General features: G+C 45.4%; 3 non-coding genes across 3 annotated transcripts; 1 reads left to right on the plus strand and 2 right to left on the minus strand.

Moving 5' to 3' along the window:
- Positions 1-25583: 25583 nt before the first annotated feature.
- LOC114815774 lies at positions 25584-25726 on the minus strand. Its single transcript, XR_003763581.1, has one exon. It is a non-coding gene; the product is annotated as a small nucleolar RNA SNORA7 (small nucleolar RNA).
- Positions 25727-26694: 968 nt separating this feature from the next.
- Positions 26695-26832, plus strand: LOC114817719. The gene has a single exon (XR_003765581.1). It is a non-coding gene; the product is annotated as a small nucleolar RNA SNORA7 (small nucleolar RNA).
- A 29675-nt stretch (positions 26833-56507) lies between these two features.
- LOC114817336 lies at positions 56508-56645 on the minus strand. Its single transcript, XR_003765196.1, has one exon. It is a non-coding gene; the product is annotated as a small nucleolar RNA SNORA7 (small nucleolar RNA).
- Positions 56646-72089: the final 15444 nt, after the last annotated feature.

Below are 72089 nucleotides of genomic sequence, written 5' to 3' on the forward strand. Positions count from 1 at the left end.
AAAGGATAAACTTGATATGGACAAATTCAGCCTGATATTTAGATTTCTGCTAGCAGTGTACTGAGATTCGAGCACATGAGCAAAGGAGGTGGACTCTGCAGGTGTTCCAGGGCTGTGGGCTAGTGATATGAGATCGATGAAGGGTTAAGGGAGTGAAAGAGTTGAGTTCAGCAGAGAGGGTGGTGCTGAGAACGTCTATTTGGTCATCAAGGGAGGGTAGTTTGGGTATAGAGGCTAAGTGAGGCATGATGAGTTGAGAAAATCAGATGAGGCCCAGAGATTGGAGGTCTCTGTGGGGTAATACTTCAGATTTGTGGGAAGGACGTGTCAGAGAGGAGGCAAGTGAGAAGGTTGTGGTCAGATAGAGGGATTTCAGAGTTGGTGAGAGGCGAGATTGTGCACTGGTTAGAAATGACGAGATCGAGTGTGTGTCCAAGTTGGTGAATGGGTGAGGTGAGGAGCCCATGTCTCCCACGGGGCTCAGAGTGATAGCCCTCATTTTATAGATGAGGCACAGAGAAGTTCAATGACTTGCCCAAGGTCACCCAGCAGCTAGGTAGCAGAGCGAGGATTAGAACTCAGGTCTTCCTAACTTTCAGGCCCATGCTGTATCCACAAGGCCACAGTGCTTCCCTGGGCAGCTAATAATCAAAATTAGCTTCCCAACCCATCTCTCCCCACCACCTTGTGATTGACATCAAATGTAATAAGGTGATCTGAAAGGGCGTTTTTATTCTTCTTTTTACCTTGACTGACTGTGCCACTGACTTTGGCAGCTTGTTAAAGGAAGAGGAGAGTTAACAGGCTCCAACTGGGTTTAACAAAGCTTTCATGCTTTTCAATTGCTGCCAGAATGCAAAGTGGTGTGGGGCAATGATTTGCCCTCATTGTCCTGCCGCCTTCCCAAATTTAACTGAAATCTTAGGGGAGACATGGGGATCTGAGGACTGTGAGGATTTTGACATGGTGTGGGTTGAAGAAAGATGAATGGTGGCCTTTTATATCAGAAGCCACAGATGCCTCATTATTATCATCATCATTATTTTCGTTAAATGTGTATTCATTCATTCAATCATATTTACTGAGCGATTATGCAGAGCACAGTACTAAGCTTAGTATTAAGTACTAAGTACAGAGCACAGCACATATAACAAACTGACATATTCTCTGCCCACAAGGAGCTTACAGTCTAGAAGGGGGGAAAACAGAAAATAATATAAATGAATAAAGTACAGAAATGTATAAAAGTGCTGTGAGGCTGGTGGTGGGGGGAATGAATGAACGGAGCAAGTCTGTGACACAGAAGGGAGTAGGAGAAGAGGAAAAAAGGGCTTAGTCAGGGAAGGCCTCTTGGAGGAGATGTGCCTTCAATAAGGCTTCGGTGGGAGGGGGAGTAATTGTCGGATTTGAAGGTGGGAGGGTGTGTGCCAGGCCAGAGGCAGGATGTGGGCAAGAGGTCACTGGCGAGACAGCAATAGCATTAGAGGTGCAAAGTGTGGTGGGCTGGGTTGTAGTAGGAGAGTAGCTAGGTGAGGTAGGAGGGGGCAAAGTGATTGAGTGCTTTGAAGCCACTGGTGAAGAGTTTTTTTTAATGCAAAGGTGGATGGGCAACCACTGGAGTTTCTTGAGTAATGGGGAAATATTGTATGTCAAGCACTGTTCTAAGCAGTGGGGTAGATAAAAGCTAATTGGACTGGACACAATCCCCGTCCCACATGAGGCTCACAAAAACTAAGAACTGACCATGAGCCTTATTGAGCAGTATGTGGGTTATGCGACAGGCTGAAACTCTGAAACTCTTGAAGGGTGAGAACTTTTTCTTTTCTCCCCATCCACCAAGAGGGGAAAAATTGGGTTTAGCTGTAGAATTGACTGTGGGAAAGTCAAGGAGAAGGGTCAGAGGAGAGATAAAATCTCGGGAGGAAATAGCTACCTTTTAAGTCCCTGGGACCAGGAGGCTGAATGGGCTCGATGTCACTTCCGTCATACTTCAGGAGGGTGGGTGTGAAGGGAAGGGAAATATAGAAAAACAGTTAGCCTCTGTTAATATCTGATAGGCAGCCAAAGTGCCTTTGTTCCGAAACTGAGGGAGCGACCCGTGAAAAAATAAATTGCTTTTCAAGAACATTCATCACAGCGAGTGGCTGATTTCCTTGTCCTCAAACAACCCTGCTCCTAAACTCCTGTTCACATCCAAAACTCCTCAGATGTAGAAGTTAAAAAAGACAGGGGAGAAAATGGGAGGGAAGAAGGGAAAATAGAAACAAACATTTGGGCTTTGCTGGGCATTGTGATTTGTTTTGTCAGATGAGTTCTCTGTCCTTTCAGGAAGCCTTCCCTGGAAGAAAAGAGAAAAGTAGTATTGCCTAATAGATACATCATGGGCCTGAGAATCTGAAAGACCAGGCTCTGCCATTAGTCTGCTGTGTGATTGCTGGCAAGCCATTTCAATTCTCTGTGCCTTAATTAGCTCATCTGTAAAATGGGGATGAATACTGTGAACCCCACATGAGACAGGGACTACGTCCAACCTGATTAGCGTGTACGTACCTCAGAACTTAGTACGGTGCCTGGCACAAAGTAAGCACTTAACAAACACCATTAAAAGAAAAAAAAGAAAAGTTCTTGCACCTGTGGGTTGGATTGCCCAAGAAGGGGTCCAGCAAGCCATCCCATGATGCTCCAGTGACTGTGACTGTATATTAATACTGCCACATCCGCCATGGACTAATAGTTGGATTATTAGTAGCTGAACAAGCAGGCTTAGGCCATCTTTATTAGGCTAATGAATGGATTTTTCCTTAATCACCATGCCTGCCTGCAGTAAAACTGCCTGAATAACCGTTAAACCCCATACAATTAAGATCCTCACCAGGATTAGCGATACGGAAAGGCTGTTCCCAGGGCCGAGGACCGACAGGATCTAATTCTGGTTAATGGAGAGGCCTTCTGCCTCCTTGCCGGCTTAAACCTGCAGAGAAAAGGCCAAGGGGGATGAGAACCAGGAAGCAAAGAGCCTTTCCCCACCCCTTCCTGACTCCCAGCTTTCCCAAATATCGATTCTTTTCTTTTTAACGGTGTTGAAGAACCAACCAGAAGCCACCCGATCCTAACCTGTTCTGTTTCTTAGAATAACAAAGCCGCAGAGAATAATAACATTGCACAACCCCTCCCACCCTTCCCTATGGAGAGAGGAAAACATGCGATATGATTTTATTTATTTATTTTTTACACTCACTTCTCACACACACACACACACACACACTCACACACACACACACACAAGCCCATGGTCCTTTCACTCGCTTACTAAGAATAGCCTAATTTATTCATGCTTTCCTTTGGTGGAAAGATGGGGACTGGCTCTCCTCCCTTTTTTATTCACAGAGATAAAAAGAGCGCTAGCAAAAGGCAGAGGCCACTCTCTGCATGTAAAGGTGTTCTGGGCTACTCTCTAAAGGAATGACCAGGCCCTTTCTGGCTCTTTCATTGGCTCCCATCTGCTCTCTGGCCTGCAGTTCTTTCTTCAGGGTGATTCGTGCCATAAATCTAGGTTAAATCTGGGAAGAGGAGGGATGAAAAGAGAAGGGGGGATGCCAATGAAAGAGACTCCCTACCTCACCTCATTCATGGACTGTATCCAGGATGACCTGGGCACAACCCGGACCGGGGATGTGAAAAATGAAAAGCATCATGGCATAGTGGATAAGGCACAGGTCTGGGAGTCAGAAGGTCATGGATTCTAGTCCTGGCTCTGCCATTTATCTGCTGTGTGACCTTCGGCAAGTCACTTCATTCTCTGGGCCTCAGTTACTTTATCTGTAAAATGGGAATTGATACTGTGAAGCCCATGTGGGACAGGAACTGTATCCTACCTGATTTGCTTGTATCCATTCTGGCACTTAGTACAGTGCCTGGCACAAAGTAAGGACTTAATAATAAAAATAATAATTGTGGTATTTATTATTACGGTCTGCTTGTAGCCCTCAGTATTCAGGAGAGTAGAGGCAGAGGGGGCCGGTCTGGGAGATGGACACGTCCTAGTTTTGCCGTTGGCTAACTGTGTGACCATGGGCAAGTCACTTAACCTCTCTGTACCTCAGTTTCTTCCTCTGCAAAATAGGGGTAAAAATACCTGTCTTTCTAACTACTGCACGAGGCAGACATCAGGTAAATAATGTGAGATGCTTGGGGATCTGTAAATTTTTTAATTAGACCTATATTTCCTACTTTAGGAGATATATATGCCAGTAATACTGAAGCAGCATGGAGTCTGAAGCAGCTTGGCACAGTGGATAGAGCACTGGCCTGGGAGTCAGAAGGTCATGGGCTCTAATCTCAGCTCTGCCACTTATCTGCTGTGTGACCTTGGGCAAGTCACTTCACTTCTCTGGGTCTCAGTTCCCTCATCTGTAAAATGGGGATTAAAACTGTGAGCCCCATGTGGGAAAGGGACTGTGTCCAACCCAATCTGCTTGTATCCACCCCACTGCTTAGTACAGTGCCTGGCACATAGTTAAGCACTTCACAAATATCATTATTATTATTATTACCAATGAATGAATGAATGGAGCACTCACTGTGTGCAGATCCCTGCATTAAGTGCTTGGGAGAGTACAATATAACAGAGTTGGCAGTAATAGCTCAATAATTATGATTGAATTGATTGAATTCTCATGTAATCAACCAATCAATCAATGGTAATTATTGTCAGCTTACCGTGTACCAAGCACCATACTAAGCGCTTGGGAGAATGCAACACAACAGTGTATCAGGCACATGCTAGGAATACAGTATTAATAATATTTATTAAGCAAATTACTTAGTGCAGAGCACTGTACAAAATGTGGTTAGAGAATACACAGAGGGGAATCAGACATGGTCCCAGTGGAGATTCATTATCTTTTCTCCCTCTCCTCTAGAGAGTGTGAGTGGTTGGGCCCCGGGGGACAGGGTGGAGGTGGAATCTTGGGAGCCAGCTGAAGAGAAAAGGGCTGCAAGCCCTGATATCACCCCTCCGGACACTTTGACTGGAACTAGAAGCTGTAACATCGGTCCTTCTTGTAACACACCCTTCTGCATCTCCCTGATTTGCTCCCTTTATTCATCCCCCCTCCCAACCCCATAGCACTTATGCGCATATCTGACATATCTGTCATTTATTTATTTCTATTCATTCATTCAATCGTATTTATTGAGCACTTACTGTGTGCAGAGCATTCAATAGTATTTATTTATTGAGCGCCTACTATGTGCAGAGCACTGTACTAAGCGCTTGGGATGAACAAGTCGGCAACAGATAGAGACAGTCCCTGCCGTTTGACGGGCTTACAGTCTAATCGGGGGAGACGGACAGACAAGAACAATGGCACTAAACAGCGTCAAGGGGAAGAACATCTCATAAAAACAATGGCAACTAAATAGAATCAAGGCGATGTACAATTCATTAACAAAATAAATAGGGTAACGAAAATATATACAGTTGAGCGGACGGGTACAGTGCTGTGGGGATGGGAAGGGAGAGGTGGAGGAGCAGAGGGAAAAGGGGAAAATGAGGCTTTAGCTGCGGAGAGGTAAAGGGGGGATGGCAGAAGGAGTAGAGGGGGAAGAGGAGCTCAGTCTGGGAAGGCCTCTTGGAGGAGGTGATTTTTAAGTAAGGTTTTGAAGAGGGAAAGAGAATCAGTTTGGCGGAGGTGAGGAGGGAGGGCGTTCCAGGACCGCGGGAGGACGTGACCCAGGGGTCGACGGCGGGATAGGCGAGACCGAGGGACGGCGAGGAGGTGGGCGGCAGAGGAGCGGAGCGTGCGGGGTGGGCGGTAGAAAGAGAGAAGGGAGGAGAGGTAGGAAGGGGCAAGGTGATGGAGAGCCTTGAAGCCTAGAGTGAGGAGTTTTTGTTTGGAGCGGAGGTCGATAGGCAACCACTGGAGTTGTTTAAGAAGGGGAGTGACATGCCCAGATCGTTTCTGCAGGAAGATGAGCCGGGCAGCGGAGTGAAGAATAGACCGGAGCGGGGCGAGAGAGGAGGAAGGGAGGTCAGAGAGAAGGCTGACACAGTAGTCTAGCCGGGATATAACGAGAGCCCGTAATAGTAAGGTAGCCGTTTGGGTGGAGAGGAAAGGGCGGATCTTGGCTATATTGTAGAGGTGAAACCGGCAGGTCTTGGTAACGGATAGGATGCGTGGGGTGAACGAGAGGGACGAGTCAAGGATGACACCGAGATTGCGGGCCTGCGGGACGGGAAGGATGGTCGTGCCATCCACGGTGATGGAGAAGTCTGGGAGCGGACCGGGCTTGGGAGGGAAGATGAGGAGCTCAGTCTTGCTCATGTTGAGTTTTAGGTGGCGGGCAGACATCCAGGTGGAGACGTCCTGGAGGCAGGAGGAGATGCGAGCCTGAAGGGAGGGGGAGAGGACAGGGGCGGAGATGTAGATCTGCGTGTCATCTGCGTAGAGATGGTAGTCAAAGCCGTGAGAGCGGATGAGTTCACCGAGGGAGTGAGTGTAAATGGAGAACAGAAGAGGGCCAAGAACTGACCCTTGAGGAACTCCAACAGTTAAAGGATGGGAGGGGGAGGAGGCTCCAGCGTAGGAGACCGAGAATGATCGGCCAGAGAGGTAAGAGGAGAACCAGGAGAGGACAGAGTCCGTGAAGCCAAGGTGAGATAAGGTATGGAGGAGGAGGGGATGGTCGACAGTGTCAAAGGCAGCAGAGAGGTCAAGGAGGATCAGAATGGAGTAGGAGCCATTGGATTTGGCAAGAAGGAGGTCACGGGTGACCTTAGAGAGAGCAGTCTCGGTAGAGTGGAGGGGACGGAAGCCAGATTGGAGGGGGTCTAGGAGAGAATGGGAGTTAAGGAATTCTAGGCATCGATTGTAGACGACTCGTTCTAAGATTTTGGAAAGGAAGGGTAGTAGGGAGATAGGACGATAACTGGAGGGGGAAGTGGGGTCAAGAGCGGGTTTTTTTAGGATGGGGGAGACGTGGGCGTGTTTGAAGGCAGAGGGGAAGGAGCCCTTGGAGATTGAGTGGTTAAAAATAGAAGTTAAGGAAGGGAGGAGGGCAGGGGCGATGGTTTTAAGAAGGTGAGAGGGAATGGGGTCCGAGGCGCAGGTGGAGGGGGTGGCACTTGCGAGGAGGGAGGAGATCTCCTCTGAGGATACTGCAGGGAAGGATGGGAAGGTAGGGGAGGGGGTTGTTGGGGGGGGAGGGGAGAGGCGGAGGGGTGACTTTGGGGAGCTCAGACCTGATCGTGTTGATTTTCGTGAGGAAAATAGGTGGCCAGATCATTAGGGGTGAGAGATGGGGGAGGGGGAGGAACAGGGGGCCTAAGGAGAGAGTTAAAGGTCCGGAACAATCGGCGGGGGTGACGGGCATGGGTGTCGATGAGGGAGGAGAAGAAGCTTTGCCTGGCGGAGGAGAGGGCAGAGTTAAGGCAGGAAAGGATAAATTTGAAGTGTGTGAGGTCGGCTCGGTGCTTGGACTTTCGCCAGCAGCGCTCAGCAGCTCGAGCATAGGAGCGTAGGAGGCGGACGGAGGAGGTGATCCAGGGCTGTGGGTTAGTGGCGCGAGAGCGGCGGAGGGAAAGGGGGGCGAGAGAGTCGAGATGAGTAGAGAGGGTGGAGTTGAGAGCGGAGACCCGATCGTCGAGAGTGGGAAGAGAGGACAGGGCGGCAAGGTGAGGCGAGATGCTATTGGAAAGACGGATGGGATCGAGAGAGCAGAGGTCTCTGTGGGGCAGTAGCGAAGATTTGCAGGGGGAGGGAGTGTGAGAGATGAGGCAGGTGAGAAGGTTATGGTCCGAGAGAGGGATTTCAGAGTTGGTGAGTGAGGAGATAGTGCAGCGGTAGGAGATGACAAGATCGAGGGTGTGACCGAGTCGGTGAGTGGGCGCGGTATGGTGGAGGAGGAGGTCGGCAGAGTCGAGGAGGGATAGCAGGCGGGCGGCAGAGGAGTCGTCGGGTACATCCGTATGGATGTTGAAGTCTCCAAGGATCAGAGTGGGCAGAGAGAAGGAGAGGAGGAAGGTGAGAAAGGGGTCAAGGTGGTTGAAGAAGTCGGAGGTGGGACCGGGAGGGCGGTAGATGACGGCGACAAGAAACTGGAGTGGGTGGTAGAGGCGAATGATATGGGCTTCGAAGGAGGGGAAGGAGAGGGAGGGGGGAGGAGGGATAGTGCGGAAGCGGCATCGGGGCGAGAGGAGGAAGCCGACGCCTCCTCCCTTACCGGTGAGTCTGGGGGAGTGGGAGAAGGAGAGGCCTCCGCCGGAGAGAGCGGCGGCGGAGACCGTGTCTTCAGGAGAGAGCCACGTTTCCGAAAGGGCGAGGAGGAGGAGAGAGCGGGAGAGGAAAAGGTCATGGATGAAAGGTAGCTTGCCTGTAACAGAGCGGGGGTTCCAGAGGCCACACTTGAAAGTAGCTGTGGGTGCAAGGGGAGGAGGGGGGAAGGGCGGGGGGAGGGGAGGGTTTGGATGGGAAGGAGGTGGCGGGGCCCTGGACGGGGAGAGGGGGATGAGGGGTGGCGGTGGGACAAGAGGACTGGGATGGGGCATGGGTGGGGAAGAGAGAAGGGGGGAGGGGGTGAAGAGGGGGTTTGGTGGGGGGGAGAGTAGGGGGAGGGGGAAGAGGGGTAGCGCTGGTAAAGTGGGGTTCTAGGGCGGGAGAGAGGAGGGGGGGAGGAGACAGAGGAGAGAGCGGGAAAGAGCTGAGCGAGAGAGGGGAAGGGGAAGGGGAAGGGGAGGATAGGAAGGGGCGGGAGGGGGGAGGGGGGGAGGAGGGACATGGCGAGGCCAGAGAGGTGGGTGGCAGCACTGACAACAATAAACAGTAATAAACGAAATCGGTAATATAGCAACATGATACAATATGATACAATACAGTGGTGCTAATATAGCAACATGATACAGTATGATACAATATAGTCGTGTTAATAAAAGGGGTGATGACCAGGGTCGGGGGTAGACTCGATTAAGGGGCGACCTGATCAAATTCAAAATCTGACGACAATAAACAATAAAAAGCGAGATCGCAAATATAGCAACATGCTACAGTAAGGCACACTACAATAGTGTTAATAAGCAGGCGATGACCAGGGTCGGGGGACGAGCCGACCCTACCCGATCAGACTCAAAGTCAAGCGGCCAGCGGCCGAGAGAGTCCCAGAGCTCATGACCAAATAACCCTGTGGCGGCGGGGGGGCCCTGAGGTTGTCCGGGGTGGGTGGCGGCCGTAGGCGGCGGCTAAGGTAAGGTAACATGGTGAGAACAAGGACGTCGTCGCCCGGGGCGGGGGCGGGAGGGATGAATCACCTCAAGAAGGAAGAGGGAGTGAGGCCCAGAGCACTGTACTAAGCGCTTGGAAAGTACAATTCGGTGACAAATAGAGACAATACCTACCCAACAACAGGCTGACAGTCTGGAAGGGTGGCGACAGACAACAAAACAAAACAAGTAGACAGACATCAATAGCATCAAAATAGATAAATAGAATTATAGATACATATATACATATTAATAAAATAAATAGAGTAATAAAGATGTACATATATACACAAGTGCTGTTGGGAAGGGGAGGATGGTAGAACTGAGAGAGGGAGTAGGGGTGACGAGGAGGGGAGGTAGAGCAGAAGAAAAGTGGTGGCTCAGTCTGGGAAGGCCTCCGGGAGGAGGTGAGCTTTCAGTAGGGCTTTGAAGAGGGGAAGAGAGTTTCGCAGAGGTGAGAAGGGAGGGTATTCCAGGACAGCAGCAGGATGTGGGCCAGGGGTTGACAGCGGGACAGGTGAAAACGAGGCACCATGAGGAGGTTAGCGGCAGAAAAGAGGATTGTGCCGGCTGGGCTGTAGAAGGAGAGAAGGGAGGTGAGGTAAAATGGGGCAAATTGAGGGAGAGCTTTGAAGCCAATAGAGAGGAGTTAATGTCCTATTAATGTCTGTCTTCCCCTTTGGACTGTAAGCTTGCTGTGGGCAGGCAATGAGTCTGTTTATTTTGATAATATACTCTCCCCAAGCACTTAGTACAGTACTGTGCACACAGTAAGTGCTCTATAAATACAACTCGAATGAATTAATGTGGGTCAGGGACTGTGTCTGACATATATTGTATCTATGCCAGAACTTAGTACAGTGTTGGGCACAAAACAAGCACTTAACAAACACCAGTATTACTATAAAGTGTAGCAGAGATGTCGAGGAGGATTAGGATGGGAGTCCAGTCTTTTGGACTTGATTTTAAGGTGATTTTTTGTAGAATCTCGGTGGATTGAAGGGTCTAAAGCCAGACTGTAAACGGTTGAGTCGAAACTGGGTGAAGAGTAAACAATAATAATAATAATGTGTGGTATTTGTTAAGTGCTTACTGTGTGCCAGACACTGTATTAAGCTGGGTAGGGCGGGTTACAAGGAAATCGGTTTGGACACAGTCTTTGTCCCCCATGGGGCTCACAGTCTTAATCCCCATTTAACAGATGAGGTAACTGAGGCACAGAGAAGTGAAGTGACTTGCCCAAGGCCACACAGTGGACAAGTAGTGGGGCCAGGATTAGAACCCATGACCTTCTGGGGAGAAGGTGTTTACAAACCTTTCTGAACAGAGATGGGAGGAAGGAGATATGGTGAAAATCTGAAGAGACCAGGAGTTGAAAGAGCTTTCTTAAACGGGGGAGATTTGTGCATGTTTGAATAGAGAGGGGAAGGAAATATGGGAGGAGTAAACAGCTCAGTATGGCAGAGAGGAAGGAGAGAGGAGTAGAAGCAAGTGTTTAAAGGAGGTGAGAGAGAATGGGGTTAGAGGTGCAGGGGTGAATTGCTTCTTTCAATCAGTTAATCATTTGGTCAATCAATCATATTTACGTACTACTATGTACTGAGCATAGTACTAAATGTTTGGGAGAGTACAATAGAGATTCATTCATTCAATCATATTTAATACTTACTGTGTGCAGCACTTAGCAGCAGAGGAACAGAGTGTGCAGGCTGGGATGTAGAAGGAGAGAAGGGAGGTGAGGTAGGAGGGGATCAGATGATGGAGAGCTTTGAAGCCAAGAGTGAGGCTTTTTTGTTTCATGCAAAGGTTGATAGGCAACTCCTGGAGCTTTTTGAGGAGGGGGTTAACATACCCAGAGTGTTTCTGTAGAAAGATAAACCGGGCAGCAGAGCGAACTAAGTGGTTATCATCAAGCCACCAACTGCAGTGTTTTAAGCGTTAGTGCTTAGCACTCAGTAGATACTAGTTAAATACCATTTATTTATTGATTGTGTATTTAAGGATTTCTTGTAGGAATGCATCTGTTTGTCCATCTCCACTAAGGACAAATTCTATTTTTTTTCTAAATAATTTAAAATGCAGTAAATTGAATTTAGGTTAAAGAGTAGGAAGAACTCCTTAAATACAGTTCTATACTCCGCATCTTTCCCTAGTTGTGATTTAGTTTAAAATCTGTCCTCCCTGTAGACTGCAAATTTCTTGAGGGCAGGGAATATGTCTACCAACTCTATTGTATTGTGCTCACTCAAGTGCTCAGGTCACTGTTCTGCACATGAAGTAAGAATTCAATAAATACCAGCAATTGATAAAGATTACCCAGGATTCATTCATTCATTCATTCATTCATTAGTATTCACTGAGCGCTTACTATGTGCAGAGCACTGTACTAAGCGCTTGGAATGTACAAATCGGCAACAGATAGAGACAGTCCCTGGCCTTTGACGGGCTTGGGAGGGTAACTTACACTGGTATTGTACCCTTCCAAATGCTTAGTGCAGTACTCTACCCCAGTAAGCATCCAATAACTAAGAGTGATGGATTTTTTTAAGGGTATTTTGTAAAGTACTCACTATGTGCCAGGGATTGTTCTAAGAAGCAGCTTGGCTCAGTGGAAAGAGCACGGGCTTGGGAGTCAGAGGTCATAGGTTCGAACCCCGGCTCTGCCACTTGTCAGCTGTGTGACTGTGGGCAAGTCACTTAACTTCTCTGTGCCTCAGTTACCTCATCTGTAAAATGGGGATTAAGACTCTGAGCCTCATGTGGGACAACCTGATTACCATGTATTATCCCAGCGCTTAGAACAGTGCTCTGCACATAGTAAACGTTTAACAAATACCAACATTATTAAGAACTGGGGTAGATACAAGATAATTAGGTTGGACATAGTCCCTGTCCCACATGAACCCAGGCCCATGCTCTATCCATTAGACCACACATCAAACTCCTCACCATTGGATTAAAGCATGCCACCGCCTCGCCCCCTCCTACCTCACCTTGCTTCTCTCCTTCTATAACCCAGCCCGCACACTTTACTGCTCTAGTGCTAACCTTCTCACTGTGCTTCCATCTCACCTGCCTCTGGCCTGGCACGCCCTCCCTGCTCAAATCTAACAGAAAATTACTTCTCCCACCCACCTTTTCAAAGCCCTATTAAGGGCACATCTCCTCCAAGAGGCCTTCCCAGACTAGGCCCTCCCTTTCCTCTTCTCCCACTCCCTTCTGTGTCACCCTGACTTGCTCCCTTTGTCTTTACCCTCTCCCAGATCCACAGCACTTATGTACATATCTGCAATATATTTATATGTATTGATGTCTGTCTCGCCCCTCTAGACCGTAAACTCCTTGTGGGCAGGTGATGTGACTGTTTACTCTTGTATTGTAATCCCCCAAGCACTTAGTAAAGTGCTCTGCATAAGGTAAGCACTCAATAAATACGATTGAATGAAATAGACTAGAAGTGGTCTGGGAAAATTTAGGCAGGAATTATCCAGGTCCCTCCCCCTCCTTGTATATTCTCTCATTGTTTTCCTAAGTAGTCACTTGCAACAAAGGCCTTCACTGAGAGAAAACACAACAGAGAAGCCCCATAAAGCCAACACAAAGATGAAGAGCAGCAGTTATCAGCCAAGTTCATTAAAGTCAAGAATGGGGATCTTCCTATAGCCATAAATATAAATACCCTCCTTCCTCTGTCCTCAAAGCAAACATGCGGCAGAGCCAGGATCTCCACACAAACAGTGCTGGCTAATAGGGTGGGAGGCCAGGCTTATAGCCAACAGAGCAAAGTTCGCCTTGCTTAATTAGTAAAGCCCTGGTCCTTCCAAGCAGCCAAGGTAGACAGAGGACCAAGAGAGAACTGACGAGGGTCTGGGTAATAATAATGTTGGTATTTGTTAAGCGCTTACTATGGGCAGAGCACTGTTCTAAGAGCTGGGGTAGATACAGGATAATCAGGTTGTCCCACGTGAGGCTCACAGTTAATCCCCGTTTTACAGATGAGGTAACTGAGGCACAGAGAAGTTAAGAAGCAGCGTGGCTCAGTGGAAAGAACATGGGGTTTGGAGTCAGAGGTCATGGGTTCCACTTCCGGTTCTGCCACTTGTCAGCTGTGTGACTGTGGGCAAGTCACTTGACTTCTCTCTGCCTCAGTTACCTCATCTGTAAAATGGGGATTAACTGTGAGCCTCAAGTGGGACAACCTGATTACCCTGTATCTACCCCAGCGCTTAGAACAGTGCTCTGCACAGAGTAAGCGCTTAACAAATACCAACATAATAATAATTATTATTATTATTAAGTGACTTGCCCACAGTCACACAGCTGACAAGTGGGAGAGCCAGGATTCGAACCCATGACCTCTGACGCCCAAGCCCAGGCTCTTTCCTCTGAGCCACGCTGCTTCTCTAAGAGAGAAGAGAGGGAAAGAGAGGAAAAGTTAAAACTGCTTAAAAGGCTTATTGATTGTGAAGTGGAAGAGGTGTGAATAAGAGGGCAAGAGACTGATAATCTTTTCTTTTGTCCTAGAAAGGTGGTACTATCACCCTTTAGCTCTATAGTTAAAATGCTGGGAAGCAGTGTTGTCTAGTAGAAAGAGCGCATAATTGGGTGTCAGAAGACCTGATTTCTCATCCCAGCTCTGCCATTTGTCTGCTGTGTGATCTTCAGCAAGGTACACTTCACTTCTCTGTGCCTCATCTATAAAATGAGGATTAAGACAGTGAGCCCCATGTGGGACATGCGCTGTGTCCAACCTGATTAGCTGTTATCTATTCCAGTAGTTAGTACAGTGTCCTGAATATAGTAGGCACTTAATACCATAAAAAAAAATTCAGGTTCTGGTTATTCCAGTGCACAGTAGAGAAGGTGGTCCATCATCAGAACACTTGGCTTCAAAATTTTCCATCACCTTGCCCCCTCCTACCTCACCTCCCTTCTCTCCTTTTACAGCCCAGCCTGCATACTCTGCTCCTCTGCCTCCACTCACCTCCTCTCTGTGCCTTGTTCTCACCTGTCCCGCCGTCGACCCCTGGCCCACGTTTTACCACTCACCTGGAATACCCTCCCTCCTCATATCCACCCAACTAACCCCTCTTCCAAGCCCCACTGAGAGCTCACCTCCTCCAGGTGGACTTCCCCGACTGAGCCCTCCCTTTCACTCTGCTCCTCCTCCCCTTCCCATTCTTCCTACTCCCTCTCTCTGCTCTTTCCCCTTCCCCTCCCCACAGCACTGGTGTATATTCATATATATAATTCATTACTCTATTTTATTAATGTGTATATATCTATGATTCTGTTTATCTATTTTGATGGTATTGATGCCTATTTGTTTTGTTTTGCTGTCTCCCCATATTAGACTGTAAGCCTGTTGTTGGGCAGGGATTGTCTCTGTTGCCTAACTGTACATTCCAAACACTTAGCACAGTGCTTTACACACAGTAAGCACTCAATGAATATGATTGAATTAATAAAAAATATCTAGCTTGAAGAGAATCTTAAAAAACCACATCTTCTCCACAAGGCCTCTCCCAACTAAACCCTCAGATCTCCTATCCATCCTCCCTTCTGTGCCTCTATGCACTTGGATCTGTATCTTTTAAGTACTTGTTATTTACCCCACTCTTAGAGTCCCAAAACACTTGTGCATATATGCTTTCTCCTTACCATTTCCCCTATTACTAATTTACTTCAGTGTCCATTTGCCCCTGGGAAATCATAAACTCCTGGGGAGCAAGGATCATGTCTACCTATGCTATTGTAATGTTCTCTCCTAAAAACTCAGTACACTGCTCTGTGTTCTCAATAAATACCACTGACAGACCGATTGGTCAGCTAGAGGGGATATCTTCCCAAGCCCATTGGTGATTGGCTAGAGCTTTGTTTTGAAGACTGGGTCTTCTCATCTGCCCTGAGTCTGTCAAAGCTCAGGTAACCATGGAGACATCTGTGCTCCATTATCTCTGATGAGATCAGCCAATCAGCCAAATGTATTTTATAGGGCTCCTTATATCCAGGCATTAAGTAGTAAATGGTTTCAGCTCCATTTCAGTTCTTGCAAGCATGCTTATTTGTGTTGGCAGGTCCCCATTTGACAAGGGAACTCTTCAACAGGTTGGCAAACATTGGTGCCTCCCCAAGATCTGTCATTTTGTTTGTTTGTAAAATATTTCTTTGCTTCTTGCCTCTGCCAAACTTTTTTCTTCCTCCACATACCCCTTTGGGCATGCCAGCCTCTGAGCACAATTTTTAAAGTCAACCAGAGCACCACAAATACATCTCATCATCTTTGCTTTGTCTTGTCCTTGTTTTCAAGTGCTCAGTACAGTGCTCTATACATGATATTCACTCAATAAATACCACTGATGGATTTCTTGAATTAAGAAATGTATACAGTGAGGAAGGAATAATAATAATAATAATGGCACTTGTTATGCACCTACTATGTGTCAAACACTGTTCTAAGTACTGGGAGAGATACAAGGTAATTGGGTTAATTAATTAATTAATCATGGTATTTGTTGAGTGCTTACTATGTGTCAGGCACTATACTAAGCACTGTGGTGAATATAAGCAAAGTGGGTTGGACACAGTTCCTGTTCCACACAGGGATCACAGTCTTATTACCCATCAGTCTTATTACCCATTTTACAGATGAGGTAACTGAGGCACAGAGAAATGAAGTGACTTGCCCAAGGTCACACAGCAGACAAGTCACAGAGCCAAAATTAGAACCCAGATCCTTCTGACTCCCAGGCCCTCTGTACTCTATCTACTAGGCCCTCTTGGGAGCATAGCTTTTGTTTGGGGCTTTTCCCTGGAGATACCCACTCATTTCCTACTCTGGGGTGACAAAAAGAATGTATAGTGTTGTGCCTCGGGCTGGCCTATATCACAGGGAGAAACAAAGACCTGACTTTGATCAGACTGGGAACCCCTTCTGTTACCAGGTACCTCTGTGAACTGGGCAAAGTTGCCAGCCATTTTGGGATCTTGATTTTCTCACTGGTCCAGTGACAATGGGAACTGCTCTGTCTGGTGAAAGCTCTCCCATGATCAGGGATGCAGATCGAAATAGTTCAGGGCCTTGAAAAATTATGGCTGGGCCAGAAGACATCAGCTGTAGAGCGGGGATTATTATTCAATCAATCCATCAATTTCATTTACTGAGCTCTTACTATGTGCAGGGCATTGTAACTAAATGCTTGGTAGAGTACAACACAACAATATAACAGACACATTCCCTGCCCACAATGAGTTTACAGTCTAGAGACTCAGGTGCCTGGGAGTCAGAAAGTCATGGGTTCTACTCTAGTTCTGCCTCTTCTCATCTGTGTGACCCTGGACACATGGCTTCACTTCTCTGGGTCTCAGTTACTTCATCTGTAAAATGGGGATTGACATTGCGAGTCCCACGTGGGACAGGGACTGGATCCAACTTGATTTCCTTGCTTCCATCTCAGTGCTTAGTACATTGCCTGGCACATAGTAAGTGTTTGCTAAATACCACAATTATAATTATTAAATTTGCTAACCTCTGTAGAAGGCAGCATTTGAAGAAAAGCTGGATCCTGAAGAGAGTGGGAGGAGATGGGGTTGGTGAGAGGGAAATTTAGCATAAGCTTCAGGCCCAGAAAGCTTTCATTTAGATGTTTTAAAAATGAATGCATCCCCACCTTCTGTAGAATTGAATGACTTCTACTGTCTCCAATGTCTACAAAGCTCTTGGAGCTATTTGATGATGTTGGTATTTGTTAGTTAAGCACTTACTATGTGCCGAGCACTGTTCTTAGCGCTGGGGTAGACACAGGGGAATCAGGTTGTCCCACGTGGGGCTTACAGTCTTAATCCCCATTTTACAGATGAGGGAACTGAGGCACCGAGAAGTTAAGTGACTTGCCCAAAGTCACACAGCTGACAAGTGGCCGAGCCGGGATTCGAACCCATGAACTCTGACTCCAAAGCCCGTGCTCTTTCCACTGAGCCACGCTGCTTCTCAGCGTGGATTTGGATTTGGATCAGTTATAGCAAAATCAATTGTTGGTGGTGTTTATTGAGCACTACAGAATGAGAAACACTGTACTGAGTGATTGGGAGAATACAACAGAAGCAAAGAAGTCCTTCCCCTCCAACAAGAAGTTCATAGTCTAATGACAGACGAAGTGCAGAGCTACCTAGTGGAAAGCGTATGGGACTCTGTAGAAGACACAAGTTTGCGTCCCAACTGGGCCATTACTCTACTGTGTGACGTTGGGTAAGCCACTTAACCTCTCTGAATGGAGAAGCAGCGTGGTCTAGTGAACCTGGTTATCTATCTCAGCACCTAGTACAATGCCTGGCACACAGTAAATGCTTAATAAATACCAGGAAAATAGGTGAGCCCCATTTGAACAGGTGCTATGTACAGTCTCTTAATTTACCTCAGCATTTAGAACATAGTAAGTGATTAATAATGTTACGATGAAATAGTGGGGAAGGAGACAACTGTCCTTGGGTGGAGTAGGAGAATGACCAGTTGAATATATATATGAAAATCCAAATAAAATTGTACATAAATGCTGAGGTTTGGAATAAAATGAAATACAGCATATAAGGGCTAATGGTGGCTATTAACCTGATGCCAGTAGGGTGCGGTAAACAATTTAGGGCAGACTTCCTGAAGGAGGAGGGATTTCAGAAGTGTTTTGAAGATGTGGACTAGTGAGCAGTCATTGTTCTATAACCCATTCTTAACCAAATTCAAATGATTTGGGGCAGGAAAGAAACTTCCAAATGGGTCTAGTGCTAGTGAAACACAATTTCATGGCTCACAGATGCTTGGTGATTTATTGAGAAATCAGTGTGAATGATTCTGGAAACTTCGAATTATGTTTACTCCGAAACACAAATGGAATAGAAAACTAAGGGGAAGGGTTGGTTTTTGTCATGGTATTTGAATGAAGAAAAGAGGTAATTTTTTTCTATGTGTAAATTCCATTGGGTTTCTCCTTTCCACAGTCTCTGGTTAAAGTAGTAAAATAACACTCCCCCGTCTCTCACTGCTGAGCCTTTGCTTATCATGCCTTTCCTTCTGCCCGGAATTCCCTCCCTCTTTAAATCTGCTGTACCAAAGAGCTCAGGCTTGAGAGTCTGAGGATATAGGTTCTAATCCCAGCTCCACCACTTGTCTGCTGTGTGACCTTGGGCAAGTCACTTAACTTCTCCGTGCCTCAGTTACCTCATCTGTAAAATGAGGATTAAAAGTGTGAGCCACACGTGGGACAACATGATTACCCAGTATCTAACCCAATTCTTAGCACATAGTAAGCATTTAAATGCCATAATAATAATAATAATTCAAAGACTTTTGAAATCCCATCACTTCCAGGATGTCTTCCCCAATTAATGCCTCATTTTTTTTCTATAGCATTTATTAAATTCTTACTATATGTAAAACACTGTTCTAAGTGCTGGGCTGGGTACCAGTTCATCAGTTTGGACACAATCCCTATCATTCATTCATTCATTCAATCATAATTATTCAGCACTTACTGTGTTCAGAGCACTGTACTAAGCACTTGGAAAGTACAATACAGCAATAAAGAGAGGGAATCCCAGCCCACAGTCTAGAGGGGCGAGACAGATAGCAATACAAGTAGACAGGCATCAATATAAATAAAAATAAGTATAGATATATACATAAATACAAATATAAATAAGCACTATGGGGTGAGGAGTGGGGGAAGAGCAAAGAGAGCAAGTCATGGTGACACGGAAGGGAATGGGATCTGAGGAAACGTTGGGCTTAGTCTGGGAAGACCTCTTGAAGGAAGTGTGCCTTCAGTAGGGCTTTGAAGTGGGGAGGAGTGATTGTCTGGCAGATTTGAGGAGGGAGGGCATTCCAGACCAGAGGTAGGACGTGGGCCAGGGGTTGGCTGTGAGACAGGTGAGATCGAGACACAGTGAGAAGGTTAGCGTCAGAGGAGTGGAGTGTGCAGGCTGGGATATAGCCGGAGAGAAGGGAGGTGAGGTAGGAGGAGTCAAGATGATGGAGAGCTTTAAAGCCAATAGTGAAGAGCTTTTGTTTGATAGAGAAGTGGATAGGCAACCACTAGAGATTTTTGAGGAGGGGGGTGTCATGCCCTGAACACTTCTGTGGAAAGACATTCCAGGCAGCAGAGAGAAGTATGGACTGAAGTGGGGAGAGGCAGGAGGCAGAAAGGATGCTGATGCAGTAATCCAGCTGGGATAGGATGAGTGATGGTAGCAGTTTGGATGAAGAGGAAAGGGCTGATCTTGGCGATGCAATGAAGTTGAGACCACCAGAATTTGGTGACTAACTGGATATGTGGGTTGAATGAGAGAGCAGAGTCAAGGATAACATCAAGGCTATGGGCTTGTGAGACAGGAAGGATGGTTGTGCTGTCCACAGTGACAGGAAAGTTAGGGAGAGGACAGGGTTTGGGAAGGAAGATAAGGAGCTCTGTCTTGGACATGTTGAGTTGGAGGTGGCGGGAGGACATCCAAGTAAAGACATCCTGAAGGCATGGGGAGATGCGAGCCTGAAGGGAGGGAGAGAAAATAGGGGAGGAGATGTGTTTGAAGCTGTGGGAGCCAATGAGTTCTTCAAGGGAGTGAGTATAGATGGAGAATAGAAGGGGACCAAGAACTGAACTTGAGGGAACCCTACATTTAGGGGATGGCAGGGGGAGGAGGAGCCCATGAAGGAGAATGAGAATGAATGGCCAGAGAGATAAGAGGAGAATCAGAAAGGTAGGAGTCAGTGAAGCCAGGGTTGGATCACGTATCGAGGAGAAGGGGATGGTCCACAGTGTCAAAGGCAGCTGAGGAGTCGAGAAGGATTAGGATGGCATGGGAGCTGTTGGATTTGGCATGCAGAGTCCGGCTTGAAGCTCACAATCTAAGTAGGAGGGAGAACAGGATCCCCATTTTACAGTCCGGAGAAGTGAGGTGACTTGCCCAAAGGCACACAGCAAGCAATGGGCCAAGCTGGGATTAGAACCCAGGGCATCTCTACCAAGTCCAAGATCTCTCCACTAGACCAAGTTGCTTCTTTCTAATTTAAACCACCGCCCCCCCCCCCCGATATTTCTAGCATTTCTACCTTAGTATTTCTGGCCCTGTGACATATTTAGGCACACTCACCCACTCTTAGCCCTTGTGCGCATGTCAAGTTACCCAGTTACTTAATCACTCACCATAAACTGTATCCATTTTCCTTCACCCTCCTATGTATAAATTAATTTAACATCGGTCTTGCCCACGATCCACCTTGAAGGCAGAAATCATGTCAATAACTTAATTGTACTCTCCCAGATGCTTAGTACAATGCCAGGTGCATAATAGGTGCTCCGTGATATTATTGACTGATTCATAAAAAACGCCCCTCAGAATTGTGCAAAGGGGCCTGACAGAAAACCTCATGGGACACAGTGTGGCCTAGTGGAAAGAGCATAGGCCTGAGAGTCCTCTAAAATACCTTCTAATCCCAGCTCTACCACCAGTCTGTTCTGTGACTGCAAGTCAATTAATCACTCAGTGCCTCAGTTTCCTCAACTTCAAAATGGGGATTCAATAACTATTCTCCCTTCTACTTAGGACTGTGAGTCCCATGTGGAATGGGAAATGTGTCCAACCTAAATGATTTGTAGCTATCTCAGAGCTTAGAATAGTACTTGACACATAGTAAGCACTCAACAAATACCATAAAAATAAAACAGACAAGTGAGAAAATAGAAAGAGAAGGAAATGCATAGTGTTCCGAGTTTAGTTTGGTGGACAGTAGAGTGGGGAAAGTGTTATTTTAAATCGGTTCCATTGACACTTTTCATCCATGTTTATAGTATCCACTTTAGCAAATACAAGTGATTTAGTTAGATTTAGTAGAAAGTTGTTGCTAGTTCTGACTCATTTTGGTATTATTATCGCTGAGTGACAAGAGGAGACCCCTAAAATAGCAGCCGATTCATGTTCTCTTTTCTGGCCAAGTTGGGATCAAGTGAGTCAAAACCTTACTCTATCTAAGTTTCTCATTTTAGGTGACTGCTACTTCAAATTTTCTTGCCCTTGAGTTATCTAAACTGAGCACGAGTTAAGATTCAATGGTCCACTAAAGGTTGTGAGTGAAAGAAGATATAAGAGATGCAACTGTGTAACATTGTCTCTACCACTTAAAAATAATATATGTATGTATCTGTAATTTTTTTATATTAATATCTGTCTCCCTCTCTAGACTAAGCTCCTTGTGGGCAGAGAACGTGTCAGTTCATTGTTATATTGTACTCTCCCGAGCACTTAATACAGTACTGTGCACACAGAAAGTGCTCATGGTAATGTTGGTATTTGTTAAGCGCTTACTATGTGCAGAGCACTGTTCTAAGTGCTGGGGGAGATACAGGGTAATCAGGTTGTCCCACGTGGGGCTCACAGTCTTCATCCCCATTTTACAGATGAGGGAACTGAGGCCCAGAGAAATTAAGTGACTTGCCCAGAGTCACACAGCCAAGTGGAGGAGCGGGATTCGAACCCATGACCTCTGACTCCCAAGCCCGGGCTCTTTCCATTGAGCCACGCTGACTGAATGAATAATAATAATAATAATAATGGTACTCATTAAACACTTACTGTGTGCCAAGCACTGTTCTAAGTACTGGAGTAGATCCAGGTTAATCAGATTGGACACAGTCCCCTTCCGGATAGAATCCCCATTTTACAGATAGGTAACTGAGGCACAAAGAAGCTAAGTGACTTGCCCAAGGTCACACAACAGATACTTGGCAGAACTGGAATTAGAACCCAGGTCCCCCAACTCTCAGGCCCGTGATCTTTTTACCAGGCCACATCTGCTGTGTGGCCTTGGGCAAGTTGTTTAACTTCACTGTGCCTTAGTTACCTCATCTGTAAAATGGGGATTAAGACTGTGAGCCCCATTTGGGACATGGACTGTGTCCAACCTTATTGGCTCATATCTACCCCAGTGCTTAGTATAGTGCCTGGCACATAGTAAGTGCTAAAGAAATAGAATAAGAAAAAAAAAATCTCTGTCTTGAGTCCAAGATGAATGTACTTCATTAAACGAAGTCCATCATGAACTTTTTGCTATTTATCTTGGTTATAAAGGGGGGGAGATAAACTGTGGAAACAGTTGGGAGTCTCCACCTACAGATAAAATGAACATACAATGAAGCATGGTAGTGACTCCTGGAAGCTTCAATATACACTGAAAAACATTGATATTCCATCAGAAATCTCAGGATTCTGGGTAACCACATTCAACACTCTGACTTCCATGAGTTTAAATCAAGACTCTGGACCAACGCATAGCATTCTTGGCTCTAGTCCTAGGAAATCAGAAACTCGACCCTTTCAAATTAGAACATCAACTGAATGTTGGTTCTTTGGTCCAAACTGGTTTGTCTAGTCCCTCATGGTTCTAATGATAGGAAAGAATATTTTAAAAAGCAGGTAAATATCTCACTCAACATAACCTAATCCCCTATGACTCTACAGAGATCGAGAAACTACTACTGTGACCCAATCAAACGAGTGGGAGGATGAGCTAACGAACATGGGAAACAGTAAGGCCTAGTGGAAAGAGCATGGGCCTGGGAGTCAGAGGACCTCGGTTCTAATCCTGGCTCTGCCACATACCTGCTGTGTGACCTTGGGCAATTCATATAACTTCTCTGTGCCTCAGTTCCCTCATCTGCAAAATGGGGATTCAATATCTGCTCTTCCTCCCACTTAGACTGTGAACCCTAAGAGGGAGCTAAACTGTCTTGTATCTAGGGAAGCAGCATGGCTCAGTGGATAGAGCACAGGCTTGGGAGTCCAAAGGACCTTGGTTCTAAACCTGTCTCCATCTCCTCTTTGCTATGTGATCTTGGGCAAGTCACTTCACTTTTATGTGCCTCAGTTACCTCATCTGTAAAACGAGGATTAAATGTGTGAGCCCCATATGGGACAGGGACGGTGTCCGACCTGATTAACTTGTATCTTCCCCAGTGCTTAGAACAGTGATTGGCACAGTGTTAGCACTGAAATACAATAATGATAATAAAATCAATAGCAATAATTATTATTACTCATGAGAACCTGAACTCCAATCAATCAATTGTATTTATTGAGCACTCACTCTGTGCAGAGCACTGAATAAGTGCTTGGGAGAGTACAGTAGAACAGAATTAGTAGACATGTTCCCAACTCCAGATCATATATCAAGTCTCCTCTCAAAAAGACAGTGTTCCCCAATTTCCTGTTCTTGGTCTTTGGTGCAGTGAGGGGGGGCGTTAAAAAGCTCCAAGTTGCTCTGCTCTACAGTTACCAATAACCAGCCTTGGCTGCTAACCAATCTCACAATTAGGCAATTAAATTCACGAGCAGCGAGTAAACAGGGAGAGAAGTCCAACCTGTTCTTGCGCCATTTCGGTAAAACAAATAAGTTCCAGTAGCTTTCCAGTAAGTCCTGATCAAACTTGACCTGATTGAGGAATATGTGCATTGTAAAAAAATGGGGGAATTTTGCTCATCGAACCCTCCCCCTCACCCCGCGACTGCTCCTACCCCCCAAAATCCTGTGGTTTATACGTTTTCAGGCTTGCGCTGTGTCTCATCCTTTCAGCTGGTCCTGAATGCTGGTGGGGAATTTGCTGTTTAAACAAAAATGCCTAGGATCAGACTGATGAATTCTGGGTAGATGCAATGGAAACAGGAAGTGTTCTGCCAGGCATGTTTGTTCATTTCAAGCATGAATATATTCTACATATATGTTTGAATTCTAAACAGGTGAAAGACCAGAGCTGTCAGGGCTGGGGGATTTGGGCTTGGGTTTGTTAGTCCCAGATCCATCAGTCAATCAGTTGTATTTATTGAGCACTCACTATTGTGCCGAGCACTGTACTAAGGGCTTGGAGAAGTACAGTAGAACAATAGAACAAACACCCTCCCTGCCTACAACAAGCTTACAGACTAGAGGGAGTTACAGGCGTTAATATAAATAAATAAAATTACAGATATGTACATAAGTGCTGTGAGGCTGGTCGGGGGGGCGGGGATGAATAAAGGGAACAAGTCAGGGTGATGCAGAAGGGAGTGGGAAAAAAGGAATTGAGGGATTAGTCAGGGAAGGCCTCCTGGAGGAGATGGCACCACAGAATCTTTTGTAAATTGCTCGACCTCCCCGTACCTTCATTTACTTATAAAATGGGTACATGTAAGAGCACTGACTAAAGATGTTGCCTGCTGATCCAGTAGCACCGCCCTGGGATTGTGTAGCTCCTTTTGGGTGGGGAATGTGTCTGTTTCTTGTGGTATTGTACTCTCGCAACCATTTAGTACAGTGCTTTGCGTACAAGAAGCACTCAATAAATATGACTGAACGGATAAATACTGTACTTTTTCAACAGAAAGGGAGGGAGGAAGACAATCAGACTTGTCTAGTGTTGCACACTGCCTGGAAGTCAGTTCAAATCCTGGCTCTGAGAATCCCTTGTAGATATTAATCTAATTGGGAGATTGTGGGTAACTCACTTTACGTCTCTGGACATGAGTTTGTAGACAAGGACTGTATTTTCCTGGACTGTTTTTAATATGGATAAAGCAAATTGGGCGACAGAAGAAGACTCTAAATAACATGTGAAGCAGCATCAAAGTATTTCTGACCTTTTTTTGTTCAGTGACAAAGTTATTTCACATTTGCAACCCTGTAGATAAGAAGGTGCACTTGTCATGTTGTGATTTAGCAAAGCTATTGTACAAGTTGACTTTGAGATCTGTTCAAGCCACAAGACAAAACTGTGAGGTCTGATAAATTTGAAAATGTACCCCCATAAAAGAAAAACCAAAGGACTGATATTGCACTCAAACTAGCTTTAAAGATTGCTTGTTTATTTTACATCCCTTGAAAGACTATAAGCTTTGGTGACGCAGATAACTAGGACCATTCTATTAGAGGTTCCCTAAGAATAACAACAGTATTGTGTCTGTTGTATTGTTATATTGTACTCTCCCAAGCACTTAGTACAGTGCTCTGCACACAGGAACTGCTCAATAGATGTGATTGACTGACTGACTGAGTTGCTATGTGGCAGGCACTGTTCTAAGCACTGGGGTCTGGTTTTATGCCGTCGAGTCATCTCTAAACCATAACGATGCCATGGACATATCTCTCCCAGAACCTCACGCCTCCATCAGCGATCGATCTGTTAGTGTATCCATAGAGTTTTCTTGGTAAAAATCTGGAATTGGTTTACCATTGTCTCCTTCCGTACAGTAAACTTGAGTCTCCGTTCTTGACTCTCTCCCATACTGCTACTGCCCAGCACTGGGAGTTTTGACTTGTAGCAGATTGCCTTCCACTCGCTAGCCACTGCCCAAGCTAGGAATGGAATAGAATGGACAGACCTCTGCTTGACTCTCCCTCTCATAGTCGACACTGGTAGAGTACTGGAAACTCTGCAGGTGTGACCCTGAGAGGGGAAGCACTGGGGTAGACACAAGATAATCAGATTGGATGCAGTCCCTGCCCTTCAGGGTACTTTTAATCTAAGTAGGCAGAATTTAGCTAAATGCTAATTACTCTGATGATGCCTAGGTACACATACACCCTTTTCTCATATCCTCCCTAAACCTGGAGCTCCCTCTCTTTCCATATATGCCCGATCACCACTCTCCTTACCTTCAAAACATTATTAAGGTTACATCTCCTCCAAGAGGCCTTCCCCAGTTAAGCCCTTTTTTTCCAGCTTCCTCTCACTTCTGTATTTTCTATGCACTTGGATCTGTGATCTTTGGGCATTTGATATTTGCCCCCAACCTCAATGCCATAGCATTTATGTAAATATTTATCAATTATGTGTTATAAAATATTTCTTTATATTAATGTCTGTCTCCCCCTCTCAATTGTCAGCTCACTGTGAGCAGGGAACATACCAGGAACTCTGTTGTATTCTCTCAAGTGCTTAGTACAGTGCTCTGCTCAAAGTCAGCACTCAATAAATACCACTGATGTTGATGACGATGATGTTGCTGCTGACTGAGCTGTTTTTCAACTCACCAGCTCACGATAAGGTTTACTAGATGACAAGGTGTTTCTCAGCCCCTCACACACGTTCCTCTGTGTTGAGATTTCTGACACTTCTGTCACTTTATTAAAATCCTTATTTGCCTGGAATCTTTGACTTCATTCGACATGCTCACACACCCAAACTTCTGGCCCATGTAGAAGGCGTGGGGGTGGGCTCAGTGACCACTGTTTGAGCTGAGTACCGGATGTATCAATCAATCACTGAGCACTTACTGTGTGCAGAGCACTGTACTAAACTCTAGGGAGAGTAAAGTATAACAGAGCTGGTGGACACATTCCCTGAGCATAAAGAACTTACATTCTAGAGAGGCAGACAGACATTAACATCAATTAATAAATTATGGATGTGCACCTAAATGCCCCCCCCTTAGGGTCATGCTTGGAGAGTTCCCAGTACTCTACCAATCTTGGCTATGGGAGGGAGAGTCAAGCAGAGGCCTGTCCATTCCATTCCTAGTTTGGCCAGTGGCTAGCAAGTGGAAGGCAATCTGCTGCAAGTCAAAACTCACCCAAGCTGGGCAGTAGCGGCATGGGAGAGAGTCAAGGGCGGAGACTCGAGTTTACTGCACGGAAAGCGGCAGTGATAAACCACTTCCATATTGTTAACAAGAAAACTCTTTGGATACGCTACCAGAATGATTCCAGATGGAGAGCGGGGCGTTCTGGGAGAGATGTGTCAGTGGTGTCGCTATGGGTCGGAAACGACTCGACAGCATAAGACAGGACAAGACCTACATGCTGTGGGGCTGAGGGAGGAGGGAATAAAGGGAGCAAATCTGAGTGTGACGATGGTGCGGAAGGGAGTGGGAGAAGAGGAAATGAGGGCCTAGTTGAGGAAAGCTTTTTGGAGGAAATGTGCCTTCAATAAGGCTTTGAAGATGGGGAGAATGAGTGGGCAGTAGAGATAGTGGAGCCCCTAGGGGGAAAGACCTAGGTCACAGAGCCCTAGTCTCAGGCGACTAAAGCACTTTGGACCTGCCTGAGATTCTAACCAGGAAGATACCTCACCTCCCATTCCAGGCTATCATAGTAAAAGTGAGTGGAAACAATCTTTATACCAGAACAACCTCATGAAAGATGAAAACCTCCATCAATCAATCAATCAATCATATTTGAGTGCTTAGAGAGAGTACAATAAAATAGATTTGGTAGACATGTTTCCTGCCCTCAATGAGCTTAGAGTTTAGAGGAGGAGACAGACATTAGGTAAACAAACAAATTCCGGATTTGTACCTAAGTGCTGTGGGGCTGAGGGAGGAGTGAACAAAACGTGCAAGTCCAAGTACACCAGTTCAAGTACAAGTGGATTGCAGTCAGCCTCCTAGCAACAAAGCCCTGCTCAACTGGATGCAGCGACACTGGGTAGAACATGTGAAGAGAATGAATCAGAGCAGGCTGCCCCAACAGCTCAAACTGGGAAACAGAAACAAGGAGGGGCAAAGGAAATGTTTTAAGGATCTAGTAAAACAAAACCTCAGATGATGCCACCTTCCAGATGAGAACTGGGAGTCAGTTACAGAGGACAGACCTGCATAATAAAGATAATTGCGGTATTTGTTAAATGCTTACTATGTGGCAGGCACTGTACTAAGCACCGGTGTGGATGCAAGCAAATTAGGTTGGACACAGTCCTGTCCCATGTGGGGCTCACAATCTCAATCCCTATTTTACAGATGAGGCACAGAGAAGTGAAGTGATTTGCCCAAGGTCACACAGCAGACAAGTGGTGGAGCCAGGACACTGCCATCAAGAAGGGAGTGGCTCCCTTTGAGGAAAAGCTTTGCGTGGGAAGAGAGTCAAGATGGCAACAGAGAAAAGAGTTCTAAATGTGACAAACACTAATTATAACAACATAACAAGGTCTTTTTGTGTGTCCAATGAGGCTGGGACTGAGGAGCCCTCATTGTCCTTTTCAGCCACATCCGCACTCATGGGACAGCTTCACCATCAGAGGTGTCATCCTCAAAAAGGAAGGATAGCTATATATATCTGGACCCTGAACAATATAGCAAAGGACAATGAATGCCCCAGGACACCTCTAAAAGTGTCCCCAGTCCTAGAGCGGGGACCTGGATATTTCACTGAGAGACACCCACCCAACCCGTGGAGAGGGTAGTGCAAGATTCCAACAAATTCAGTGCAGTCCAAATAGAGTACCTGGAGCATTTAGGGCAGAAACAGATCCCTTTCTTGGCCCAAATTATGAGTTCAGAGAAGAAACCTCAGAGAGGCCTTCACCAACACCCCCCATCAAAACTTAAAATTGAGAAGCAGCGTGGCCTAGTGGATAGAGCACAAGCGTGGGAGTCAGAAGGACCTGGGTCATAATTCTAGCTCCGCTATATCTTTGCTGTGCGACCTTGGGCTAGTCACTTAGATTCTCTGAGCGTCAGTTACCTCATCTGTAAAATACAGATTAATCCAACAAGTGAATTTATTGAGTGCTTACTGTGTGCAGAGAACAGTACCAAACACTTGGAAGAGTATAGCACAACAATATTACAGACACATTCCCTGCCCACAGTGAGCCTATAGTCTAGAGAGTGGGATATTAATATAAATAAATTAATTAATTACTGATATATACATTAGTGCTGTGGGGATGGAGGGTGGTGATGAGTAAAGGGAGCAAGTCAGGGTGATGCAGAAGGGAGTGGGACAAGAGGAAATGAAGGCTTAGTCAGGGAAGGCCTCTTGGAGGAGATGTGTCTTTAATAAGTCTTTGAAGGTGGGGAGAGTAATTGTCTGACATGAAAAGGGAGGGTGTCCCAGGCCAGAGGCAGGAGGTGGGCAAGTGGTCAGCGGTGAGAAAGACGAGATCAAGGTACAATGAGTAGGTTGGCTTAGAGGAGTGAACTGTGCAGACAGGGTTATAGTAGGAGAGTAGTGAGGTGAGGTAGAAGAGGACAAGCTGATTGAAGTCTTTAAAGCCATTATTAAGGAGTTAAGACTGTGCATCCCTTATGGGACAGAAACTATGTCCAATTCGATTAGTTTGTATCTACTCCAGTGCTTAGTAGAGTGCCTGGCCCATAGTAAGAGGTTAACAAATACCATTAAAAAAAAACAACAAAAAAACGAAACTGAATCATGAGATCACCATCTGGAAACTGCTTCTGTCGAGCCTTTTACATAACCATGTAACCCCTCTCCCTCACCCCCAGACCTCCCCACACACACCCCAGCACCCTCTGGGAGAAGATAGGAAAGGACCGAAGTACCTCAGGGGAAGGGCAGGAGGGAGGTGGAGAGGGGAAGTGACAGAGGGGTGGGTGGTGAGAGGAGGCTGCATGTGGCATGAGGGATAATTAGAACCAAACTGTTATTGAAAATTCACACAGCACTTTATATGCAGAGTCGCTGTCAAAGTGGGATCTGCAGTGTTTATAAGTCCTGCTGCTTCAACAGAAGGAACTAGTTAGTTAACAAACCTTGCACCCAGATTTGTCCTTGCTGATGGTACTGGCACCGAATGTAAACAAGGAAGTAAACAAAGGAGAGATGCATTGCTTTGCGATGAAGAGGTCACGCAGGGTCTCCTGGGGGTGAGGCAAATGGAAAAGACCCAAGTCATAAAGCAGTAAGGAAAAACATTCTCTAAGAGAGTCTGGTTTAAAACAACAAAAAATCAATTATAAAAAAATAGAAGCCTTTTTGGGTGGAAAACTTTCAAACTAACCAGCTATTTTTGTATCATCTATTTAAAACACCCCTCCCCAACCCCCATCTTGTGGCTGAATCTTTATTCATGCTGCTTACTCTTTTTATCACACCACACTTACTGGGGTCTTAATCTTTGAAACAATGTCCTGGGAATCTTACATTCTGGCCTGGAGAACAATTGCACAGATATAAACGGTCTATGTTCAGGAAACACAAATGCAATTATTACTTATCATAACTAAGCTACAAGGGTTAGTCTTCTGTCTTGGAAAGATATCAGTGCTGTATGTTCACATCACAGAAGAAAGTCATGCCAGGTGACCTTAATAGGATTTATGATAAAAGTTTAATAATTCTCTAAATTGATTCCATAAATCTGGCCTTTCCTCCACTCCCGGTTACTTAACTGAGTAAACTACCTTTTGATCTCTGCAGAAAGAAGCAATATGATTCAAGCTTCTTTCTCTAAAACCATTACAGGAAAACCACCTAGGTCTCCAGTTCAGTTGTCCAGAACTGACTGCCAAAAGTCAGCCACTCAGTTATTCTTGGGAATTCACAATAGCTGAGCTTCAGTCTCCTTCCCCGAATCTCTACCCACAGTGACTAAATGCACCACTGTGAATTTCACCTCTTCCCCCAGTGAAATGCAGTGCAGTGGCCAAATCAATCAATCAGTCAATCAGTGGTATTTTTTGAGCACGTACTTTGTGCCAAGCATTGTGCTAAGCACTTGGGAGAGTTCAGTGGAGTAAGTAGACATGATCCGTGAGCTCGAAGAGCTAACGATCTCTATGGGAAGACAGACGTTAAACAAAATTATAGGTAGGGGAAGCAATTGAGCTCCTTGCAGGCAGGGAATGACTCTCTTATATTGTACTTTTCCAATTATTTACAACAGTGCTCTGCACACAGTAAGCACTCAATAAATATGATTGATTGAAAGTTCTGAAGTACCAAAATAAGGTAAAAGGGATTAGGAGGAGAAACTAGCAATTGGGATAATCTATAGACAGGAAAAAAAGTGCCTGAATGATTGACATTTTAACCTGTGACTTCCATCTGCGTGGTGCTTTGCTGATTTTTGTTAATCTCATCACAGCCCAATTGGCAGATCGATCTTACTATTATTATTCAGTCATTCAGTCATATTTATTGAGTGTTCACTGTGTGCAGAGCACTGTACTAAGTATTTGTGAGAGTACAATACAACAGTAGACACATGCTTTGTCCACAGCAAGCTTACATTGTTCATTTTTTCCAGATGAGGAAGACAATAACAATAATATTTGTTGAGCATCAACTGTGTGACAAACACTGTATTACTCACTGGGTTCGAAACAGGATATACTGTTTGAACTCAGTCTCTGTCCCACATGGGGCTCACAGTCTAAGCATGTAGGAGAACAGGTATTGATGCCTGATTTTACAGAGGAGGAAACTGAGAGAAGTTGTGGCTTGCTTAAGGTTAAACAGCAGGCAAGTGACAGAGCCAGGATTAAGAGCCAGGTCCTCCAGCTCCCAGCTCAAAGCTCTTTTCACGAGGCCACACTGCAAGAGATGCAGCATTTAATTGTTTTTATTTTCTGGCCATTACCAGGATCAGTTAATATTTATTAATCACCCACAGGTGAACCTCCAAAGGGGTGGATGTTCAGGTCATTGAGGTTTCATAATCCTTGCTCCAAAGGAAGGACCCTTTCATTGAGATAAACCATATAAAATTTAAGCCAAAAATTGATCAGTAGTGTTTATTGAACATTTACCCTGTGCAGAGCACAGAGCAGAATACTGGATTAAGCACTCTTTTCTACATTCAGGACATGTCACCCTGCTCCTGAAAAAACTCCAGTGGTTGTCCATCCAACTCCGTATCAAACAAAAACTCCTCACCATTGGCTTTAAAGCGCTCCACCTCCTTGCCCCCTCCTACCTCACCACGCTACTCTCCTTCTACAGCCCAACCCACATGCTTCGATCCTCTAGTACTAACCTTCTCACTGTGCCTCGATCTCATGTTTGTCGGCCCCGACCCCTAGCCCACATCCTGCCTCTGGCCTGGAATGCCCTCCCCCTCAAATCTGACAATTACTCTTCCCCCTTTCAAAGCCATATTTAAGGCACATCTCCTCTCAGAGGGCTTCTCAGCCTAAGCCCACACTTTCCTCATATCCCACTCTCTTCTGCATTGTCCTGACTTGCTCCTTTTGCTCTTCCCCATCCCAGACCCACAGAACTTCTGTACATATCTGTAATTGATTTATTTATATTGATATCCATCTCTGCCCCCTAGGTTGTAAATTTGTTGTGGGCAGGGAATGTGTCTGTTTAGTACAGTGCTCTGCACACATTAAGTGCTTAATAAATATGATTGAATGAATGAATTAACTTGGGATATCCCTAAAGGATTAGTACAAACAAATGAAGATAGATGAGGCCTCATTCTTGTCTTGTCTTATGCTGTCAAATTGTTTCTGACCCCATGGACACATCTGTCTCTGAATGCCTGGCTCTCCATCTGCAATCATTCTGATAATGTATCTGTAGGGTTTTCTTGGTAAAAAAATATGGGAGTGATCTACCATTGCCACCTTCCAAGCAGTAAACCTGAGTCTCTACCCTCGACTCTCTTCCATGCCCCTGCTGTCCAGAATGGGGGAGTTTTGACTTGTAACAGATTGCTTTCCACTCTCTAGCCATTTCCCAAGATAGGAATGGAATGGGTAGGCCTCTTTAGCTGAGATTGGTAGAGGACTGGAAACCCTGAGAGAGAGGCCTCATTATATATATATATATATATATATATATATATATATATATATATATATACATAATGCAGATGTGAGCTTGGAAGAGACTTGGAGAAGTCACAGTCCATTCTCTACCATCACATAGGCTTATCATGTTTTCATTAAAAGTCTCCAGGGAAGGCTCCCCAAAATCCCTTGGTAATGCACCTCAGTAATCTCCACATGCATTACAGTCAGAAAATCCCTTCTAAGTTCTAAACTACAGTACTCCAGCTGCAATTTAAACCTGTTGCTTCTTGTCACTCCACAGCCATATGGGAGAGGAGTACATTAGCCCAAATGAATTTTTAGCAAATTAGGACATCAATTGGAGCCTTCTGTGAATGAGCCCCACTTTATATTGGTATTTAAAAAAGGGTTTCCAAAGGGGTTCAATCAATCATTAGAATTTATTGAACTCTTACTGTGTACTGAACACTGTGCCAAGACCTTGGGAGAGTACAGTTCAATAGATCAGGTAGACATGACCCTTGGCCTCAAGGAACTTCCAGTCTAGTGGAGGAGACAGGGTATAAGGAGATATTCATAAGCACTGAGGGGCTGAGAGTGGGGTGAGTAGCAAAGCAATTAAGGGGTACAGACCCAAGTGTATATAGATGATCAATCAATCAATCAGTTGTATTATCAATCAATCAATCAGTTGTATTTATTGAGGGCTTACTGTGTGCAGAGCCCTGTACTAAATGCTCAGGAGAATGCAATATAATAATATAACAGATACATTCCCTCTCCACAACAAGTTTACTATCTAGAGGGGGAGACAGAGATTAAAAGAAATAAATAAATTATGGATATGTACATAGGTGCTGCGGGGCTGGGAGGGGGATAGATGAAGGGTTGGATGGATAAAGGGAGTTAGGGTGATGCAGAAGAGAGTGCAAGAAAAGGAAAAGGAGGCTTAGTCAGGAAAGACCTCTTGGAGGAGACATGCTTTTAATAAGACTTTGAAGCTGGGGGAGAGCAATTATCTGCTGGATATGAAGAGGGAAGGTGTTCCAGACCAGAGACAGGATGTGGGCGAGAGGTCGGTGGTGAAATAGATGAGAGTGAGGTACAGTGAGTAGGTTGGCATTATAGGAACCAAGTGGGCAGGCTGGGTTGTAGTAGGAGAGTAGTGAGGAGAGTAGGATGGGGCAAGATGATAGAGTGCTTGGAATTCATATAATCAGAGGTTGATGCAGAAGGGAGGGCAAATAGGGTAGGGAGATAAGAGATTAGTCAGGGAAGGCTTCTTAGAGGAGATGTGATTTTTGAAGGGCTTTGAAGATGGGGAGAGTGGTGGTTTGTTGGAAGTGGAGGAGTTTCAGTCAGGAAGGAGCAGGGCACCATCAGTGAGAGACATGAGGTAGAGGCACAGACAGGAAGGCTGGTGTTACAGGACTTTAGTGTGGACTTGGTTGTAGTGGGATTGAGTGAAACAAGGTAGGTGGGGAAGAGCTGGTTGAGGACTTTATAGCCAGTGGAAAGGAGTATCTATTTGATGTGGAGATGTTTGGGCAGCCTTTGGAGGTCTTTGAGGAGTGGGGAGACATGCACAGATGGCTGGCAACGATTCCATTTATGTGACTTGCCCACATCTCTTTCCCCTTGTTCTCAGCACCACTACAGATGTCGGTGGAAGTGATCGTTCCAGATCGTTCCACAAATGCCAGAAAGAGAAGACACTCATGAAATGGGGCAGGAGGAAGTGACAGAATAGATATTCCTCCAGTATTGAGCTGAAACATGCCATCCCATGTATAGGCTGCATCAGCCTCCCCCTTTCAGTAGGCAGGAGGATGGATTAGGAAGGTGAGAAATTGTTCCATGGTGGAAGAAGTGAAAGTACTGAGGGCAGAAATTCTTTCAATAGAGGAAATACAGTGGTAAAAGAATGTCATAGAGGAAATCACCCCACAAATGCCACAGAGTCATCAACTGTACAGTGAGCATCGTGGTTGGCTGGGTTTTGTAGAAACTGCAATAAAAATGAAAATGCTTCATTTTTACAAGACATTTGGTAATAGGACGAGTCCCTATTCACCTCAACTCCCAGACCATCACATCCTAGAGCCAGAAGCTAGAATTGATGTTTATTTTGAGATTCTGCTATGACCCAACCTCTTTGTTCCCTGGGGCTTATAAAAAATGGATGGAGCACTGAACTGCCTTGCAGAGAGGTTCTTAGGACAAACAAATAAAAAAGAAGAGAAATGACAAAATGGAATGTGAATGCTCAGTGACAGGAACATTTGCAAAACGGCATGGTATAGTTGATAGACCACGGGCCTGGGAACCAGAAGGTCATGGGTTCTATTCTTGGCTCTGCCACTCATCTGCTTTGTGACCTTGGACAAGTCACTTTACTTCCCTGTGCCTCAGTTACCTCATCTTTAAAATGAGGAATAATAATAATAATAATGCTATTTATTAAGTGCTTACTATGTGCGAGGGAGTGTACTAAGCCCTGTATAATAATAATTATGGTATTTGTTAAGTGCTTACTTTGTGCCAGGCACTGTACTAATCTCTGGGACATATACAGAGAAAGAGTGTGGCTCAGTGGAAAGAGCCTGAGCTTGGGAGTCAGAGGTCGTGGGTTTGAATCCTGGCTCTGCCACTTGTCAGCTGTGTGACTGTGGGCAAGTCACTTAACTTCTCTGCCTCAGTTACCTCGTCTGTAAAATGGGGATTAAGACTGTGAGCCTCACGTGGGACCACCTGATTACCCTGTATGTACCCCAGTGCTTAGAACAGTGCTCTGCACATAGTAGGCACTTAACAAATACCAACGTTATTATTATTATTATTATACAAGCAAATCGGGTTGGACATAGTCCCTGTCCCACATGAGACTCACAGTTTCAATCCACATTTTCCAGATGAGGTAACTGAGGCACAAGGATGTGAAGCGACTTACCCTAGGTCACACAGCAGACAAGTGGCAGAGCCAAGAATAGAACCCATGACCTTCTGGTTTTCAGGCCCATGCTCTATCCACTATACCATGTTGCTTCTTGTGAGCTCCATGTGGGACAGGGACAGTGTCCAACCTGATTAACTTGTATCTGCCTAGAACTTACAACAGTGCTTGGAACATAAATAATAAATAATAATCATGGTATTACGTTAAGTGCTTACTATGTGCCAGGCACTGTTCTAAGTGCTAGGGTAGATCCAAGGTAATTGGGTTGGCAGCAGTCCCACACAGCACTCACAGTCTTAGTCCCCATTGAACAGATGAAGGAACTGAGGCACAGAGGAAGTTAAGTAACTTGCCCAAGTTCACATGGTAGGCAAGTGGCAGATACCGGAATTAGAACCCATGACCTTCTGACGCCATAGTAAGCAGTTAACAAGTACCTAATTATTATTATGTATTTAGCCTACTTAGACTGTGAGAACATGTAGGAGGGGGACTCTGTCTGATTTGGTTTTCTTGTCTCCGTCCCAGAGCTTAGAAGAGTGCTTGACACATAGTAAGCACTTACCAAATACAATACTGCTACTACTAATAACTGTGTAAACCACATCTCGCTCAGGGTCTGCCCTCTGGAGTTGTGAAGAAGACAGGTGGATGAATAGGCAAAGCTGGATGACTTGGGAGTTTCCCTGGTCCTTGAGAAGTAGTGTCCCCTTGTGGAAGGAGCCCAGGCAGAACTCTGGAGATCTGAGTTCTAACCTCAGAACTCATTAGCTCCCACAGTTTCAACCACTTTCTCCAAGTGAATGATTCCCAAATCTACCTCTCCGGCTTCAACCTCTCTCCTTCTCTACAGATTTGCATTTCCTTCTACCTATGGGACATCTCCACTTGGAGATGCCACAAAGACCTCAAACTTAACATGTTCAAAACAGATCACCTCATCTTCCCACCCGAACTCTCTTCCCCACAACTTTCCCATTACTATAGACAGCACCACCATCCCTCCAGTCTCACAGTCCCATAATCCTGGGGTTATTCTTGACTCAGCTCCCTCATTCAAGGAGCTTACCTGATATTCACACCTCATTCGCAGCCCCTCAGTAGTTATGCACATATTCTCATATTCATTCCCCTAACCATAATTTATTTAAATGTCTGTCTCCTCTTCTAGATTGTGAGCTCCTTGTTGGCAGGAAATGCTATCCATCTATTCAACCTTGTTCTCTCCCAAGTGACTTGTACAGTGTTCAGCAAATGGTCGGCGCTTAATAAATACAATTGATTGATTAATTGTTACTTGGCCTGCTGTGGGACCTTGGGGAAACAACTTTGTTTGTGTCTCAGTTTCCTCATCTGCAAAATAAGGATTAAATTCCTTGTTCTCCCTTTCCCTTAGACAGGGACTGTGTCCAATCTGATTATATTTTGCCTACTGCAGTGCTTGGCATGAGGTAAAACCTTAAGAAATGAGACAATTATTATTATTAAATATTTTTCCAACTGGCTCTGAATATGAGCCACAGTGCTCTGAAGAGTCCTCTCAATATTTAAGTGGACACGCAATGTTAGGAGAATTCAATCCATATGTTTGTGATTCCTTTACACTTAACTCATCGAAATGTTGCTTTTTAAGAGCTCTTTGATGTCCAACAAGCCTCTGAATCTTTTTATGAGACTTTCAGATGCCTTTTCCTTAGAAACGGAAGTCATGCTTTTCCAAGTCTAAATGAATTCAGACATGGGATCGTTCTCACATTCAAAATTCAAAGTCCATGAGGTTCACTGATGCTCAGGCCCTGGAAAAAATCGATTCCAAACCCAGAAAGTGTCCATCTAATTAGGCACACTACCGCATTCGCTGAGGCCTGGTGATGAGACGGGCACTTTCGGCGACTCCCTGGGTCTGCTCCTACCAAATTACACATTCTAAGGCCAACCACAAGATGGAATGGTCAAGAGATAAAAGCCAGCCCTCCTTTCTATCAATTACCCTCCTTTGATGGGAGAAGAGACAGAGGGCCAGTGTCCAGGGGAGAGATAATGCAATGGCCTGTGATCCAAATGGTAGGGTTAGTGTTAGCCCCCATTTCCGGGTTAGTGTTAGCCCCCATTTCCTGAAACAAGCTAATGGTCATCACTGGTCCCTCAGGGGATGTCTGAAACTTAAGAAAGTGTTAGCGAAATGGAAGCCAACCTTCATCACAGCAAACAAAACTACCCAACTGTTTTCTTTTTAAATTTGAAATGTCATGTTTGCGACTGGTATGAATTCAGTCCATCAATTGTATTTATTAATTAATTCATTCATTTGTATTTATTGAGTACCTAACATGTGCAAAGCACTGTACTAAATGCTTGGAAGAGTACAATATAAAAATTAATAGACACGTTCCATGCCCATAGCTTTTTGAGGGCATACTCTGTGAAGGACACTGTACTAAGTGCTTGGGAAAGTCCAGTACAACAGAGTTGATAGTTACATTTCCTGTCCAGGACATGCTTACAGTCTTCATTAGAAATGGCCCATGTTTCCCCATTAACAGGTAAGCCCTTCTGAGGCAGGGAATATAACTTTTTCATTCATCTCTGAATCCTTTCTCCATGCAAGCCATAAGGTTTCACTCTCCCAGTACATGTAAACTAATGACAATAAAGTAGGGAAATAGCGAAGGAAAAAAAGTAGCTGTCTTGCGGCTGGGAAGATTTAGGTTAGACATTAAGACTGCTCTTACTTCTGAACCCTGGAATGCGATTTCTGAGGTTTTAAAGACTGCTGTCAACTTTCTAGAATGGTTTGTTTTGGAAGCAGGGCAGGACAAGATGGATTTCCTTAAGATCCCGGGGAGCAGTGTTGCCTAGTGGAAAGAATACGGGTCTGGGAGTCAGACGACCTAGATTCTAATCCTGGCCATGCCACTTGTCTGCTGTGTGACCTGGGGCAAGTCACTTGACTTATCCGTGCTTCAGTTACCTCATCTGAAAAATGGGGATTAAGATGGGAGCCCATGTGAGACATGGACTGGGTCCAATCTGATTATCTTATATCAAGCCCAGTGCTTATTACAGTGCCTGGCACAGAGTATGAGCTTAACAGACACCATTGGGAAGAAAAAAAGATCTCTTCCATTTGTAGGATTCAGAGCCTTTAAGACTGGACCCACATCAAGTCAGCAAAAAGTGAGGAACCCATGGGAATGCAAGTAAGTCTGGGCTTATTCTTTCATTCATTCATTTATTTAGTGGTATTTATTGAGAGCTTACTGTGTGCAGAGCATTATACTATGTACTTGGGAGAGTACAATATAAAAATAATAATAATAATAATGATTGTATTTGTTAAGTGGTTACTATGTGCCAAGTACTGTTCTAAGTGCTGGGGTAGGTACAAGGTAATCAGATTGTCCCATATGAGCCTCATTTGAGTCTTAATCCCCATTTTACAGATGAGGTAACTGAGGCACAGAGAAGTTAAGTGACTTGCCCAAAGTCGCACAGCTGCTAAGTCGTGGAGCTGGATTAGAATCCTCGACCTCTGACTCCCAAGCCGTGCTCTCTCCACTAAACCATGCTGCTCCTCTAAATGAACAGATACATTCCCCGCCCACAACACACAAAGTCTAGAGGGGGAGACAGACATTAATTTAAGTAAATAAATTACAGATATGTACATAAGTGCTGTGAGACTGGGAGTGGGGATGAAAAAGGGAGCAAGTCAGGTGAGAGAAGGGGGTGGGAGAAGAGGAATTGAAGGTTTAGTCAGGGAAGGACCCTTGGAGGAGATGTGCTTTCAGTAAGGCTCTGAAGGAGTGGAGAGTAATTGTCTGTTGGCTATCTTGCCACACAATCACAATGGGATTGCTTAGCTTATTGTATGGTCAATCAGGGCTTCTCACAGAATACTTCTGTGCTTAGTGCTGACTGAATAACTGGGTACTTAACAAAGGGAATTGATAATCATTAATGATGGTGTTTATTAAACACACACTGCAAAAAAGCACTGAGCTCTGCTCTGGGGTGGACCTACGATAATGAGATCAGACACAGCCCCTCTGCCTTTCAGTGCTCACACTCACAATCACAGAAATAGGGAGAGTGGGTATTTTATACCCATTTTACAGTTGAGGAAACTGAGACATGGAGTAGTTGAGCATCTTGCCCAAGGTCACACAGTACCTCAGTGATTGAGTGGGGCTAGACCCTTGAATCCTAATCCTGAGCTCTTTTCATTAGGTCCTGCTTCCTTACCAGGTCTAAAAGGCGATCAGACTTAAGACCTGAGGTGAAATGACTAAACAGGGAGGCAGCTTCAAATCCAGTCGCCAAGTGGGTAACCCTTTCCAGAGTTTGAATGTGGAGGTCTCAGTCAATAAATGCAAACAATCCCTATAAACAGGCCTCTGACTCGGCTTAAACAAGGCCTGAGACGGCAACTCTACCCTAGCACCGAACATAAGGAAAAATATTGCCTCATATATCTCTCTGAAGTTACTGGCTCATAAAATGAAAAGACAATTCCTTGGCAGAAAGTAGATGAGGTCCCAGATGGCTCAGATCTTTTTCCTCATTGACTGTACAATTAAAATCTTCTTCCATAATAAGAACACTAGGAGACTGACAGTTTCCTAAAAAAAAAAAAAAAGAAAAAAAGCCCTGTTTAAAGAGACATACCCCTCCTTCAAATCGGTAGGCTGTAAATTGCCGTGGAGACAGTTCGAAGCTGACCAAAGTTAGTCTGAACTTTTAACAACCTTCCTTTGACAGCGTCCTCCTCTGCCACTGGTTTTGTTCGCTAGGTCAACCAAACAGCAACCACAGCACTTTTCTTTTAGGCCCGTGACGAGCAGAGACTTTGGCTTCCAGTCAGGAAACGAGTCACCACAGTTCATGCCATTGGTATGTATTTCTTGGGGTTTTTTAAAAAAATTAACTGTCTCTTGGGTCAGAGAACAGCATGGCTTAGTGGATGGAGAACAGGCCTGGGAGTCAGAAGGTCAGGAGTTCTAATCCCAACTCTGCCACTTGTCTGCTGTGTGACCTTGGGCAAGTTACTTCACTTCTCTGTGCCTCAGTTACATCATTTGTAAAATTGGGATTGAGACTGAGTGCCCCATGTGGGACAGGGACTGCATCCAACCTGATTTGCTGGTATCCACCCCAGAGTTTAGTACAGTGTCTGGCACATAGTAAGAGTTTAACAAATACAATTACTATTACTATTATTATGAGATATGTCAATTCATGAAAATTAGAAGTTCTACTTCCAGCACACAACCATTATGCCTGTTTTTCCTGGTTGAGGAATGGATTTTGCTGGAGGCAGTGGTGTGGATGAGCTTTATTGGATCTTCATCTCACAGAACATTTTGGATTAGAAATTGCCTTCCACCATGCCCTCAGTCTTTGCTCCTTGTCACCTCACATTGTCCAAGACCAAAGGTCTAGTTAATTTAATCAGCCAATCAATCAATCAATCATATTTATTGAGGGCTTACTTTGTGCACAGTACAACAGAGTTGGTAGATATGAGGAGCCCACAAGGAGCTTACAGTCTAGAGGGTGAAACAGATTAGAGAAGCAGCGTGGCTCAATGGAAAGAGCTCGGGCTTGGGTGTCAGAGGTCATGAGTTCGAATTCCGGCTCTGCCATTTGTCAGCTGTGTGACTGTGGGCAAGTCACTTCACTTCTCTGGGCCTCATTTCCCTCATCTGGAAAATGGGGATTACTGTGAGCCTCATGTGGGACATCCTGATAACCCTGTATCTACCCCAGCGCTTAGAACAGTGCTCTGCACATAGTAAGCACTTAACAAATACCAACATTATTATATTGAAATAAATAAAGGTAAAAAAAACCCAGATATGTATGTTCGTGTTGTAGGGCTGAGAGTGGGGTGAATATTAAGTGCTAAAAGGGTGCAGATCCAAGTGCAAGGGGAGAGAAGGCTTGGGGGACTAAAAGCTTAACTGGGGAAGGTCTCTTGGAGGAGATGTGATTTTTACTAAAGGTTTGAAGGTGGGGATAGTGGTGGGCTATGTATATGGAGAGGGAGGGAATTTCTGGCCAGAGGAAGATTATGGGCAGGGGGTTGGCAATGAGATAGACAAGATTCTTCTCCTTACCTCCAGGCAGACCACTCTCCCCACCCTCAAAGCCCTCTTAAAATCAAATCTCCAGGAAACCTTCCCTGTCTAATTACCTGTCTCCCCATTTTATTCCTCCCCATACTGTGTTACCTTTGTTTGGAGTGCAAACCTGTTCTTCCCCAGACTTCCCATACCTAATAATGTTGGTATTTGTTAAGCGCTTACTATGTGCAGAGCACTGTTCTAAGCACTGGGGTAGACACAGGGGAATCAGGTTGTCCCATGTGGGGCTCACAGTCTTAATCCCCATTTTACAGATGAGGGAACTGAGGCCCAGAGAAGTTAAGTGACTTGCCCACAGTCACACAGCTGACAAGTGGCAGAGGTGGGATTCGAACTCATGAGCCCTGACTCCAAAGCCCGTGCTCTTTCCACTGCGCCATGCTACTTCTTGACCACACCAGTACCTTCCCAATCTCACAAGCCCATAATCTTAATAATAACAATAGTGGTATTATCTTGTTTCATCCCTCTCATCCATATTTATTGAGCACTTACTATATACTGAGCACTGTACTAAGTACTTCGGAGATCTGATCTCCATGATCTATTAAAACTCAGTATTCGCGCTTTGCTCTTCTCATCTTTCTTACCACTGCTTACTTGTTCACACCCTCCCTCTGGCCTGGAATTCCTTCCTCCCTCACATCTGATAGACCACCACTCTCCCCACTTTCAAAATCCTCTTAAAATCCTACTTCCTCCAAGAAGCCATCCCTGTTTAAGCCCTCCCTCCTTCATTATGCATGCATTTGGGTCTGTATTCCTTAACCACTTTGATATTCAACCCACCCCCAAATCTATATCACTTATGAATATGCCCATCTGTAATTTAATTTAATCTCTGTCCGTCTCCCCTTCTAGTATGTAAACTCTTTGTGGACTGGGATCTCGTTTACCAACTCATTGAATGACTGATTGATTGATTGATTGATTGAGTCCTCAGCCCTTAAGAATTTGGGGACTCGCCTCACCTTCTTCCCCCTCCTTCCCCTTCACCCCACATAATTTATGTCTATCATTTAAACTTGGTTGCTTTTCTTACTAGTAAGTTCTTCAATAGCTCAGTTGGTAGAGTGAAGGATTGTAGCAGAATTTCCCATAGTCATCCTTAGGTTGCTGGTTCGATTCTGGCTCGAAGGATTTCCAAATTTTTTTTTAGATAAGCAGCGTGGCTCAATGGAAAGAGCACGGGCTTTGGAGTCAGAGATCATGGGTTTGACTCCTGGCTCTGCCACTTGTTAGCTGTGTGACTGTGGGCAAGTCACTTCACTTCTCTGTGTCTCAGTTACCTCATCTGTAAAATGGGGATTAAGACTGTGAGCCCCACGTGGGACAACCTGATTCCCTTGTGGGACAACCTGATTCCCAGCACTTAGAACAGTGCTTGGCACATAGTCGGCATTAACAAATGCCAACATTAACATTATTATTATTATTATTGTTATTATTATTATTTTATTGTCTGCCTCTGATAGATGACAAGCTTGTTGACAGCAGGAATTGTGTCTGCTAACTCTGTTGTACTCTCCCAACTGCTCTGCACAGAGTAAGAGGTCAATAAATAGTATCGATTGGTTGATTGATTGACGAAAGCCATAAAATCCCTCTGGGCCCATACAGTTTAAAGCTCAGATGAGCACAGTATATTGTACCCGTTGTGTGCTCAAAAAATGCAACAACTAATGCAACCACTATTAGATGGCCTGTGTTCTTCTCCAAGTCAGACCCTAAAGATATCAATACTCTCACTCATTCAACCAATCAATCCATGGTATTCATTACAATGCTTACTGTGTGCAGAGCAGTATACTAACCGCCTGGAAGAGTACAATTCAATAGAGTTGGTAGACACTTTCCCTGCCGACATTAAACTCCTACCTATCCTCACTCCTCTGCCACTACACCTCAGTCCGCTAATTTATAATAACCAATTGCAGATAAAACACTCAGATACCACTTGGGGTTCGCAGTCTAAGTAGGAGGGAGAAAAGGCATTTAATCCCCATTTTGCAGTACAGGAAGCTGAGGCACAGAGAAGCTTAGTGATTTGTGACTTAATGGAGAAGGAGTGTTGCCTAGTGGTTAGAGCACGGGCCTAGGCGTTAGAAGGACCTGGGTTCTAATCCCAGCTCCACCACTTGCCCGTGGAGTGATTTGGGGAAATCACTTTACTTCTTTGTGCCTCAGTTACCTCATCTGTAAAATGGGAATTGAAACTGTGAGCCTCTCGTGGGATAGGGACTATGTCCAACTCAATTTGCTTGCATCTACTCCAGCACTTAGTACAGTGTCTGGCACATAGTAAGCACTAAACAAATACCATAATTATTATTATTAATGACATGCCCAAGATCACATAGCAGGTACACAATGGAGCTGGGATTTAAACTCGTGTCCTCTTACTCACAGCCTGCATTCTTTCCACTAGGCCATTCTGCATACCATTCTTATAACACCAACTAACTCATACTGTGACTTGATCTTGTCTCTCACCACGACCCCTCATTCATGACCTCTCTCCTGTCTGGAACTCCCTCCCTTTATATATCTGTCGGGCCAGCATTCTCCCCATCTTCAAAGTCTGACTGTTAATCACATCTCCTCCCAGAAGCCTTCCCTGACTAACCTGTCATTTCTCGATTCTATCCTTCCGTCCTGCACTGCCTAGGCACATGAATCCTCACCTCCGAGCACTCTGACACTCACTCTACCTCCACTCTCAGAACACATATGTACATATCCTTGCTTCTCCTAGGTGTAATTAATACATTACGGATACTCCCATAAGTGCTGTGGGTCTGTGGGTGGGAGTAAAAAAGCGTGCGAATCCAAGTGCAAGGACTGCGCATAGGGAGTGGGAGAAGAGGAAATGAGAGCTTAGTCAGGGAAGGCCTCTTGGAGGAGATGTGCTTTTAATAAAGCTTTGAACCTGGTGAGAGTGATGGCTTGTCAGATATGAAGGGGAAGGGAGTTCCAGGCTAGGGGCAGGTGGTGGGCAAGGGGTCAGTGGCGAGGTAGATCAGATCAAGGTACACTGAGTAGGTTGGCCTTAGAAAAGTGAAGTGTGTGTGCTGGGTTGTAGTAGGATATTAGAGAGGTAAGATAGGAGGGAGAAAGGATATTGAGAGGAAGGAGACTGAGTCCTGGTTATTGGAAGTTCTGTTTGATGTGGAGGTGGATGGGCAACCACTGGAAGTTCTTGAGGTGTGGTGAAACATGGACTGAATGGTCTTGTAGAAAAATGATCTGGGCAGTAGAGTGAAGTGTTAGCTGAAGTGGGGAGGGACAGGAGGCAGGAAGGTCAGCAAGTCGGCTGATGCAGAACTCAAGATGGGGTAGAATAAGTGTTTGGATTAATGTGGCATCACTTTGAATGGAGAGGAAAGGGTGAATTTGAGTGATGTTGTGAAGATTGAACCGACAGAACTTGGCGAAAGATTGAATATGTGGGTTGAATTAGAGAGATGAGTCGAGGATAACTCCAAGATTACGGGCTTTTGAGACAGGGAAGGTGGTGATTTTGTCTACAGTGATGGGAAAGTGATGGGGAGGACAGGGTTTGGGTGGGAAGGCAAGGAGTTATTTTTTGGACATGTTAGGTCTGGGGTGTTGGCAGGACATCCAAATAGAGATGAAGTCCTTAGGATGGTTGATGGGTCATAAGAATTTGCCTGTAACAGGAGTTTTCAATCTCCTAGAGAGGCAGCATGGCCTAATGAAAAAGACATTAGCTTGAAAGTCAGAGAAACTTGGTTTTTATGGCTCTGCCAATTGCCTGTTGTGTGACCTTGAGTAAGTCATTTAACTTCCCTGTGCCTCAGTGTCCTCATCTGCAAAATGGCCATTTAAAAGTCCCCCTTAGGGACAGGGATTGTGTACAAACTGATTATCATGTATCTACCTCATCACTTAATACAGTGCTTGGCACATAGTAAGAGCTTAATAAATGTCATCATCATCATCATCATCATCATCATCATTCTAGATAATAGTGGCTATTTTTCAGTGTTTATTAGAGAAGTTAATTGGCAAAGAAGTCATGCCTAAATGCAATCAATCAATCAATGGTATTTACTGAGTACTTAATGTGTTTAGAGCACTGTATTAAGGATGTGGGAGTATAAAATACAATATAGGTGTTAGACCTAATCCCTGCCCACAGGGAGGTTACAGTCTAGTGTGGGATAACAAAATGGTGTCAGGAGAAAGTTCTGTGATGTAGTCTGACTGTGGGTGGCCGGTCCAGGTATCTGCACAGGGCATTGGTGGCCATCCCTGACTACAGGTGACAACTCCTTAGACTGTAATTTTTTTGTGGACAGGGAATGTATCTGTTTATTGTTCTTTTGTACTCTTTCTAGTTCTTAGTACAGTGCTCTTCACACAGTAAGCACTCAATAAATTTGATTGAATGAACTCATAGGGATAATCAGACATCTCTCTTCCCCCAGCCCCGGCAGCTTTCCAACAGGAACTGCCAGCTCTCTGCCAGGGCCTGGCAATTATCAATTGGGGCTGAAAATGGTGACAGCTTTCTGGCTTGTTAGCTCTCTGAAGCCTGCCCCTTGCCCACTCTTACCCTCCCTAAAATTTCTGACTCCTTTTTGCCCCCACACTAGAAATGAAAAGATTTTACTGATGGGCAAAGTCCTACAAGGTTTTGTTTGCAGTCAGAGGGACATGAGAGGAGGCTAGACACTCTTCTGTCTCCTCATCTGCCACCTCCCTCCACCACGCTCCCCACCAGGTCACTTCCCCACATACCCTCCTAGGAGTGGAGGCCATGATCCAGCTAATCTGGATGGCAGTGAAAAGTACCAGAAATGGCAATGAAAAGTATCCCCGCTTCAAAGCCTTACTGAAGGCACATCTCCTTCAAGAGGTCTTCCCTGACTAAGGCCTTCTTTCCTATTCTCCCATTGCCTTCTGAGTCACCCTGGGGGTTGCTCCCTTTATTCATCCCCCATTCCCAGCCCCACAGCACTTATGTACATATCTGAAATTTAATTTATTTATATTAATGTCCATCTCCCCCTCTAGATTTTAAGCTCATTTTGGGCAAGGAATCTGTCTATTGTTATAATGCACTCTTCTAAGTGCTTAGTACAGTGTTCTGCACACAGTAAGTGTTCAACAAATAGGATTGATTAACTGATTCAATGACTTGGAATCAGCTTCTTTCCAAATGGCCTCCCAATCAATCAATAATAATTATAGTAGTTGTGGTATTTGTTAAGTGCTTACTACGTGCCAGGCATTGTTCTAAGCTCAGGGATAGATACAAGGTAATCAGGTTGGACACAGTCCCTGTCCAACACAGGGGTCACGGTTTTAATCCTCTTTACAGATGAGGGAAATGAGGAGAAGAGAAACGAAGTGACTTGCTGAAAATCATACAGCAGACAAGTGGAGGAGCCAGAATTTGAAACCAGGTCCTTCTGACTCCCAGGCCTGTGTTCCTCTGTCCACTAGGTCACAAATTAACCAAACAGTACTTATTGAGCACTACACCCAAATGTCCAGGACGAGGCTGTGATCCCCACGTATCCTCCAGGACAACTCTCTGATGGGCCGAGATCTTAATTTTCCAGATTTGCCCACCGTTGTTGGAAAAGGGATCTACTTGTGGCTCCATCCATGCTTCCCCAAAGCAAAAAATTTCTAAAACGTCACGCCCCCATTTCTCTCCATCGCGGAGGGGTTTCAATGAAGTCAATGTCCAGCAAGGGTTGCGTGTGGGGGTGCAAGTAGCCTTGGGGAAGGAACTGACAGCTCTGTGTCCCTGGCCAGGTTTTGCAGCTGAACTCAGCAAGGAGGGATGGCAGAATCTCAGCTGGACGTCCCTGCACCGGCACCAGCACCAGACGGTGACTGTCTTGATCTGCACCATTGAGCGGGGGTCAGTGGTCAGTCGCTGCACTGCTGCCAACTGGAACGTGCCCTCAGAGAAAAGAGCTGGGGCTATCCCAGGAGGGCTGGAGAAAGGTGGGTCATAATAATTATAATATTAATGTTAATAATAGTGGCACGTGTTAAGCACTTACTATTTGCCAAGCATTGTTCTAAGTGCTGGAGTAGATACACATTATTCAGGATGGATGCAGTCCCTGTCCCATTTGGAGCTTACACTCTTATCCCCATTTTACAGATGAGGTAACTGAGGCCCAGAGAAGTGAAGTGACTTGCCCTCCCTAAAATCTCTGATTCCTCTTTGCCCCTATACTCAAAATGAAAAGTTTGCACTGATGGGCAAAGTTGCACAATGTTTTTTTTGCAGTCAGAGGCACATAATAATGATAATGTTGGTATTTGTTAAGCGCTTACTATGTGCAGAGCACTGTTCTAAGCGCTGGGGTAGATGCAGGGGAATCAGGTTGTCCCACGTTGGGCTCACAGTCTTAATCCCCATTTTACAGATGAGGGAACTGAGGCCCAGAGAAGTTAAGTAACTTGCCCACAGTCACACAGCTGACAAGTGGCAGAGCAGGGAGTCGAACCCATGACCTCTGACTCCGAAGCCCAGGCTCTTTCCACTGAGCCACGCTGCTTCTCTATAATGTTGGTATTGTTAAGCGCTTACTATGTGCAGAGCACTGCTCTAAGCGCTAAGGTAGGTACAGGGTAATTAGGTTGTCCCACATGAGGCTCACAGTCTTCATCTCCATTTTACAGATGAGGGAACTGAGGCAAAGAGAAGTCAAGTGACTTGCCCGCAGTCACACAGCTAAGTGGCAGAGTCGGGATTCGAACCCATGATCTCTGACTCCCAAGCCCGGGCTCTTTCCACTGAGCCACGCTGCTTCATGTGAGGAGACTGGACACATGAAGTAACTGAGGACCAGAGAAGTGAAGTGATTTGCCCAAGGTCACACAGAAGACAAGATTTGAATCCAGGTCCTTCTAACTCTCAGGCCTATGCTTCACAGCCCTCTGGCTCCTTTCCCAAGGGAGGATGGCTCAACCCTCAGGACAAGGCCCTGTCTTGCTGGACTCTCCCAGGGGTGGTAGGGGCTGCTTGGGGAGGGGTTGACCCACAAAGCAGGGGAAGAGAGGCTGAGCCTCATTATCATATCTTTATCATTATTCTTATCATCATGATTAGCAGTAATAATAATGATAACAAAAATAATATTTACGGTATTTCCGAAGTGCTTACTATGTGCCCAGCACCGTACTAACCACTGGTATGGATACAAGCAAATTGAGGTGGACACAGTCCCTGGCCCACATGGGCTCACACTCTTAATGCCCATTTTACAGATGATATAACAGAGGCACAGAGAAGTGAAGTGACTTGCCCATGGGCACATGGCAGGTAAGTGGAAGAGCCAGGATGGGAACCCACATCTTTCTGACTCCCAGGTCCATGTTCTATCCACTAGGCCAAGAAGAAAAAACTCAGAACTGAAAATCAGAAGACCTGGGTTCTAGTCCCAACTCTGCCATTTGCCCACTGGGTGACCTTGAGGAAGTCACTTAACTACTCTGCACATCATCTGGAAAATGGGGATCAAAAACCTGCTCTCTCTTCCCCATAGACTGTGAGACCCTTGTGGGAATGTGACTGCTTTTTTTATCTGCTCACATTGTATCTACCCAGTGCTCAGTCAGTGCCAGGCACATAGTAAGTGCTCAAGAGAACACATCACTACGATGGTTATTACTATCAGATCAGGGCTGGCCATTGGACAGAAGGTTCAGGTGGCTTCGGGGTGTTAGCGTTCCCAAAGGATCCAGTTTTTAGGGAGCACATGTGGATCACTTCTTTCAGCCTCTCCTGGTTCTTCTCCTAGCTCTTTGGCCACTCAATCTCAGTCTCTTTCATGGCCTCCTCCTCTGCCTCTCGCCCCACCACAAATGTGGAAGTTTCTCAAGGTTCAGTTCTGGGTCTCCTTCTATTCTCCATCTACACCCACTCCCTTGGAGAACTCACTTGCATCTATGGCTTCAACTACCATCAATCAATCAATCGTATTTATTTAGTGCTTATTGTGTTTAGAGTACTCTACTAAGCTCTTGGGAGAGTACAATACAACAGAACTGATAGATATTTTCCCTACCCACAACTAGCTCTCTGCCTAGAGGGAGCTTATGATTTCCAAATCGACTTCTCCGTTGCTGACCTCCCAACTTTTCTGTAGCCTCATATCTCCTCCTTCTTTCAGGACAACTCTACTTGGATGAAAGAATAATAATAATAATTGTGGTATTTGTTAAGTGCTTACCGTGCGCCAGTCACTGTACTAAGTGCTGGGTGGATACAAGCAAATCAGGTTGGAAATTATCCCTGTCCCATGGTAGGGCTCACGGTTTCAATCCTCATTTTACAGATGAGGTAACTGAGGCACAGAGAAGTGAAGTGACTTGACTAAGGACACAGAGCAGACAAGTGGCAGAGCTGGGATGAGAACCCACAACCTTCTGACTCCCGGGCCTGTGCTCTATCCACTATGCCATAGATGCCCTAGCTACACCTCAAACTTAAGTCCAAAACAGAACTCGTCATCTTCCCAACTAAATCCTGCCCTCCCCTTGACTTTTCAATCACTGTAGACACCTCCAGTTAACCATCCTCCCAGTTTTATTTTAATGAGATGTACATCACCTTGATTCCATTATTGTTAATGAGATGCACATCACCTTGATTCTATTTATTTGCTATTGTTTTAATGAGATGTTCATCCCCTTGATTCTATTTATTGCTATTGTTTTTGTCTGTCTGTCTCCCCTGATTAGACTGTAAGCCCGTCAAAGGGCAGGGACTGTCTCTATCTGTTACCGATTTATACATTCCAAGCGCTTAGTACAGTGCTCTGCACATAGTAAGCGCTCAATAAATACTATGGAATGAATGAATGAGCCCATTATCTTGTCATTATCCCTGATTCATCTCTCTTAATCAACCCACATATTCAATGTCACCAAACCCTGTCAGTTCAACCTTCATCAACATTGCTAAAATTTTCCCTTTCCTTCCCATCCAAACTGCTACCCAGTTGATCTTGGGGACTCATCCTATCCCACTGTGACTCCTGCATCACCCTCCTTTCTGACCTCCCTGCCTCTTGTCTCTCCCCATTTCAGCTCATACGTCACTCTACTGCCCAGATCATTTTTCTGCAAAACTATTCAGTTCGTGTTTCCCCACTCCTCAAGAACCTCACTGGTTGCTCTTCCAAACAATCAATCGTTAAATCATAAGTAGTGAGGTTTTACTGTGTGCAGAATATTGTACTAAGTGCTTGGGTGAGTATAATATAACAGACTTAGTAGATACATTCCCTACCCACAACGAGATTGCATTCTAGAGGATTCCCCCACTCCTCAAGAACCTCCAGTGGTTGCCCATCCACCAAATAGAAACTCTTAGCCATTGACTTTAAAGCACTAGGTCACCGTGCCCTATCCTACCTTAATTCTCTGATTTCCTACCACAACCCAGGCTACAAACTTCACTCCTCAAACACTGTACTCAACTCAACTATCTCGCCACCGCCCTTTCACCCATATCCTACCTCTAGCCTGGAAGTCTCTGCCTCTTCATATCCAATAGGTGATCACTCTACCCACCCTCAAAGCCTTATTAAGGTCGCAACTCCTCCAAGAGGCCTTCCCTGACTAATCCCTCATTTCCCTCTCTCCTTCTGCCTTGCACTTGGCTGTGCACTCTTTATTTACCTGTCCCTTAGCCTCACAGCACTTATGTACATATCTATAATTTATTTATTTTTATTCATGTCTGTATTCCCCTCTAGACTCTAAATTCCTTTTGGGCAGGGAACATGTCTACCAACTGTGTTATACTGTACTCTCCCAAGCAATTAGTAGTGTTCTGAACACACTAAGTACTCAAGACATATGATTTGCTTATTTATTTAGATTAACGTCTGTCTCCCCTTCTGGACTGTAAGCTCGTTGGGGGCAGGAAACGTGTCTGTTTATTGTTACATCGTACTCTTCCAAGCATTTAATCCAATGCTTGGCACACAGTATGCAATCAATAAATACAATTGAATGAATCCAAGCATTTAGTACAGTGCTCTGCGTACAGTAAGCACTCAATAAATATGATTGAGTGAGTGATTTCAGCCGGTCCTTGGCCAAGTCGAGGGCGGAAGCGACCCCTAGGCCAGACAGGCAGGGGCTGAGTTGTTAAGGGGCTGTGGGGGGCTGGTACAGCATGGGTCCGTGGGCCAGCTTGCGAGCAGGATGATGGGAGATAGAGCCCACTCGCTCAGGCCCATGTGGTCTTGGGTTTGGAGCCAATGGCTCATGGCCAGGGGGCTCCCGAGTCCTGAGGCCAGCCAAGCTACTGACTTTGGCCCCCACGGCCCCCCACTGGCGGCCCCCCACCGGCAGTCCCCCGCCACCCCCACCGGCATCCAGCCGCGGAATAGTCTTGTGTTCCGGCCAGCCCAGCTGGAACAGGAGTCCTTGCCCAGAAACAGATGCAGCCTCTCGCCTGAGCCTTCCGGGGGAAATCATTTATCGCCTTCTTCTCCCAAGAAGACAATTGCAGATGGAAGAGGTGTTTGGTACACGGAGAGAAAAGCGAATGAGACAAAGAGCAAGTTCACATCTGAGAGAGAAGGCTATGAGGCCCAAGATTAATGCGGTTGATTCAACCGTCAATTAAGCCCTCAGAGAGGGGCTTGGGGCCACTCCTTAGGAAACCTGGACTCTTATCCCAACTCTGGCCTTCTGGGTGATTCTGGGAGAGCCTCTTCACTTTTCTATGCCTCGATTTCTTCAACTGTAAAATGGGGATAAGGACCTGGGTTCTAATCCTGGCTCTGCCACATGTCTGCTGTGTAACCTTGGGCAAGTCATTTCACTTCTCTGGGCCTCAGTTCCCTCTTCTGTCAAATGGGGATTAAGACCATGAGCTCCACTTATCCAACCTGATTAGCTTGTATCTCCCCCAGCACTTGGAGCATTGGTTGGCACATAATAAGTGCTTAGCAAGTACCATAATTAAAGTCATTACTATTAAGTCCAAAGTGTCTGAGCTGATTATCTTGTATAAATCCCAGGGCTTAGTACACTGTCTCTAGAATGTAAGCTCACTGTGGGCAGGGAAAGTGTCTGTTCTCTACTCTCACAAGAGCTTAGTACAGTGCTCTGCCCACAGTAAGTGCTCAATAAATACAGTTGACTGGCTAACTGACTGATAGGCACTTAATATGTGCATATACTATTATTATTATCATCATTATCACTATCTTTATCATCATTATGTGGGCAGGGATTGTCTCTCTTGCTGAATTGTACTTTCCAAGTGCTTAGTACAGTACTCTGCAAACAGTAGGCATTCTCGGTTTGGGCCCCTACATTTGTAGTAGCCATCATATTTGTTGAGCACTCCCTATGGGCAGAACACTGAACATGGTGCTGAGAAAGAGTACAGAGTGGGGAATTAGACACAGAGCACTTGGGAGAGTACAGTATAACAGAGATGGTAGATACATTCATTGCCCACAAGGAGCTTACAGTCTAGATGAGGTGTCCTGTCTTATGCTGTCGATTTGTCTCCGACCCATAGGACTCCATGGACACATTTCTCCCAGAATGCCTCACCTACAACTGCATTCGTTCTGGTAGTGTATCCACTGAGTTTTCTTGGTAAAAATATGGAAGGGGTTTACTGTCACCTTCTTCTGTGCAGTAAACCTGGGTCTCTGCCCTCGACTCTCTCCCATTCTGTTGGGGAGGCAGCGTGGCTCAGAGGAAAGAGCCTGGGCTTCGGAGTCAGAGGTCATGAGTTCAACTCCCGGCTCTGCCGCTTGTCAGCTGTGCGACTGTGGGCAAGTCACTTCACTTCTCTGTGCCTCAGTTACCTCATCTGTAAAATGGGGATTAACTGTGAGCCTCACGTGGGACAACCCGATTACCCTGTATCTACCCCAGTGCTTAGATTAGTGCTGCTCTGCACATAGTAAGTGCTTAACAAATACCAACATTATTATTATTATTATTAGGAGAGTTTTGACATATAGCAGATTGCCTTCCATTCACTAGCCAAGCAAGGAATGGAATGGGTATGCCTCTCCTCTGCCTCCCATAGCTGGACCTGAGACTGGTAGAGTACTGGAAACTCTCCAGTTATAATCCTGAGAGGGCCTAGTTCGGGGGATCAACCTTAAAAGAATTATGGCTATTCATTCAATCATTCATTCACTCATTCAATCATATTTATTGAGGACTGCTGTGTGCAAAGCACTGTACTAAATGTGAATATGTTCTGGGGGCTGAGGAAGCGCCAAATAAGTGGTGAATAAGAAGCAGCGTGGCTTAGTGGAAAGAGCTTGGATTTGGGAGTTAGAGGTCTTGGGTCTAATCCTGGCTCTGCCACTTATCAGCTGTGTGACTTTGGGTAAGTCATTTAACTTCTTTGTGCCTCAGTCACTGCATCTGTAAAATGGGGATGAAGGCTGTGAGCCCCATGGAGGACAACCCGATTTACTTGTATCTACCCCAACCCTTAGAACAGTGCTTGGCACATAGTAAACACTTAACACAGCATGGCTCAGTGGAAAGAGCCCGGGCTTTGGAGTCAGAGGTCATGAGTTCGAATCCCGGCTCTGCCACTTGTCTGCTGTGTGACCTTGGGCAAGTCACTTCACTTCTCTGGCCCTCAGTTCCCTCATCTGGAAAATGGGGATGAAGACTGTGAGCCCCACGTGGGACAACCTGATTCCCCTGTGTCTACCCCCGCGCTTAGAACAGTGCTCTGCACAGAGTAAGCGCTTAACAAATACCAACATTATTATTATTATTATTATAATAGGGTGCAAATCCAAGTGCAAGAGTGATGTAGAAGGGAGTGAGAGTTAGGGAAATAAGGGCTAATACAGGGAAAGAATCTCGCAGGATGTGTTGTTTCAATAACACTTTGAAGGTGGGGAAAATCTTGGTTTATCAGATTTGAAGCAGGAGGGAGTTCCAGGTCAGAGGCAGGACGTGGGCACCGAGGGAGTGGGGAGATAGACGAGATGGAAGTAAAAGTGGATAGGGTGGCATTAGAGGAGCCAAGTGAGCCTGCTGGGTTGAAGAATGAAATCAGTGAGGTAAGATAGGATCAACCCGTGATATTTATTGAGTGCTTACTGTGTGCAGAACACTGTACCAAGTGCTTGAGAGAGTATATTACAACAGAGTTGTAGACACAGTCCTTCAGGAAAGTGTTTATCTTTATTTTGAACTCTCCCTAGGGCTTAGTACAGTGCCCTTTGCACACAAAGCTCTCAATAAATTCAATTGACTGACTGCCCACACGAGTTTACAGTCTAGACTAAAGCAAATTTTTAGTTGAAACAAGTGTCAGTTTCTGCAAATGGACTGATTTCATCTGGAAACCTCTCATCTTTAGAAATTTTCCTTTATCACATTTTATCTTGTGTCCAGGGAAAGATCATGCATAATTTTGAAGTGCAGAGGTTTGTTTTACGACCATAACATTGGAGAGGCCTCTTTGGAGAAGCCAACTTAGAACCTGAGCATTATGTAGGACAGAAACCGTGTCCATCCTGATCACCCTGTTCCTGTCCCAGTGCTTAAAACAAGGCTTGGCACATCATACTGTAGTGCTTAAAAACCATTATGAAAATAAAAAAAAACAAGCCAATCAGCCCACAGAGAAAATTTACCCATAAAAAAATAGGGAAAGTAATGTACCATGGTTATACCTTGGTTGAGAAAGGCCAGTAATTTATCAATCCACAACTTTTTTCGAGGGGCAAGATGATCGAATGCTTTAAAACCAATGGCAAGGACTTTCTGTTCATTTTAGAGATGGCTGGGCAACCACTGGAGGTTCTTGAGAAGTGGGGAAACATGGACTGAACAGTTTTGTAGAAAAATGATCTGGGCAGCAGGGTGAAATAAGGACTGGAGGCAGGAAGGTCAGCAAGGAGGCTGATGCATTAGTCAAGACGGGATAGGATAAATTCCTGGTAGCAATTTGGCTGGAGAAGAATGGACAGATTTTAGCAATATGTCGAAAATAGAACCAGTAAGATTTGAAGATTGATTTAATACGAGGGTTGAATGAGAAAGATAAGTTGAGGATAACACCAATGTTATGGGCTTGTGAGACAGGAAGGATGGAAGCGTTGTCTACAATGATGGGAAATTCATGGGGAAGACAGATTTTGGTTGGGAAGATGAGGAGTTTGGTTTAGAACATATTAAGTTAGAGGTGTCAGTAGGATATCCAAAAAGAGATGTCCTGAAGTCAGGAGGCAATATGATACCACAGAGAAATGGAGAGGCCAGGGCTGGAGTTGTAAATGTGGGAATCATCCACATATGGTAATTGAGGCATGGGAGTGAATGAGTTCTCTAAGGGAGTTGATGTAAATGGAAATTAGAAGGGGGCACAGAACTGAACTTTGAGGACTCCCTCAGTTAGGGGTGGAAGGCAGAGATCTTGTTTTATGCTGTTGAGTCATCTCCGACCCATAATAACGCCATGGACACATCTCTTCCAGAATGCTCCATCTCCATCTGCAATCATCTGGTAGTGTATCCACAGAGTTTTCTTGGTCAAAATCTGAAAGTGGTTTACCACTGCCTCCTTCCCCACAGTAAACTTGAGTGTCCCCCCTCAACTCTCTTCCATGCTGCTACTGCCCAGCACAGGTGAGTTTTGACTTGTGGCAGATTGCCTTCCACTCACTAGCCACTGCCCAAGCTAGGAATGGAATGGGTATGCTTCCGCTTGACTCTCCCTCCCATAGTCGAGACTGGTAAAGTACTGGAAACTCTCCGGGAGCGACCATGAGAGGGGGCGAGCAGAGGAGGAGCCCTCAGAAGAAACTGAGAATGAGTAACAAGAGAAATAGGAGGAGCTCAAGAAAGGAGAGTGTCAATGATGACAAGTTAGATGATGGTTTCAGGAGAAGGCCCTTCCCAACTCCCAACTCCTCAACTCCTCTAGACTGGAAACTCCTTGTGGGCAGGGATGGTAACCGCCAATTCATTCATTCAATCATATTTATTGAGTGCTTACTGTGTGCAGAACACTGTATTAAGCGTTTGGAAAGTACAACTCAACGCTATTATGTTATGCACTCTAAAGTGCTTAGTACACTGCTTTGCACAAGCACTCAATAAATACCACCGATTGATAAGAGGAGAAGCAGCGTGGCTTAGTAGATAGAGCATGGGCTTGGGAGTCAGAGGTCATGGGTTCTAATCCTGGCTCTACCGTTTGTCAGCTGTGTGACCTTGGGCAAGTCACGTCACTTCTCTGGGCCTCAGTTACTTCATCTGTAAAATGGCGATGAAGACTGTGAGCCCTATGTGGGACAACCTGATTACCCTGTATCTGCAGTTAGAACAGTGCTTGGCACATAGTCAGTGCTTAACAAATACCAACATTATTATTATTATAACACTCTCAAGGTCTTTGTTGGCAGGAATCATTTCTACCAATTTTATTGTATTGTACTTTCCCAAGTGCTTATTACAGTGCTCTGCACACAGTACGTGCTCAAGAAATGCCATTGTTTAACTGATTGATCAAATGGTAGGAAATGTTCTGTTGTAATTGATGGACCAATAGTCCTGAATCTGTGAATTTACCAGACCCTGACATTCAGTCCCACCATCCTGTCTGACAGCTGGAATCTGATGGGTCTCACTTGAGATCGGTGGCTTGGTAGGACACAAACCCCCAAAAACATATTATCCCACCTATTTTAGTACAACTGGTCACCATTTTTTAAAGGTATTTGTTAAGCCCTACTGTGTGTCAAACACTTTTTAAAGCCCTGAGGTAGGTACAAGTTAATTAGGAAAGGCAGTCCCTGGCCCATATGGGGCTCACATTCCTAAGTAGGTGGGAGAAGAGGTATTTATTCCTCATTTTACAGATGAGGTAACTGAGCCACAAAGAAGTTTAAGTGACTTACCCTAGGTCACACAGCAGGGAAGTGGCAGAGCTGCGATTAGAACCCAGCCCCTCTGACTCTCCGGCCTGGGCTCTTTCCACTAGGCCATGCTGCTTAGATTGGCTTCCTCTCACATCCATCAGTGACACCGCTTCCAGAGATCCACCACTCCTTTCTAATTCAGACCAATCAGGGTCCATTGTCTGCAGCCTCTCCAACCTCATCTTGACTGTGAGTTCTAGTCAAAGCCAAGTCAAGTCACATAACCAAGTGAAATTAAATACATATTACTATTTATCTCCATTTTTTGGTTGGGGGGGCTTTCCTCTTAGAATCTCAAGGGACATGGGATTTCTAATGATAAGAATAATGGTGATGATGATGATGATAATTGAGGTATTTGCTAAGTGCTTACTATGTGCCACACAATTTACTAAGCATTGGGGCAGATCGGGTCGAATACAGTCCTGGTTTCACATGGGGCTTACAGTCTAAGTAGGAGGGAGAACAGGTGTTGAATACCTATTTTGCATATGAGAAAACTGAGGCCCAGAGATGCTAAGTGAGTTGCCCATGGTCACTCAGCAGACTAGTGGCAGAACCAGGATTACAACCTAGGTCTTCTGACACCCAGGCCCGTGTTCTTTCCACCAGACCACGTGTTTTGTGGTATCTGGTCCCACCAGCTCCCAGGGCTCTCCCTTACTGGCTACCCCCACCCCCCCACCTTCTGACTTTCCCAGGATTGGCACAAAGTTTTGTGAGGCTGGAGCAAAGCATTCTGGGATGTCCCTTCTGCCTCGATTATACCACAGGTTAGATCCCTTTCTCTCTGTAGAGAGAGGGGGAAAGAGAGAGAGAGCTGTTTAGTGCCTTGCCCAAGGTCACACAGCAGAGAAGTGGCAGAACCGGGATTGGAACCCAGGTTCTCCGACTCCCAGCCCCATGCTCTAGCCACTAGGCCATGCTGCTTAATTCCCAAGTGGTTCCCTCCAGCCTGCAGTTCTGGGTCCATTTTGCTACCACTGGATTTCCCCTCCATCCAGGGCCCTCCAGTCTACTGAATCTGCATCCTTGGCCGGACCGATGGAGCAGAAGCTTCCAAGATTATGCAGCCTGGAGGAGAGAAGGCTGAGGGATTACTTAATACCAGACTTCAAACAAATGAAGGGCTATTATTCAAAAGCTTGGTCTGCTTTTCTTCTTGTCCACTGGGAACCAAACATGAGAAAATGGACAGAAACTCTAATGGGAGGGATTTATGTAAGCTTTAAGGAGGAACCTCTGGTCTATGCGAGAGTTGGTAGACGCTAAGACGGCTTTCCAGCCAAGGGAGGATGTAGAATCTCCTTTTCTGGAGATCTTGAAGAAGAGCAGAGACTCACATGTGCAGGATAGATTAGGTATAACCCTTTCTGGGGACAGTGGGATGGAACAGATTATCTCTGAATACTTCTTCCTGCCCCGTGATTCTTTGGTTCTCTCCCACTCTTTAAAGTGCAAAAGAAGCACTTTTCTAAAGGAACTTTGGGGTACCATATCTCCTTTTCAGAAAGTCAGCCCTAACACTGCTTCTAGCCTGGAGAACGCAGTTACCAAGGCACATTTGCAGTGTGGCCTAGTGAAAAGAGGGTTCTTATTCCGGTTCTGCCGCTTACCTGCTGGGTGACCTTGGGCAAGTCACTTAACTTCTCTGGGCCTCAGTTTCCGCATCTATAAAGTGGGGATTAAATCCAACTCCCTCCTACTTAAACTGTGAGCCCCGTCTGGGTCAGGGTCTGTGGCCAACCTGAATATCTTGTATCTACTACAGTGTTTGGCACGTAATAAGCACTTAGCAAACATTATTATTATTATTTGCTCCTGGAGAGCATCAACAAAGGTTCTGTCTTCTCAGTTCCTCTTTCAGCTTGGCATACCTTTGCCCACAGGCTCCAGAAGTAGTGTGGCCTGGCAAAAGGAGCATGGGCCTGGGATTCAGAGGACTTGGGTTCTAATCCTGGCTCTGTCACCTGCCTGCTGGGTGACCATGGGCAAATCAATTAATCTGTGTCTCAGTTTCCTAATCTGTTCACACGCTCTCTCTCCCCGTTTGAATGTGACCTCTGTGGGGCAGACTGTGTCCCACCTAATTATCTTGATTCGACACCAGTGCTTTATACAATTCTTGGCACATAGTAAATGCCTAGTAAATACCTCAGTTCTTATCATTTTTAGGAATCCCTGGGAAACAGGAGATTGGGAGAGACCTTACTGTGCTCTGGGGCCTAGCTCCAGGGGACAGCCCAAGGACAAGCGACAGTGCCAGGGGAAGAAAGGGGTTGAGATAACCAGACCTCAAAACAAGGTTGAATCCGAAGAATAGGCAGACTTTGAGGTTGCCGTGACTTAAACCTAACTCTTTAGCCCAGAACAAGGTCCTCCAATGTTTAAAGCTGGTGAACATTTGCTCTCCCTCATGCTCTAACCATAATAATCATAAATATGGTACTTGCTAAGTGCTTACTATGTGCCAAGCACTTTTCTAAGCCCGGGGGTAGATACAAGTTAATCAGTTTGGACACAGTCCCTGTCCCATAAGGGCTCACACTCTTAATTCCCATTTTAGAGATGAGGTAGCTGAGGCCCAGAGAAGTGAAGTGACTTGCCTAAGGTTACACAGCAGACATGTGGTGGATCCGGGATTGGAACCCAGGTCCTCCTGACTCCCAAGTCTACGCCCTGTCAACTAAGACACGCTCCTTCATTTGCTAATCAATCGGCGGTATTTTTTGTGTTTACAGTGTGAAAACAACACAACAACCCCTTGGGAGAGTACACTATAGCAGTTAGTAGAGGTATTCCTACCCACAAGGAGCTTACAGTCTAGAGGGGGAAAAGTTTCTTCAACTTCCTTCTTCTCCAATTCCCTCTAACTCATCTCAACCCCTGACTGGTAGAACAGAGAAACCATGGTGCTCACCAACCAAAATCCCAACCTGGTTCTCCAATTCAAGCATCCTTGGACCCTAGTATGCTTTCACCCTACTTCTTTATTTTTAATGGTATTTGTTAAGTGTGTACTATATCACAGGCACTATAATAAGTGCAGGGGTCAACACGGGCTAATCAGGTTGGACACAGTCCATATCCCTCATGGGGCTCACAGTCTTAATCCCCATTTTACAGATGAGGTAACTGAGATCCAGAAATTTAAGTGACTTGCCCAGGGTCACACAACAGAAAGTGGCAGACCTGGAATTAGAACCCAGGTCTTCCTCACTCTTAGGCCCGTGCTCTCTCCACTAGGCCAGGCTGCTTCTCACCCTTCACCTCAAACTGAGGGTCAATCAGTGGTATTTATTGAGCGCTTACTCTGTGGAGAGCCCGGTATTAAGCATTTGGGTGAGTACCATAGATTTAATAGACATGAATCCTCCCCTCAAGGAGCCTATAAACCAGTTGGAAGACAGACGCTAAAGTAAATTACAGGTAGGGGGAAGAAATGGAGGATAAATATATGCATGTAAGTGCTATGGGAGAAGGGGAGTGGGATAGGGTTACACAAGTAAAAAACATTCCTTTAGTGGTTGCCTATCCCTTACCTGGTATTTTGGGAACAAAATGGTCAGTATATGAACCGAGGGATCACCAGGTGACTGAAAATTTGGGGCTAGCCACTGGGCCTAAATGGCATTTTAAATCACTGCCACGGCTGCCATGATCAAATCAAGTAGGCATCATTCACGTTAAATCCTCTCTTTCTGTCTGCTCAATCGCAGTCTAATAATAATATTAATGATTATGGTATTAATTAATCACTTACTGGGTGTCATGCACTGGACTAAGAACTGGGTTCAATACAGGATAATCGGATCAGACAAAATCCCCGCCACACACAGTGTTCACGACATAAGAGGGAGAGAGAGCAGGTGTGTTGAGGCACAGAGAGATCAAATGATTTGTCCAAGCTCACACAGCAGGCATCCAGGTCTCTTGACTCCCAACCAGTGTCCTTTCCATTTAGCCTGAGTCCAGAATTCCGATGGGTACAACTGCCATTGGCTACCCTAAACATCTCTGCTTCCTTGGTCCTTCGGTTCTTATTCATGTTCTTGCCTAATTTAATCTGTGTGTATATTACTATGGATGCCCCCTCTCCCCGCCCCCTCCCGCCCCACCCCAAGCCCCTACAGTGACACCGAGGATCTTGAAGCAGCAAGGATCGGGTTTTTCTTGTCATTTTCCTCAGCTCTGCCCCAAATTATTTCCATAAAAAATAACCCCAGCTCCTTCTTTATCTGGGTCACCCTGGGCAAGTCACTTAAATCTGGGCCAGAGTTTCATCGGCTGAAACGTGGATGAACGGGAAAAGCATGCGAGTCTCTTGGAGAAAAACACGCTACCTAAAGTCAAGCTATCACTACTGCAGTTGCCAAGTACAACACTTCCTAAGGGTAGCAAACTATGAAGTAATAGCTTCAGCTGCTGTCCCTGATCAGAAAGCTTATGCTCTAAACGGCAAGACACAAGTCATCATATGCTTTCTCACGTGTTTTTCATTTTCTCTCCAGTATGGTCTTCATTTGCTACTGTGTCACAGACTATTTATAGATGGCAATTCCAATGATATTTCAGCTTTTAAGAGAAACTAATGATGTGGAAACTCATAACAAACAGAAAAAGTGACAAAATGAGTGCGAAATTAACGGTCTGACCCGTGGCTGAGTTGTTGGGAAGGAACTCGATCCTGCTACTCTTTCCAGCGGGTCGAAGGAGAAGGGAGGGAGCTGAATCCTTTATTTGGCATGGAGTTGGCAATTGTTCATTTTTTTGAAATACTTTGAAATGCTGGTATTTATCACTGGACCGCAACTAGTTCCCCATTGAACAGTGGAACCAGATTCGGGCTTGGGAAAAGACCCTGATGGGAAAGGGAGAAGAGATGGGACTGAAACAAGGCTGATATCAGGGTCTCTCCTGTCCGGATCTCACCCCTCAAGGAACCAGGGCGCCACCCTTTCAATTTAATACTCTCATGCCAGCGAGTCATGGTACTTATTAAGCAATTACTATGTGCCGAACACTGTACTTTAAACAGGAGTAGGTCCCACACAATTAGGTCAGACACAGTTCCAGTCTGTAGGAGGGAAAGATCAGGGATCGGATCTCCATTTTGCAGATGTGGAAACTGAGGCCCAGAGAAATGAAGTTATGTACCCAAGCTCACACAGCAGTCCAGTGGTGGAACCAGGATTCGAATCCAGGTCCTCTGACTCCCAGGCCCATGCTCCTTCCATGAGGCCACACTGCCTCTTCTGGAGAAGAGGGGTGGGGGCGATGGGGGAGAGTGAAGACAGAGACGAGGCGCTGCTGGTATCTTTGTGTAAGACTGGGATGAGTGTTTGGGTTGCGGGGAGACAGTTTGGCCGGACTGCTGTTTGCACATTGACGTGAAGAATGCCCTTGTGTGCAAGATGAGCGGGGCGTGTGTTTCTGTTGGATAACAATAAATAAAGCAGCTGTGCCCGGAGAGACTGTTTGAAGTATGCGTGGTAGTGGAAAACCACAAGAAGGAGAGGGTCGAGGGGGGTGGAGGGCGCGGGGGAGAGAGGGAGAGGTCTGGGGAGGCCTAGCAGAGGAATTCTGACTTACTAACTTTGCTCTGGGCCTCTGTGGGCAGAGAAGCTGTGGAAGAGGGAATTAATGAGGGAACAGCTGAGATCATCACTCTGCTGACCAGATCGTGCTGGATGATATGGACAAGTGAATTCATATGTTTTAATCACAATGATAATAATGCCAAGCGCTGTGCTACGTACTGGGGTAGATACAAGATAATCGAACTCCATCCTGATCTCCCTGAGGGCTCACTGTCTCAGGTGAAAAGAGAGCAGGTTTTTTAACTTCATTTTACAGATGAGGAAACTGAGGCATAGAGAAGTTAAGTGACTTCACCAAACGCACCCAGCGGGAGTCAGGCAGAGTCAGAACTAGAACCCATGTCTCCTGACTTGTCAACCCATCTATCAATCAGTGCGACTCTGAGAGTCAGAGGACCTGGTTTCTAAATCAGACTCTGCTCTTTGCCTGCTGTGGGATCTAGGGCATGTCATTTACCTTCTCTGGGCTTCAGTTTCCTCATTTATAAAATGGAGACTACATATTTATTCATTCATTCATTCGTATTTATTGAGTGCTTACTATGTGCAGAGCACTGTACTAAGCGCCTGGAATGTATAATTCGGCATCGGTTGTTGCTTTTTTAAAAAATTCATTCATTCATTCAATCGTATTAATTGAGTGCAAACTGTGTGCAGAGCACTGTACTAAGCACTTGGAAAGTACAATTCAGCAGCTGAGACAATCCCTACCCACAATGGGTTCACAGTGATACTTATAAGTGCTTACTATGCTCCCTACCTACTGTCCACCAGGGTGACCTAGTGACTGGGAGTCAAAAGATCCTGGGTTCTAGTCCCAGAGCCACCACTTACGACCTTGGGCGAATCATTTAACTTCTCTATGCCTCAGTTACCTCATCTGTAAAATGGGGATTAAGACCATAGGACAAGGTCTGTGTCCAAACCAATTAACTTGTATCTATCCCAGAGCTTAGAAGAGTGCCTGGCACATAGTAAACACTTAAGAAATAATGCAATTATTATTATTATCACTATTAGAGTTTAGAAGGGGAGGTAGACATTAAAATGAATTATAGATATGTATGCAGGTGCTGTGGGGTGGGTGAATAAAATTCACATCCAAGTACAAGGAAGATGCAGAAAGAAGCGGGAGTAGGGGAATTGAGGGCTTATAATCTTTCCACTAGACTCCACTGCCTCTGAAGGATGCCATAATATATGGACAGTGCACTGAATGTGACTCCTCTAGCCAGGAATGCGAGTCTGATTCACATCTTTCTGCATCATGCACCCGGAAAGTCTTTTTCCAATCTAGGGGCATTTCCTACTGACTTCATTGGAGTTCCTTACTATCCCATTTTCTCACAGCTCTTGGTCCGAAAGGATGACTTCTCTCCCTATCGCTACCAGCCAGGCTAGTTAGCGTGTCAACTGCTGTCTCTGAACAATCCTGAGCTAAGCCGTGTAGGCTGAACTTGTCCTCAGAGCACTTATTCTCCTCTCTCCACCATGAACCCAATGTGGGATAGAGAGTGTATCTGATGTGATTATAGTATATCTTCCCCAGTATTTACCATAGAGTTAGCACTGAAGAAACATCACCATTATTACTACTACATTTTGGAACTTGGTCTAAGCTGGAAAAAGGGAGAGCTACTTCCATCCAAAAGGAACTCTATGAAACAGACCAGCAAGAGAGGCATAGGTTCCAGCGTGGGGATCTTAAAGTGGGTTCTAATCCCGGCTCCGCCACTTGTCAGCTGTGTGACTTTGGGCAAGTCACTTAACTTATCTGGGCCTCAGTTACCTCATCTGTAAAATGGGGATGAAGACTGTGAGCCCCATGAGGGGCAACCTGATCACCTTGTATCTATCCCAGCGCTTAGAACAGTGGTTTGCACATAGTAAGCGCTTAACAAATACCAACATTATTATTATTATTAAAACCAAGAGATCATTCCCAGATAAGCTCCAGTGGTGTGAACTTGTTGCAGAGAGTGAAGAATCAGGAGACCAAGGAGACCAGAGACTCCAGCTGATTCAGTGTTATACCATAAATCCGGTCAATCACAAAAGTGGCAATAATGTCACAGTATGTTATATGGCTCCTCTGGTACTAACCTTCTCACTCTGCCTCGTTCTCACCTGTCCTGACATCGACTCCTGGCCCACGTCCTACCTCTGGCCTGGAATGACCTGCCTCCTCAAATCTGCCGCACTAGCACACTTCCCCCCTTCAAAGCCCTACTGAAAGCTCACCTCCACCGGAGGCCTTCCCAGACTGAGCACCCTTTTTCCTCTGCTCCCCTTCCCCTCCCCATTGCCCAGACCCTCTCTTCAATAGTATTTCACTAGTATTTATTGAGCGCTTACTATGTACAGAGCACTGTACTAAGCGCTTGGGATGAACAAGTCGGCAACAGATAGAGACAGTCCCTGCCGTTTGACGGGCTTACAGTCTAATCGGGGGAGACGGAAAGACAAGAACAATGGCACTAAACAGCGTCAAGGGGAAGAACATCTCGTAAAAACAATGGCAACTAAATAGAATCAAGGCGATGTACAATTCATTAACAAAATAAATAGGGTAACGAAAATATATACAGTTGAGCGGACGAGTACAGTGCTGTGGGGATGGGAAGGGAGAGGTGGAGGAGCAGAGGGAAAAGGGGAAAATGAGGCTTTGGCTGCGGAGAGGTAAAGGGGGGATGGCAGAGGGAGTAGAGGGGGAAGAGGAGCTCAGTCTGGGAAGGCCTCTTGGAGGAGGTGATTTTTAAGTAAGGTTTGAAGAGGGAAAGAGAATCAGTTTGGCGGAGGTGAGGAGGGAGGGCGTTCCAGGACCGCGGGAGGACGTGACCCAGGGGTCGACGGCGGGATAGGCGAGACCGAGGAACGGCGAGGAGGTGGGCGGCAGAGGAGCGGAGCGTGCGGGGTGGGCGGTAGAAAGAGAGAAGGGAGGAGAGGTAGGAAGGGGCAAGGTGATGGAGAGCCTTGAAGCCTAGAGTGAGGAGTTTTTGTTTGGAGCGGAGGTCGATAGGCAACCACTGGAGTTGTTTAAGAAGGGGAGTGACATGCCCAGATCGTTTCTGCAGGAAGATGAGCCGGGCAGCGGAGTGAAGAATAGACCGGAGCGGGGCGAGAGAGGAGGAAGGGAGGTCAGAGAGAAGGCTGACACAGTAGTCTAGCCGGGATATAACGAGAGCCCGTAATAGTAAGGTAGCCATTTGGGTGGAGAGGAAAGGGCGGATCTTGGCGATATTGTAGAGGTGAAACCGGCAGGTCTTGGTAACGGATAGGATGCGTGGGGTGAACGAGAGGGACGAGTCAAGGATGACACCGAGATTGCGGGCCTGCGGGACGGGAAGGATGGTCGTGCCATCCATGGTGATGGAGAAGTCTGGGAGCGGACCGGGCTTGGGAGGGAAGATGAGGAGCTCAGTCTTGCTCATGTTGAGTTTTAGGTGGCGGGCCGACATCCAGGTGGAGACGTCCCGGAGGCGGGAGGAGATGCGAGCCTGAAGGGAGGGGGAGAGGACAGGGGCGGAGATGTAGATCTGCGTGTCATCTGCGTAGAGATGGTAGTCAAAGCCGTGAGAGCGGATGAGTTCACCGAGGGAGTGAGTGTAAATGGAGAACAGAAGAGGGCCAAGAACTGACCCTTGAGGAACTCCAACAGTTAAAGGATGGGAGGGGGAGGAGGCTCCAGCGTAGGAGACCGAGAATGATCGGCCAGAGAGGTAAGAGGAGAACCGGGAGAGGACAGAGTCCGTGAAGCCAAGGTGAGATAAGGTATGGAGGAGGAGGGGATGGTCGACAGTGTCAAAGGCAGCAGAGAGGTCAAGGAGGATCAGAATGGAGTAGGAGCCATTGGATTTGACAAGAAGGAGGTCATGGGTGACCTTAGAGAGAGCAGTCTCGGCAGAGTGGAGGGGACGGAAGCCAGATTGGAGGGGGTCTAGGAGAGAATGGGAGTTAAGGAATTCTAGGCATCGATTGTAGACGACTCGTTCTAAGATTTTGGAAAGGAAGGGTAGTAGGGAGATAGGACGATAACTGGAGGGGGAAGTGGGGTCAAGAGCGGGTTTTTTTAGGATGGGGGAGACGTCTCTTTGCTCTATCCTCTCCCCGCCCCACAGCACTTGTGTATATGTGTACATATTTATAATTATAATTCTATTTATTTTTATTAGCGATATGTATTTATCTAGAATTTTATTTATTTATAATGATGCTACTGATGCCTGTTTACTTGTTTTGATGTCTGTCTCCCCCCTTCTAGACTGTGAGCCCTTTGTGGGCAGGGATTGTCTCGAACTGCGCTGCTGAACTGTACTTCCTAAGTGCTTAGTACAGTGCTCTGCATACAGTAAGCGCTTAAAAAATATGATTGAATGAATGAGTGAATATGGCGTGAAGTTTTTACTTGGGGTGATATTCTTTAGATTGTAACATAAAGATGATCGCTCACTGAAGATTAGGCAGAAATTCACTAGTTGCTCTACAGTTTTGCATTCTGGTAAATAACCCAGTGATTCCATCTCCACTCTCTCCCAGAGATGGAATAGCCCAGCCCGACTCCCCTGAGCTTCCTGGACACATCACTAGATTCAAATCAGAGAGTTACCAAAAAGAAATAATATTAACTATGCTTAGTCGTTAAGTGCTTACCACGTGTCAAGCCCCATTCTAACTGCTCGGGTAGATACAAGATAATCAGATTGGACACAGTCTTACAGCCTAAGAGGGGAGGGAGACTAGGTATTGAAATCCCCATTTTACAGATGAGGAATCTGAGGCACAGAGAAGTTAAGAGACTTGCCTGAGGTCACCCAGCTGGGAAGTGGTGAAACTGCGATTAGAACACAATTCCCTAGCCTATATCCTTTCCTCTAGGCCACACCGCTTCTCTATGCTTCTCCAGTTCTTGTCCTCATGGCATTTGCAATCTATTGGCAGAGCCAGAACAAACAGATAGGAAAATATACAGGAATAAAAAGAGAAACATACTGCCTCCATGCATAACCGATTACAGCCAAATGCAAGGCTTGAGGAAATCTTCTGACAACCAGGAAGTTTTGGGCAGGCACTTGGTATTCACCTCACCCTCAGCCCAACTCCTTGTTGGCCAGGAACATGCCTACCAACTTTATTGTAGTGTACTCTGCATACAGTAAGAGCTGAACAAATTCCATTGATTGCTTGGTTGATATCTGTAATTTGTTTATTTTAATATCATCTCCTCCTCTAGACCGTAATCTCCTTGTGGGCAGAGAATATGTCTACCAACTCTGTTGCATTGTACTCTTCCCAGTGCTTAGTTCAGTGCTCTGCACACAGTAAGTGCTCAATAAATACCACTGATTGATCAATTGATTGATTGCTAGCCTGGGAGGATTTCTGTGGAGGAGGTGAGCTTGCCGCAGAGAATTGGAAAGGAGAGAGAGATGATTTGGCAGAGAGAAGAGGGAAGAACCAACCAGGTGTGGGCAGAAAACATTTGTGGGTGCATAATACATATTATTTGATAATCTGATAAGAAACCAGATTACCTCAGAACATGTTGTTTTATGAACACCACATCTTTATCAATTGGTGGTTGAACCTTGAACCCAACGGAAGTGTCCTTTGCCTGGATTTCCGCTCCACTCTGCACCTCTACCCCTCCCTGCTGGCTTCAGGGAGAATTAATTTCCATTCAGATCGATTAGGTTAGTTGCCTTTCGTGACGAGAGAAGTTCTGAGTGGTCAGAACCTCACTAAGTCTCCAAAACGTTAAGAGTTTTCTTTGAGCTCCCCTTTGATTTGAACCGTTGTTCTTTCCAAGGGAGTTTTCATTTAAAAATAAAAAGATGTTTTTCTAACTCAATGGACGTAGCTGTTATGCCAACAAATACTGGGTTTGAAAGTCATTCTTGGTTAGTTTCTACAACCGGAAGGGGAATAAAGACTGGTTTTTAATAGGAAAAAGACCCGGCAGCTCCAAACTCATATCTGGCTGGAATCTGAGTTCCTTGTAGTTCCACTACTTTTGAAATGTGCATCAAAACTTAGAAGCCATCATGATTTTCATGTACTCTCCCAAAATCTTAGTTGTGTCCTGCACCCAGTGAATGCTCAATAAAGAGGGAATGTGTCTATTTTATTGTTTATTGTTATAGCATACAAGTGCTTAATAAGCACTCAAAAAATATGATTGAATGAAATACCCTTAATTAACTGATTGATACTTTCCAACTTGTATGTGGAGTGGTTTCTCTTCCTACTTTAAATTGGGAACATTCATAAAATGCTTCAGGACAGTTCCTTCTAACCAAGCCCATGCACAAGCTGGTTATAAACAGTAAGCTCCTTTTGGGCAGGGAATATGTCTACCAACTCTGTTGTACTCTCCCAAGGATTTAGTATAGTGCTCTGCATAAAGTAAGCACTCGATAAATATGATTGATTGATTTATTGATTCCCCAGGCAGGATGGCCCAAATTACTCTAAACATCTTTCCTGAGATGGATTGTTCTAACTTGGATGAGAAGTCTACATTCCCTACTAAAGACAAAGAAGTTACTGCTAGCTGTCATTACTCTGAAGAAAACCAAGAACATGGAGAAAAAAATATAAACTTCTTGAGGGCAGGGTCAATATAGTAGTAATAGTATTTGTGAAACACTCCCTGTGTGCCAAACACTGTACTAAGTGCTGGGAAAGAATACACCTTTCCCACACCACAGCACTTGTGTATATTTGTAAATATTTATTATATTTATTTTATTAATGATGAATATATACCTATAATTCTATTTATCTACTTTGATGCTATTGATGCCCATCTACTTGTTTTGTTTTGTTGTCTGTCTCCCCCTCCTAGAACGTGAACTTGTTGTTGTGTAGGGATTGTCTCTATCTGTTGTCAAGTTGTACTCTCCAAGCTCTTAGTACAGTCCTCTGCACACAGTAAGCGCTCAAAAAAACGATTGAATGAATGAATAAATGAATGAATGAATACACGGGTGGGAATTAGACCCAACCCCTATCCCTCAAGGGGCTCACAAACTAAAATTCTACCAAGAAGAGATCTCTTGCCCCCTCTCAAAATCCTCCTCCTCCACCTGTGCTTCTGACCTCATCCCTTCATATGTTATTAAAACACTTGCCCCCTCCCTTCTTCTCTCCTTGTTTGGTTGCCATCTTCAACTGTTCACTTCGCAATAATTTCTTGCCCTCTATTCTTCTAAAACACGCTTAGGTATCCCCTGTCCTAAAAAGAAACCCCCCCTTGACCCCGTGGCTCCTAACAGTCATTGCTCCATCTCTGTCCTACCATTCCTCTCCAAACTCCTTGAGAGAGTTGTCTACACCTACTTCTCACTTCCCCTATTCCAATTCTCTGCTTGATCCCCCAAGTCTGGTTTCCACTTCCTTCACTCCACAGAAACAGCCCTCTCTTCGGTAAACAGTGACCTTCTTCTTGCCCAATCCGACAACCTCTACTTCTTCTTAATCCTCCTAGGCCTCTCAGCCACCTTAGACACTGTAGACCACCCCCTTCTCCTTGAATCTTTATCCAACCTTGGCTTCACTGACACAGTCTTTTCTTACTTCTCCTCCTATCTCTATATCGTTTCCTTCTCAGTCTCTTTTGCAGGATCCTCTTCTGCCTCCTACCATCTGACAGTAGGACCCCTGAAGTTTTGGGTTCTCTTCTATTCTGCATCCACTCCCTGGGAGAACTCATTCCGCCCATGGCTTCAACTACCATCTCTATGCAGGTGATTCCCAAATCTACATCTCCAGTTCTATTCTCTCTCTTCCTCTGCAGCCTCACATTTTCCCCTCCTTTCAAGACATTTCTTACCTGGATGTCCCGCTGTCATCTTAAACTAAATGTCTCTGAAACAGAACTCCCACCTCTTCCCACTTAAATCCTGTGCTCCTCAGTTTTTCTCATCACTGTAACCTCCCTAGCTCATAATATTGACATTGCTCTTGACTGATCTCTCTCATATAGCATGTTCTAGTGGACAGAGCTGGGAGTCAGAAGGATCTGTGTTCTAATCCCAGCTACTCCACGTGTCTGCTGTGTGACCTTGGGCAAGTCACTTAACTTCACTGGGCCTCAATCACCTCATCTGTAAAATGGGGATTAAGATTGTAAGCCCCATATGCGACAGGGACTATGACCAGCTTGATTTGCTTGTATCCATCCCAGCACTTAGAACAGTGCCTGGCACACAGTAAATGCTTAACAAATACCACAATTATTCCTATCATTATCATTATTATTATTATCATTATACAACCTCATATTCAATCTTTCATCAAATCCTGTCAGTTCTACCTCCACCACCCATTCCTCTGCATCCAAACTGCTGCGATGCTGATCCAAGCACTTATCCTACCTTGACTGCTGCGTCTGCCTCCTTGCTGACCTCCCTGCCTTCTGTCTCTCTCCACTGCAGTCCATACTTTACTCTGTTGTCCATATCATTTTCCTGCAGAAATGTTCAGTCCATGGTTCCCCCTCCTCAAGAACTTCCAGGTGTTGCCTATCCACCCCGACATTAAACAGAAACTCCTTACCATACACTTTAAAGCACTCAGTCAGCATGCCCACCTCATTGACCTCCTACTGGAGCCTAGCCTGCACACTTCACTCTAGCACCAGCTCACTCACAGTGTCTCATTCTAGTCTATTTCACCCTCTTCCCCTTTCCCATTCCA

This window comes from Ornithorhynchus anatinus, chromosome 1, assembly GCF_004115215.2.
Source record: "Ornithorhynchus anatinus isolate Pmale09 chromosome 1, mOrnAna1.pri.v4, whole genome shotgun sequence".
NCBI lineage: Eukaryota > Metazoa > Chordata > Mammalia > Monotremata > Ornithorhynchidae > Ornithorhynchus > Ornithorhynchus anatinus.